Source organism: Nuphar pumila, chromosome 1, assembly GCF_984573655.1.
Source record: "Nuphar pumila chromosome 1, dmNupPumi1.hap1.1, whole genome shotgun sequence".
Taxonomy (NCBI): Eukaryota; Viridiplantae; Streptophyta; class Magnoliopsida; order Nymphaeales; family Nymphaeaceae; genus Nuphar; species Nuphar pumila.
In genome coordinates this window covers 13,265,893-13,337,981 of record NC_143249.1, presented here as the reverse complement: position 1 = coordinate 13,337,981, position 72,089 = coordinate 13,265,893, and the positions used below count along the sequence as shown (strand labels likewise).

Sequence of the window (72,089 nt, the reverse complement as noted above, 5' to 3'; positions counted from 1 at the left end):
ACCATCTCTTTTACCTGACCTAGAACCTCACCTAAACCCTTGAATCAATAGCTTATCCTTAGCAGCAACACTTTGTCTTGCAGACAGACCAATTGGATTTGATGCAATGGTGACTCGTAGAGCCCAGAAACTTGTGGAATCATTGACGACTGATACCCAACACTAAATGGATGAACTGAACAACAAGATTGATGAACTAGCTTCCATGATGCTTTAATTCATGAACCAAACCTATAAAAAATTTGAAAGATTCATGCAACATAGGCCAAAAAACCATGACAACTACTTGGGAAACATAACGAGGAGCAACCAAATGCAACAACCTCGGTTAAAATTTTCCTCATTAGATGGTAAGAATTCTACTAGCTAGATCTTCAAGGTCGAACATTATTTTCAGGTAATGCAAAGCTTAAAAACGAAGAACATATCGATTGCTTTCATACATGTAGAGGAAGATAAGGTGTGTTGATACCCAGGAGTGCCCATCTGGGATGCTTTTTCATGTGCCTTAGTGATCAGCCTCTGTCAACCATAACCTGTCTCTAAAAAATGTCAAATGGGCAACGTGATGGAATATCAATCTGAGTTAGAACGTTTCCATAACTTGGTACATGATTGGTCATAGGAGACCTTAATAGGATCATTCATAGTCAGCCTTAATTTGCTATGAGCTACAAATTGAAGTGTAGGTCAGTCGTCCCACCAGCATCATGGAATTCTATTAGTAGGTATGTTTGGTTGAAGAAAAGTCGCAAAAATAGTCTAGAAAAATCTATTTGGATTGGATCCAACCTGAAACCCAATCAGTTCAAAATGTTTTCTTCCTATGTAGCCACCCGTGGAGACGCTTTCATATCTGATTTCAAATCCTCCTTTCATAGTTTTAAAAATACAAAATTTCATGTAAAAAAGTTATTCAATGGTGCAATGCTCAAAAGGCAAAAAAATGGGTTATGTTATCATTGTGATGAAATAGAGCACCCCGACCATAAATGTTAGACCATTTATATGTACTATATAACTAATAATAAAAATAAAAGTAAGGAGGAGAAGGAAGAAGAAACTAAGGATGACCCACAAGAGGAAGTCATGGAGATTCTATGCACTTGCTGGATTCAAGGGACACTCAAAAGCACCATGATATTCACCCTCATAGACACTTAGATGTGGGTTCCCAAGAACCTATTGCTCTAAAATTGGAGCATATATGAGAACGTTTTGTCAGGGCCCAAAAAGGTCCCATGACCATCACATCCCAATTGTAGTCAAGGCCCAATCGGCCAATGTCAGGCCTTACCGATGTGCCCAAGTGAAAAAGGATAAAATCAAAAAACAAGTTAAGGAGATGCACCAATCTAGAGTGATCCAATCCAGCAAAAGTCCTTTCTCATCTCATGTGCTTCTTGTAAAGAAGAATGACAGATCTTGGAGGTTCTATGTTGACTATCGGTCTTTGAACAAAATTACTATCAAGAACAAATATTTGATGCCCCAAGGGGGGTTGGCATAGTGGGGTGGGACCTTGGCTGCTAGACGGGCAATCATGGTTAAATTATTATGGGTGTCGCCCCTATGCACGAGCCAACATGTAGCATTGGCCCTGGGGCAGGGGTTCTAGCCTTGGAGTTTTGCGCTTTTAGGACGACGGCCGTAGGTATGGTAGGCTAAGCCAGTGTGATCAGGTCTTTGTGCCGAGTGCAGTTTCTTTGAGTTATAAATAAAAAAAGGACAAATATCTGATTCTCATGATAAAGGAGCTTCTGGATGAAATCCATGAAGCAACTTACTTCACCAAACTGAACCTAAGATCTAATTATCACCATATTTGTGTGGCTCTAAAAGATATGCACAAGACCGCCTTTCAGACTCATGATGGGCACTACGAGTTAGTAGTCCTGCCCTTCGGGCTCACCAAAACATCTACTACCTTTCAGAGTTTGATGGATGAGATCTCTAAACCATACTTGAGGCATTTTATTCTGGTATTCTTTGATGATATATCAATCTACAACCAAACATGAAAGTTGCAATTGGAACATATTCAAATAGTCCTGGTTTTTCTGAAGGAACACACACTATTCATAAAAAAGAGCATGTACTGTTTCGGATGTAGTCATGCTCACTACTTGGGCCATGTCATCTCTAAACAAGGAGTAGAGGTCGACCCTTAGAAGATTGAGGCCATGGTTGCTTGGAAAATCCTGCAAACCCTCAAGGCCTTGAGGGGATTTTTGGGACTCACTGGGTAGTACCAAAAGTTTGTGCAAAACTACGATTAAATCAAGCAATTATTAACCCGCCTCCTCAAGAATGCCTTCTCTCAGGATGATAAGGTGATGTCAGACTACAAAACACTTAAGAAGATTATGAGTACTACTCCAGTCTTGGCATGCTAGACTTTCAACAAACTTTTGTGATAGACACTGATGCATCTGGATGTGGGATTGGCACAATCTTGACTCAAAACAATCATCTCTTGGCCTATTTCAGAAAGATTCTAACTGAGAGGAAGAAAGGCCTATCCATGTACAAAAAAGAGTTCTTGTTGATCATGATGGCGGTTCATAAATAGAGATCCTACCTTCTTGGTTGACACTTCATAGTCCGAACAGAAAATAAGAGTTTGAAGTTCTTGCTGAAACAATGGATCTCTACCCCTATGCAATACAAATGGATCTCTAAAGTAATGGGGTATGACTTTGAGATCATGTACCAAAAGAATACCAAAAACAGGATAGTCAATGACTTATACGAGAGAGAACAACTTGAGTTAGAGTTACTCACACTCTCTATGGTGCAATTTTTCTTCCTAGAAGAGCTAGCACAAGAGTACCGACAGGATGAGGACCTTGCCAAACTTAAAGCCCAATTGGAGCAGCAACCTAAGCCTAACTATGAGCTATAGGGAGCCTTTGTATTCTACAAAGGTAGGATTCTATTACCAGAGAGTCTTCACTCATTCCCCAACTCTTAGAGCACTTCCATAGCTCCCTTACTGCAGGGCACAAGGGGGTTAAGAAAACGTACCATTGAGTGAGCCAAGAATTCTACTTATAGGGATGAAAAGGGATATGAAGGAGCATGTGCATCAATGTCTCCTGCATGGCTTCTACAACCCCTATCGATTCTTATGTAGGTTTGGAAAGAAATTTTCTTGTATTTTATCAATGGTCTACCACCTATGTATGGTTATACAATGATTTTAGCAGTTGTGGGTCAACTCATAAAGTACGAGCATTTTATTGTTTTAGCACATCCCTATACAACCGAACCACGATAAAAATGTTTGTTTAGCAATCTTCAAGCACCACAGGATGCCGTAAGTCATTGCAAGTAACTGTGATTCTACTTTCCTAAGTTTCTTTTGGACAGAGTTCTTTAAACTTCAAGAAACCAAGCTAGCCATGAATACTTCTTACTACCCTCAAACGAATGGTCAAACTGAGGTATTGAATTGATGCCTGGAGAAATACTTACAGGCTTTTGTGGGTGACCGGCCCCAGCAGTTGGTCAAACTACTTTCATGGGTTGAGTGGTCTTACAATACAAACTAGCACTCTACTATTTGCATGACTTCATTTGAAGCGTTGTATGGAAGACGACCTCCTTCCATAGTCTGTTGTATAGATAGAACTGCACGGCTATAAACTCATTGGTCTTGGAAAGAGACCTGAGACTTCACGTATAAGGAGTCCAATCCAAGATGTGACAATAATATTACAAACACAAATTTAACATGAAATTCCAAGAGATTAGGTGTTGTTGAAACTACCTCCCGACCCTAAGAAGGGCCTGCAACCATAAGTTATCTCTTTGTGATTCTATGAACCCTACCCAATATTGGAGTGAATCAGAAAGGTGACTTACAAGCTCCAACTTCCAACTGAGGCTAAAGTACATGTGTTTCACATATCCAAACTCAAGCCCTATATCAGTATGCCTCCCAAAATTTTTCCAACACTGCCTGACTTAGGGGAGAGCAGAGCAGATCTGGTACCTTGCATGTCATTCATCATCAAGATGAACGGCATCCAAAAACCATCTAAACCTTCTTGTTTTAAACGAATTTCAGGCATCCATTTCTGTCATGGATGTCATTCATCAAAGAAATGAATGACTCAAAAGTTTTTATGGGATCCATCAAGGTGGGGACTGTTCTTTTTGACAGTTTTTTGGTGTCGTTCATCTTGATGATGAACGGCATCCAAGGTATATTTGACAATATTTTGTCCAAGTTCCCTTGGACCTGATCTGTTCTCATTGTGGAGAGCAGTTATAGTCATATTGTATATTTCGTTACATTTCATCGCCATTGCACTTATTGTGAGTGTGCCCACTCTCACGTATACTACGACTCCCAAGTAAGATGTGCGGTGGGGATTGAACATAACAATATGACCATAACTACTCTCTTCGTTGTCGGCACAAATTTCTCACCGTTGTATTTTAGTGGCTTGTGTTGCTATTCTCTTTGGCTTGATTTCTACATAAATTATAGGAGAGTGGGTCCTGTAAAATGCTGGGTGAGATTGTTAATCTAAGGGTGGGTTTTGTGGTTATAAATGCTAGGTAAGATTTTAGGCTTTTATAGGATCTGCTCTCAAATTTTAGTCTTATGTAGGTTGTCTGTTGTTGCTAAAGCCATGCTTTACTGACAAGCTTTTTCTTTTTGGCCATTTGCTATGATAGGCTATGCAGCAATGTTGTCAGTATCGGTGCATGTGGGCCTGTATCGGCCGATAGATATGTATTGTATCAGCAGAAAATCTATATGTTTCACTTCTAAATCAACTACACTACAAGAAAAATGTTATTTAGAGACAAAAATTTACGACAGAAATAATCCGTCGCAAAGTTACAACGGATTAGCGAGAGAAAACTATCCATCCCTAAATTTGGAATTAGTTGCGGAATTGGCGACGAAAAAATTCCGTCGCAAACGCCGTCATAAATTTGTGACGGATTAGCGACAAAAAAATTTTGTCTCAAACTCCGTCGCAACTTCACGATGGATGAGCGACAATATTTTTTTGTCGCTACTTCATCGCAAATTTGCAATAAAATTTTTTCGTCGTGAAATTTCTCGTAAAACCCTAATGCAAGTCCCTTTCTTTTCCCTTTCTGTTTCATCCCGTCGCTCGTCACCCCGCCCTCTCCTCCACCTTCTCCTTCTTCCCTCACTCCATCTCTCTCACCGTCGTGTGCCACCGACGATGACCCCCGAGCACTCTCCTTCTCGTCACCTTTCCAGACCCGCTGTCATCGACGAGCACCTCCGCCAGGCGATAGCGCCACCACCACTGCTTTCCGCTCCTTCGTCCTCTTCTTCTGTTTACTAGGATCGACGCAGGCAACCCTCTCGGCTACCTCATTACCTCCCTCGTGTGCTCTCATCGGCGACCCTTGTCGGGTATAACCCGCGACGTCAGCCACCTCCGCAGGTAACCTCTTTCCCCTTTGCGTGCCTTCTTCTTTTTGTCCTTCTTTTTCTTTTTTGTCGATCGACAGTGGTTAAAGCCCCGCCTGTCTGTCTTTTTCGGCAACCATGGTCGTTCGGCAGGGGCTGAATCCCCTGCCAGTATTCTATCAGGTCGGCAACCATGGCAGTTTGATAGGGGCTAAAGCCTCTATCAGTATTCCCTATCTCCCTGATGTGGTAGGGGAGGGCGAGACCCTCATTGCGCTCCTCCTCTCTCATGTTTAGCGTGCCTGTGCCCCCGGCTTGCTCGCTCACTCATTCGGTGGTTGTGCCGGCTAGTGGGGGGAGCTTCAGGCCTGCTATGCATGCTTTGAGCATGAGTGGGGTTGGCTTTGGTACCTAGCGCAGTCATGGCTATGCATTGTGCTTTTGCCATGAGGTGCTTGGCCTCCTTCCTGTCTCCAAACAGAGTCTCTGTTCCCCTTCGATTTGTGGGATCGGTTTCCTATTTGATTTGGAGAAACCGAGTTCTCATTTGTATATTTGTGCTTTGCCAGTGCGTAGCTGAGCTAATTGTGTGATGCTTAGTGCTAAGCATCTCATGCGGCTAAAAATGTCATTCCAAAAAAATAAGAAAAATGCAAAGGCAAAAGCATGCAAATCAGGTAAATACCTGTGGTGAGTAAGTGATGCAGGCGCATCACAGGTTATTTAATTTCTTGGATGCAACACTTTTCTGTTCACACACTTACTTAGTTGTGGATATCTATGACTGCTTTGTTGGAGTTCGAATATCATGTTGAGCATGACTTGAATATATAAAAATAGAAGTGCTCTTATTTTTTAAGTTCAGATTCCATGCGAGTCATGGTAGTAGTTAGCGGGATATTGGAGTGTGTTTGTTGCAGGTACATGTTTGACATTTTTGTGATATGAATGAGTGATTGTATTGTCATGTTTGATGTGATTGTATTCATGCTTGCATGAAGTTATTTTTAATTTGATTATGCCTTTCATATGAAATTGTATCATGAAAACATGCTTCAAATGAATATATCGTGTTAATGAATGTGATTTCATCATTCTAAATATTCTTATGATGAGTGTAAATATGATGTGATGGTTTTACACATGAAAATATTAAGTTATCAATGCATGCATCATAGTTCTTGTGATTGAATGACATCTCATACACACACACACACATATACACACACACACACACACACATATATATATATATATATATATATATATATATGTGTGTGTGTGTGTGTGTGTTATATATCAAATCATTATATCCACCATCAATGCATGATGAATTAGATATTTTCTTCATCATAGCATTATTATGATTCTCTTTTAACTGGTGAAGATAATATCTGTAACGTCATAGGATAAAATGGCTGCAAACCGTGAATGGATGTATCATATGATAATTGATAATAAGGTGTTGCTCGAATATATGGATAGTGTTGATAGTTTTATTGAATTCGCAACGGCAAGTGTCAATACAATGGATCATATCAATCAGATCAGGTGCCCCTCCACGATATGTAAGAACAATCGATTTATAGAACCTCATGGTGTTAGACATCACCTATACAGGAAGGGTTTTGTAAGTGGTTATCATAATTGGATGCTTTATGGTAAAGAATTTTGGAACAATTTTGACGTACGGGTGGATGTGGTGCACGACAATCCATATGTAGATTTGATGTTTGATGTCGTAGGACAAAAACTGGGTTTTGCTATGGATCCTACTGATGTACTAACTGGGGTAGAGGAAAAAGCATCAAACGATGCAGCTAGTAGATTTTATGACTTACTTAGGGATGTTGATGAGCCATTGTGGAATGGTTGCGAGAGTCACACTATCTTGTCTACAGTTCTTCAACTACAGAATTTGAAGTCAAAGTATAATTTGAGTCAATCATGTTTTGACCGTTTATGCTCTATTGTGAAGAGTATATTGCCCAAAGATGAGAAATTGCCATAAAATTTCTATCGTGCGAAGGTTATGGTCAACGCTTTAGGTATGGGGTATCAAAAGATAGATGTTTGTCCAAATCACTGCATGTTGTATTTTAAAGATCAAGAAAATAACATATCATGTTCATCATGTAGGCATCCTCGGTTCAAGCCAAAGACAATGGGCAATGGTAGCACGAGGTCAAAAGAAGTGTCATACAAGTCACTCCGCTACTTCCCTCTCACCTCCTAGATTGCAATGACTATATGTCTTCGAAGATAACTAAACACATGAGATGGCATGCAAATAAAATTTGACATGATGAAGACAAGATCATGCATCCTGTTAACGCGAAAGCTTGAAATCACTTTGATTGTACTCATCAAACCTTCGCAATGGAAGTGAAAAATGTTAGGCTCGGTTTATGTACAGATGGATTCAATCCATTTGGGGGTAGATCAACCCCATACTCGTGTTGGCCAGTATTTGTCACCCCATACAACCTTTCTCCAAGCTTATGTATGAAGCGTCAAAATCTTTTCTTGTCTTTATTGTCTCTCCAGGCCAAAATCTTGATGTATATTTAAGGTCATTGATTGATGAGCTGAAAATATTATGGGATGACGGTGTTCTCATGTATGATGCCCACAAAAAATAAAACTTCAATATGAAGGTTGTTGTTTTATAGACAATTAGTGACTTCCCTGCATATGGTATGTTATCTGGTTGGAGCACACATGGGAGGTTGGCATGTTCGTACTGTATAGAGGATACAAAATCTTTTAGATTGACGCATAGAAGGAAGCCATGTTGGTTTGATTGTCGCCATCGATTTTTACCCAGCGACCATTCATTCTGACGACAAAGGAATGTATTCCGAGCAGACACAACTGAAATAGAATGTCCACCTACACGGTTGTATGCCATAGATATTTTAAGACGATTGTGATACTTTCCATATGGACTGACAGAGGCTCGTAGTCTGACGCCCTTTCTTGAATTTGGGAAGAAGCACAATTGGACAAAGAAATCTATATTTTGGGAACTACCATATTGGCCGACCTTATTGATATAATATAATTTGGATGTGATGCATGTAGAGAAAAATGTTTTTGATAATGTGTTCAATACGATAATGAATGTCAAAGGGAAAATGAAGGATAATTCGAAGGCCCGTGTGGATTTAAAAACTAATATGTAAAAGACCAGAATTGGAACTCCAAGAGTACAATAGCAAAGTACTAAAACCAAAGGCAAGATACATGCTTGGACCAGATCAAGTAAAGCAGATATGTTAGTGGTTAGACAGTTGAGATTTTTAAATGGATATGTCTCTAATATTGTTTGGGCTATGAAGATAGATGAGGGACAATTATATGGGTTGAAGAGCCATGATTGTCATGTCATTATGCAACTGTTGATTCCCCTAGCATTTCATGATATGTTAGACAAATCTATATAGAGGGTATTATCCGAGATGAGTAGATTTTTTAGAACATTGTGTGCATCGAAAATTATAGTAACTGAGGTAAAGAATCTCGAGGATTTTGTCGTCACTACTATTTGTCAGCTAAAGAAGATATTTCTACGAGCATTTTTCGATGTTATGGAACATGTTATCATACATTTGCCATATGAACTTAGGGTTGGTGGTCATGTGCAATATCGGTGGATGTACTCATTCGAAAGGTATATTTTTATTTATACTTTTCTCTCTAATGCTATTGGGAATTTATTGTATTAAGAGATATATATTGTTGACAGATGCATGTTTGACCACAAAAAAGGTTCAGAATAAAGCAAGAGTGAAGGGTTCAATTTGTGAGGCATACACTTTAGAAGAGATTTCAAATTTCTCATCTATGTACTTTAAACCTCACATTCCAACATGTTACACTTGCCCACCTCGTAATGATGATGGAGAATAAGTTATTGTGGCCTTTGTTAGTTGACGGTCAAGACTCTTGAAAGATCGAGAGCAAGACGCAACATAAATTTAAATCCTTTTTAATTGCTCAGAGATCGACCCTTACATCGAGTAAGTACACATAATATGTTATACTAAGTTCTCTACGTACATAGTTCTGTAATATGACTCTTCTACTATCAGGATGGATTATTGGAATGCAATGTGCGACAAGTGGGCGAGTCATAAATTTCAAAAGCGCTCAGCAAAGGCTGCACAGAACCGAGCAAAGATGCTCGATGCCTATCTACACACAGGTGGTTCTAGAACTTTTGGAAGCCACCAAAAGAAAATGGTAACTTATCAATATATATATATATATATGTATTATCAAATTTATAAGTATTTTTGTATACTTTCTAATTAATTTTTTTATCATTTAACCTTCCAGTAAGTCAAAAAAGGAAGCATTATGTCTTACAAGGATGTGTTTGTTGAAACACATAAAGATAAGGGCACGGCAGAGTTCATATCAGAGAAGGCGATAGTGACAATGGTATGTATTTATTGTATTGATAAACATTGTAATATACAAGTTACCATGAATTACATTATCATAAATATTATAATTCTTAATTATTAATTCATATTGTAATCATTATTTTGTAGGAGTCGTACGAGCATCAGATGGTAGAGCGATACAATGATGACTCCACTCAGCATCCGCCTTTTGATCCAGCAGCATGGGTGACTGCAACCGGTGAACCCAAAAAGGGTTGTGTGTTCGGGTTTGGGAGTAATATGAACACCACACCAGTCGTTGCCTCCTCCAGCCAGGGCTCTCAGAGTTCTCCTGCCAGCATCAACTCCCAGCGTCTGATTGACTTTGCTAATTCTTGAGATGGTGTCTGTCAGCTTGTTAAGGACACATTGTGTGACTTTTTACTTGAAGTCATTTCTGACGTTGTCTGTAGTGAGTTGTGCAACTTTTTGGGGGATAGAAGAACTTCGTCTGCATTCAATATGAGCTTTGGTGCCCGTCAGGTATGAATAATTGAAACACTATAGATTTTTATTGCTAGCATTAGAACACATGTATGCATGATTGAATCACTATAAAAAAAAAATGATTGCCTTAAAACACATATATGCATGATTGAATCACTATGAATTTTTAATGCTAGCATTAGAACACATGTATACATGATTTCATTACTATGAAAGTTTTTTTACTACCTTATAACACATATATGCATGATTGAATTACTATGAAAGTTTTTTGACAACCTTAGAATATATATAAGCATGATTTCATCACTATGAAAGTTTTTTTACTGCCTTATAACACATATATGCATGATTGAATTACTATGGAAGTTTTTTACAACCTTAGAACACATATAAGCATGATTTCATCACTATGAAAATTTTTTGACTGCCTTATAACACATATATGCATGATTGAATCACTTTGAAAGTTTTTTGACAACCTTAGAACACATATATAAGCATGATTTCATCACTGTGAAAGTTTTTTGACTGACTTAAAACACATATACATGATTGAATCACTATGAAAGTTTTTTGACAACCTTAGAACACATATAAGCATGATTTAATCACTATGAAAGTGTTTTGATTTTCCTATAACACATATATGCATGATTGAATCACTATGAAAGTTTTTTGACAACCTTAGAACACATATAAGCATGATTTCATCACTAGAAAATTTTTTGATTGTCTTATAACACATATATGCATGATTGTGGTACATAACACATTTATTTGACAACCTTATAAACCATATATGCATGCTTGAATGACTATGACATTTTTTTGACAACCTTAGAACACATATCTGCACGATTAAATCACTATGAATTTTTTTTGTCAGCCTTAGAACACATATCTGAATTTTGTTAATGTCTTTCACTTTATTGCTAGTCTATGTGTCATTCTGCCATGTTACTTTGATTGTTTTAGATTAGGTGCATTACATATAATTGATTTCATTATATTTTGTTTATCAATACTAACATTTTTGTTCTCTTGTAGGATGTTGAAGATGATCAGCGTAGAAGAGCTGATGGAGGCATGGATGAAGGGGCAGATCGAGACAATGAAGAGGACGATGATCTGAATCTTGGTGAGGATTAGCTTTATCTATTGAATTTATTTCAAACGAAACTCTTTGTATATGTTCACTTGTAACAAATTAAAATTTGGCGGGGAAATTTTGTTTCACTTATAACTTGTGTTAAATTTGCTTCACCTACTTTGTATTTGTATTATTTTTGTGTACTTTATTTTTTATACACAAGATATATAAATTGTATAACGAGAAATTTTTTCTCGATATTTATATTTCAAACAATTTTTTTTTATTTTTTTTTTATTTTTGTGGTAGATTAACGATGGATAACATCCGTCGCTAATTAGTATCGGCTTCCAATTTAGCGACGGATTAGGGACGAATATTTATCCGTCGCAAAACTGAATCGGCCGATGTTTTGCGACAGATTGTAATCCATCACAAATTCGTCGCTACAATAGCAATGGAATTAGGGACGAATGTGTATCTGTCGCAAAACCAAATTTCTACGGATTAGTGACGGCCTAACGATGAATCATGACATTTGCTAATCCGTCACAAATTAACGACGAAAGTAAAGAAAGATATGTTCCATTGCTAATTAGCGACTAGAAAATTATGATGAAAGTTATCCATCGCTAAACTATTTAGCGATGAATTTGCGACGGATTAGCGATGGATTACATCTGTCGCTAATCTGCAGATTTCTTGTAATATTATTTTTTAATACATATAAAATTATTTAATATTATTTTAAATATTTTGTAATATTATTTTAATGGATTTAACATGTGTCACATTATGATTGATATGTAATATTTTTTAATTAATTTTTTGTCAATTTAGAATGATTCACTTGAGTATGCCTATTCACCTGAATCGTTCACCAAATGATACGGGCCGATATCGATGCTGACAACATTGCTATGCAGCTTTGCAGCACATCTGCTGGCATCTAGTTTCTCTTTGCTGTAAACAGTTTCCCCTAAGATATGTTTCAGGTCAGTGATAATCTAGAACTTCTTGGATTTCCAAAATTCCTGTTACTAATGGAAATGCTGATTTTTTTCTAAAAATATGGATTTCTCATAGGGCTACAAATGGATCAGATATGGTCGGATATCTGATCTAAGTAAAATATAGATCCTTTAAGTAAAATATGAATGTGCATTTGCGTCGGACTCGGTTCTGTTCAATCGGGTTACTTTCGGATTTGGGTCACAGCATTTTAAGTCAGATCAGGAATTGATCCTAATCAAAATCCGACCAGATTGCATTTTTCATATGTAAATAGCTTGTTTTCATTTTTTTTTAGTATTCAGTGTTACCACATGTATTTTGGATTCAAATATTCAACCTTACCTCCTCAGATCTGATTTGGATTTGAAACTGGATTTGGATATACTGTTTATGTTTCAGATTCAGATTAAGATCTAGCAAGATCTGCCCCGAATCCTTCCCGTTTGCACAGCCTTCTGTCTCATCAACATTCTTCCTAGATTAAGTATTCTTTATTCCTACTAAAAAAGGAATTCGAAACAAAATCCCTAACATTATGGATTTTCTGTTTTTATCCAAATGTACCAGATAGAGCATACTGCAATTCTGCAAAGTTTGGACACGCAAACTCATTCAATGTACTTAAAAAAGTAACCTACCATTCAATGTTTGAAAACTGGACTGGACCTGCCGGGTTGGACCGGTTCAACTGAAAAAGATAAAATTTGATGAACTGGCTAATATATATATTTTTGTATAGGCAAGCTGGGATTAGGCAGACCCCTACCAGATATCTCTTATGCCCCATGTGGCAGAGGGATTCGAACCTGGGCCTTCAGCTTGGCACAGGACCCCACTTACCACTTAAAGGATACCACCTGGGTGGTGAACTGGCTAATATTTTGATTGCGTGTGCTTTTGATAACTTAAATTATTAGTTTGTTGATTTTGTTGAAGTATGTCACTGTCCTAATAAAACAAAACAAATAGGTTGCTCATCTGGTAAGAACGACTTGTGAATGTCACTAAGTTGATGGGATGTCACAAGTTCGGAACCCATGGATGGCATCCCTTGCCGCAAAGATGAAGATGGGTGTACTCTCCGGTGGGCAGTGGAGACCCCAACGGTTTTACCAACACGAGAGGCCAACCAAATGTGTGGTTGGTGATGGTTGAGGATGGGGGTAAATTAACCAATATATGGCCTGAGGCCAGCCAAGTTAGGTGCACTCTGGGATTATCCAAAAAAAAATAAAAAATAAAAATAAAAATAAATACATCACTGACTGAATTTGGTAGACCTTTTTTTTATTTATTACTCAAAGAAACTCTACCCAGCATCAAGACTTGATCGTGCTGGCTCAGCCTGTCATAGGGTCAACCTGTCGGCAGCATAAAACTTTGAGGCTAGGACCCCTGCTGCCCCAGGGCCTATGTTCGGCATCGGCTTGCTTAGAAAGGAGACGTTCATGTGAATCGAACCTTGACCGCCTTTCTAGCTAGCGGCAAGGGCCTACCCCACTAGGTCAAACGCCCTTGGGGCTGAATTTTGTTGATTTATAATTTACTTAGAGAAGCTTTCATATATAGCTGCCTAAGTTGTGGAGATTTTACATTTAACCACCTGTCCATTAAAATTTATTAATAAGGACCTAACTTATCTAGAAATTGTTTTAATAGGTGCTTCAGTTTGCTATATATATATATATATAAGTTGGCAAGAACATAGCAAAACTCCATTTAAAACATGTTCCCTTTGAAGAAAACTTCGAAAATGAAAAAAAGTAATTGAAACTCCATCTTTTCCAAAAAAATGACAAAAAATGTGTACTTTTAAAAGAAGCCTTTAGAACACGAAAATTTATATTTAAACAAATGCTTTTAAAAAAAAACTACATTGCGTATCCAATTGGATTGGATCTTCGGTTTGAATAATAATGACTTTTGAATTTGAATCTCATTGTTCCTATATTCTAATTTGTTTCCCATACTAAAATCTCATGTATATGTTCATTTTTTTACCCCGTTTTGTAAAATTAAAACCAAATTAAATCCTCCATACGTATTGATTGTTTGTTTGTTTTTTTCAAATCATTCTTTTATTCTGTTTTTCTCTGCTGTCTTTCCGAATGTGAGACCTTTCAAACCCATACTCATTTGTGGTTTGAATATCGAATTTTTCCAAAATTGGATTTATTATTAGGATTTTTGTTTTCAGTATAAATACTTTAATATGGAGTTTTTGTAATCAGAGTTGGAAGATGGAATTATACTTTAGGTTGTTGGTGAGAGAGAAAACGACATAATTTTCAATTCAGAATGGGCGACGGTGGAAACCGTAGCGCTTAGCCCCATGTTTCGCAATTACCCGGATCTTCTTGTAAAATTGCAGGCCAATTCCTCGTCGGTCTAATCGCCGCTAATGTATTATCTTTCCCATTCCCTTTATAAAGTAATTGGTTTACCATTTTCCCTAAAAAAAAAAAGATGAGTGGTTAGTGGTTTTTTATTTTTTTAGGTATGTTAGAAAATGCAGACTTGTTTTGTTATAAATATAGTTTTATGTATTTATTACATTATGTTTTTGCCCACGAGGCTCTGCTCATTCGGTAGGTGCAATTTGTGAGTCTCACCAAGTTAACGGAAGAAACTACCGGAGGTTTTTCTTGCTGCAAGTTGGAAGTTGGGTGTACTGCCCAATGGATAGGAGTCTATAACGCTGGTTAACTAACAGAGCAGCTCGTGACTCTGTTAGGTTTGGCTTGTCACAAACTTGTTCATGATCGATTTGTATTATAGTTTGAAAACTCGCCGACCGAGTCAACCCGGTGACTTTACTGTGTCAATATCCAGTACAACTCTTCTGTGTACAAAACTCGGCCTAGTCATGTGCTGACTCGACCCAGTCAACTTAGTTTTAGCATGACTCAGCCCAGTTTGCCCATGACTAAGCCAAGTCATGCATATATATATATATATATATATATATATATATATATATATATATATATATATATATATATATATATATATATATATATATATATATATTAAAGGACTAAGCCAAGCTTCAGGTTGGCTCCAGTAAACATGAACACTAGCCGAGTTACAAGCTCAATCCGCTAGTAAATGAGTCGAGCCCAAACATGCCCTGCTATGTTCCATTCAGGATAATTCAATTAGGAGAGAAAGATTTTTTTTTTTTTCGTAATCATACACAACAAAAAAAAGATTACCATTTTTAGCTTTAGTAAGCTGTATTCAAAAACCATGTGCTTTGCTTTAACTTTTGTTTCTATTGGTTCTGTTTTTTCTATTGACTGGTGCTGGTTACACGGGCATATGGTTGCTTCTTCTTGGCCATCATCAAGAGGAGCATATCGTATCTTGTTAGCTACGGGTATTAAAAATGTCCGGTTGAAAGCAGACATTTGGGATGTTCTCTCTCTCTCTCTCTCTCTCTCTCTCTCTCTCTCTCTCTCTCTCTCTCTCTCTCTCTCTCTCTCTCTCTCTCTCTCTTATTGCATACTATTCCCCGGGGTTTGTTAAATATTCTTTTGTTCAAATCACATGGTCTTCCATTCTTTGTTTTTTTTTTAAAGGCAAGCTGGGGTTAGGCAGACCCTGCTTACCACGTGGTCTTCCATTCTTCATGCATAAAGGATCATCACTTATCACTTTATGCACATGATATTAGGCAGACAAGTTTGCATGCTTCACTTAGTAATAGTGTGGCACAATCTACTTACCTCTCTCCTCTCAAATCTCAAGCCTTGCTCTTAGAGCAAACCAATGTTGTCAGTATGGGTATCGGCTCTAAATCGTTTGGCCACTGATCCAACTGTATCGGGGCTGGTACTGATACTCAACTGAATACTTTGTATTGGTCAAAAAATATTAATAAATTATTACATGTCAATCATAGCATGACACGTTTTAAAATCATTAAAATATTTTAAAATAATATTACTTTTTTTGGTGTTTTTTTATATTTATTAAAAAATAGCCGATTCAGGCTTGCTGCGTTTCAAATTTCTCCACCATTAAGCAATTATTCAGTGACCAACCCCAAATTTGAGAGTCTTACGGAGCAAAAGCCAAACCATGTCCCCACTTTTCCTTTTAATGCATTCAGAATCTTATGCGGGTTTATGATGTGTTGAAAAAGTTGGATTCCCACCCTCTCAAGTAGGGAATCGACCCATTAGTCTGTCCCAAGCATGATGAAAAAGCGGTATATGTCAGCTGTCAACTTTGGTGCATACCTAGAGGTTAGGTGATTTATTTATTATACAGTAATGATGTTTTAGATACATGGATATTTTTATTTGATTTGGCTGCTCAACCAGGTTTGACTAGGCCCCGATTTACTCTTGGCTAGTACTGAAGGACTTGTAATGAATTGAAAGAACTTGTGCAAGATCTACCGGCAGGTTTTTTTTAATAAGTAAGCTGGGGTTAGGTGGACCCCTCCACCAGTAATACAAAGAACCGTTGGGTTTCGAACTTGCAACGTCCCAACACAAGGTGACATGCACTGAGATCTCCTACCAAACAAGCAGGGCCTCCATTGGTTGCCTGCAGGTATTTACTTTACTAGGATATTAACATGCTGTGATTGTACTTCTCTAACAGCATTTAATAAGTACATTTAAGGCTCAATGTTACGATACTAGTGCCCTCTTTATTGTGGTGACCCATCAAACCAAATTAGTTGCCGGATTGCAGTGTATACAAGTAGGGCCTTTGATCACGTGAACCAACAGTTTGCAACATCTCTTCCCTAAACACAGGTCCAGATTAAAGGATCAATGAAGATGCCTCCAACATGACATGTGGATCTCCCATGGTTCTCTGAGTGGTAGTCATATTCCAAACCATGCTATGCTTCATTTAAATGCATGCAACCCAATAACTCCACCATTGTGCATCAACAAGTGGTCATACCTCAGAGCTTCTTGGCAGACTCCAATGGAGAAGTGCAGATCATTTCCAGAGTACTCTTCTTTCTCAGGGAGTTTTGGGTACAAAAGCTGCAGATCAAATTCTTACAGTTTCAATGGGCCTAGCAGCAAGAACGAGTTCTCAACGTCGGCCGATCCCGAACTGAAGAGGAAGAGGAGGGTTGCTTCCTACAAGGTTTATGCCATGGAAGGTAAGATCAAGGCTTCTGTGAAGAACAGTTTCAGGTGGATCAAGAGCAAGTACACAGAGATCAAATATGGGATTTGAAATTTCCGAGCCACATCTGTGCCACCAAAACAAGATGTTCCCATTTTATGCAACTGTGTGTTGTTGTTAAGAGAGCACTGTTAATCAGAACATATATATATAAGTAGAGTCATCAAGATTTGTGTAAATCATCTCTCTCTCTCTCTCTCTCTCTCTCTCTCTCTCTCTCTCTCTCTCTCTCTCTCTCAGTGGTAGATAAAGAACAACCCCTTTAGTTATTGCTGTCTTCCTGATATTGAGGGGTTAAGCAAGCCAGTGTTCATTATGCTTTTTTATCCCACTTCTTGATAACTCCAGCTGACAGGCCTGAATAAGCCGTCCAGACTCTAGAGTATGTTTGGATGCAACAAAAATTCCCAAAATTTTCTGTATTATCGAGTTTTCTACTACAAATAAGAACATTGAGTCGCTGGAGATCATTTTTATGGCATCAGCGGACACCATCGGGTGGCCTGTTCGTACTAGGAAAATCAAGAAATTAGGAAATTTGAGGGTTCTACTGGAATTTAGGTATGCTTGGCATCATGGAATGCAAAGCTAATCACAAACTCCCCACCTTCACACAAGGATAGTAATAGCAATCTCGTAAACATGAAAAAATTTTGGTACTGATTTGAGGTTCATGTCTGATTATGTGTTCATTAACAAGGAATGTACATAGACGGCCGTGTCTATGAGCAGCAGCTCTCTGGCTTGGCTCACTTGTGCCCGTTTGCGCTTGTAAAGAAGGCTTGGTGCATCGTGTAGATTACCAAGACAAGTATAGATTACCAACGGGGGCTGGGAGCATTGCTAATATGTGCTCATTAACAAGTAATGTAGATACTATAGGCACTCACACCATACTTTTTTTTTAATGATGATTGATGAGGAACTCTTGCCGGGTCGCTTAATGAGTCCACCCCACGCAAGGTAAATAAACCCTAGGTGAGGTCACTGACACCCAAGTCCTTACGGAGTCCACCAATTAAGGACACCTGCACACCCGTGGGAGTCGAGCCTAGAATGAAGGGATCAGTACCTTCACCCCAGACCCACTGAACTCCTACGGAACTTCTTGAGTAGTTTGTTGTGGTACCAAAAGTTTGAAGTTTTGGCAACTGCACTGAGAGAGAGAGAGAGAACATGTGTTCCTCAACCATTTGTGATATTTCCTCATTCATTTTGCCATGATGTGAAACATAAGCTGCATTTTGATCAATATTACCAACTCAATCCACACTTCTGCCTAGAACCAACCCAAACCAGGTTGGTGAGGTAGGTTCAATTTTTTTCAGAACTTTGTAGGATTTTTTTTGCAAATTGGTCCCTGCCTTATAGCCGATTTGTAAAATAGTCCCTGCCTTGCATTTTGTAAATCAGTCCTAGCCTTTCTCATCACTATTACAGATTATTTTGCAAATCGGCTGTAACGCAGCTGATACCAGTTTGCAAAAAACCCTTAAAATTAACCCAATCTGAGTACTCGACTGTATAGGGATTGGAATTTAGATTTACCCTAAGCTGAACTCTGTCCACCTTCGCTCATTGACAACCCCAGTCACTTGTAACATCAGCAATCACAAGGGAGAAACCAAAAGCTATTGTTATTGATCATAAGAGTTACTCAAACTTTTACACGATTTAAGGGTGGAGCATTCTTTAGGCCTTGTTTGTTTCATGCAACTTAATTACATGGGACAATGCGGAGTTGGCAACCTCCTGATGTAATGCTTTTTCACCATGAATGAAATAAACATCAAATCATCATGGTGAAAAAGTGTCCTGCTGGCACCAGTGAGGCCCTGTGTTCTTACCAGCAATCACTTTTTTATAAGTAAATCAATTCATACGCCTCTTGTGAAAGCTTTCACGTGAAAACCTTTAACACGGGTTGAGATGACAGTACTTTTTAGAAATCATTGCTCACTCCCAGGTAAAGCATTTCCAAGAGAATGAAACAAAAGAAGCCTTAATGAAAATCACAATCACAAACTTGTACTTTCTCATGTTTCACTAAACGTGAGAAAGTGTTACCAATGCGGGTTCTTTTTGTTTGGTAGGAGCTGTGAGTGCATCTCCCCTTGTGTTGGAACGTTGCAAGTTAAAAACCAATGGTCCGTTGTATAACTGGTGGGGTCTGCCTAACCGCAGCTTGCCTATCTAAAAAAAACTTGGGAAAGTGTTATGGTTGTGACTTGCAATCACAGAAAGCAAAGAAAATCCAAGAATCACAGGGTGTTGCAAACATGTTTGGCTCACAATGGTTCAGAATGAAGCTAGCCTCAAAATGGTTTTGGTTGGTTGGGTCAAGTTGAAATAAATATGGTTTATGAACCTAGACCCAGACTTGACCCAACCAAATTCTTGTAGGCTGGATTAGGACTCAGATTTGGTCAGGATCTGGCCAACCCATCAAGCGTTATTAACTATAAATAAGTTTTCTTTTTTTTGGAAGAAGACAGTATAAGTTTTATTAAGGATGATAAAGATCCAGTGATAATCTTTTTGGGCCAAGTTTTGAATAATGCGCCATGCACACCCTTTTTCACCCATGATTCAAAATCCGCTATCGGGTAAAACTGCATTAAAAAAGAAGAAGATTGGAGTGTGTAGATGCAGCTAGTTTTTTTTTATGTTTCGAATCAATTTTTTACAAATCAAGCCCAACAAATGTGTTGGGCATGATCCATTTGCTAGGAACCAGCTGTTGTATCAAGAAAATTGTGGGTCATTGATCTTTTACATCCATCAAAAACCTATTTTGTAATCTGGCGATCCAAAAGCTAATTCCTACTAAAGAAACCATGTGAATCCCTTCTATAAGGACAGATGAAAAAATAAAAATAAAAAACTAATGCTGTCCGCATCCTCCCAAAGTTAAGAAGAATCGTTTCCTCTACTTCTTAATCATGTGAGTAGTGCACTGGTTTTTGTACTTGTTATAAAAATAGATTGATGACTAACTTTTTTTTTTTTTGGAAAAATAATTTTAAGAAACACGGCTAAAGTTTTTATTTTATTTTTTGAAAGGCAAGCTAGGGTTAGGCAGTTATTATTCGACGTACAACTAGGGTTTTGAACCTGCAACGTCCCACCACAGGGAGACTAGAACTGACAGCTCCTACCAACCATGCGGAGTCGCACACGTAAGTTTTCTATATTGCTAAAAATACACTTAAATTTATTCATTGTTAAATAAAAACACATTTTCGTTATTTTAACTTGGGTTGTCCCTAGTCCAGGTTTAGTTAATAGGACAAAGTTATTGATTTACCTTAACAATAATATTTTTTATTTAAAGAAATCAAAAGTACATATGAAATTTTGCCAATAATAAAAACGCACCTAAGTTTTGGTAATTGCAACGCACGTTTACCGAAAATTTTGATGGATGAAAAAATTTAGGTGTGTTTTTTAGTAATATTAAAAACTTATGTTTTCTATTATCACCCCAAACTTAGGTGCATTTTTTAATTATTTTCTTTTGTTTTGATAGGCCAGTGGGAGGATAACCCATTGGAGCATAAGACCCTTTGGTGATGATAATGCCTTAGGGATGGCAGTGGACCGGGGGTCGGGGCTGGAGGACAAGGTCTCCACTCCCTTTCCGTCTTAAAATTTTGCCTTTCACCCCTGCACGGGTTTTGATTTTAACCTTTATTCCGGTTCATTTTCCACTTCATGTCCTCCATCCTCGGTTCAAACGGGGAGAGGCAGAGTGAGGTCCCGTTTCTCCAGTCCTTTTGCCTTCTGCCAGTATCGCCTTCCATTCCACTGTTAGAGGGAAGGAGAAGAGAGAAATGGGAGCTTGCGTGATTCGTTAGAAAAAAGCAAGGAGAAATGAGAGATTCGAAAAAGGGATTTTATATATATATAAGATTTTATAATATGTATAAAAATATAATAATAATTTTCTTAACGATGGAACAGGGAGAGGCAAGGTGGGACGAGGGCAAGAGTAAGTTCATCCCCACATGGGTTTTGATTTTAACCCCATCTTGGGTCTATTCCCCGTTTCATGTCCTCCATCCTTGGTCCAAACAAGGTGAGACTGGGCGGAGCCCCATTTACTCCCTGTCCACTGCCATTCCTGGTCCTACCCATCTAATTATCCCAGTTGAATGAGCAATTTGTGGCAAATGCAAGTCAAGGAATTCAGGGGACATATGGAATGATGTTCAAAACGTGTGGGCGTTATTTTGAATTCTCCAAAACAGAGAGAGGGTTTAGGCTATGCCTTGGAACTGGTAAATCTTTTCTCATAAAATTTGATTACTCATGTCATATGAAAAGCATGGGGCGTACAACTATGAAAAAATTCACCACCATTTTTTCTCCAAACATTTCATATATACGGCTGGCCAAATCGTACAAAAGCAGGAAAATCTTTCATACAGCAGTTGGAATAGTACGAGAAGATTCCATTTTTTTAAATTTTACAAAGAATTTCCCATTATACAAACTTCGACTTAATCAACAAAATGGAACTCCCACAAGTCATTTATTTGGATAAAGGGCTGTCAACCGGTCAGGTATCTGATCTATTTGGGTGTACCCAAACCCGCTTAAATAACTAGTTGTTCAAATTTGGGTCCGGGTTTGGGTTTGGCTTTGTCTTGTCAAAAAATAAAATTTTGGTCCAGATAATTTAACGAGCTTACTTTTGCTAAAACTACAAATAAAACACTGAGTCAAGCCAGGTCAGGTAAGATATTGGAGAAAAATCACAACACAAACCCCACTCACATATTACTCGAGTCAGGTTCATGCCGATCCAAATAATATTGAAGTCAGCATTTTTCGTGCCCATATTCGAGAATTCAGGTTCAGGTTGAGTCGGGTAACATGTTTTCAGTATCGTATCGGGAGAAAATAAATATGATTCACCCCTGAATTGGCTATTTTTTAATAAATATTGTTTTTTTAATATTCTTTTAATGGCTTTAACATGTGTCACGTTCTAATTGACATAATATTTTTAAATTATTTTTTGGCAGATTCAAAATGATTCACTTGAGTATTGGTATCGGCCGATACACATGAATAGTTGGCTAAACGATTCAGGGCCGATACTGATATTGACAACATTGGTCGGGTACTCAATACCATTATGACAAAGTTTAAAATGACAATTTCTCGACAGTAAATTTCTTGAGAGATTTTCAACTTTTTGAATATTTCTCGAGTTTTTTTTCAGAAAAATCTTGAGAATAAATAAAAAAATCTAATAAATTCTTAAAAAATCTAAAAAATAAAAAACAAATAAAATAAACTAACTAAATTTTACATTAAAAAATATAAAATCTATTTTCAATCCCACTAACCATATCTAAAAACTATCAAGCATCAAATAAGTATCAAACATGTACATCAAATGTACTTTCATTCAAATAAGTATCAAGCATCAACTAAATCATCATACATTAAGTATCAATAATCAAGTATCAAAAACAAAAACAAAATGACCATAAGTTTATGAAAAAATACACATAATAATGATTCAAGTTTATACAAAAAAAAATTATTCAACTGCTATTAACTAAGAAATCAAAAGTGTCTTCATCAATTCCTTGGTCATCAATGCTTTCATCCTTCTCTTCTTCATCTTCTATTTTCTCTTCTTCATTCATTTTTTTAACTGAGCCATATGCAAATGCATCAATGTCATCATATACAATGGGTCGAGAATCTTTTACTTTTTTTTTAATTGAAGTCTTCTTCATGTGCATGTTCATGCACACGTAAACTAAATCAGTAAGAGTTGTTGGCTCAAGATGATTTTACTTTTTGGTATGTGCCGCTTCAAATGCACTCCAATTTCTTTCACATACATATGCACTGCATGGTTGACTAAGTATTTTAATTGCTATATTCTGCAAAATAGAAACATTTGCTTCACTCATCTCTCACCATATATCTGATGAAAACAAAAGCAAGTAATAAAAAATTGATAATATATTTGAAAATAAAAGTCAAAATTGAAACTTACGTAGATGTGCAGTACAGAGAAGAGATATTGTAATCTCATTAAAGATCTTTGGATCTTTGAATGATAATAAGTCAAATATGAAGCAAGCTCATTCTTTTTTTCTTTCATATTCACCATTTTTTTTCAGCATTTTCTTAAATCCTTCCATGATTTTGGTGTTCATCTTCACAAGACCATTATAAAAAAATTATGGATTTAAATACTAAACAACAACATATAAGTCACTTCTCAAGTTGACCTCCCATCGACTATCAATGATGTCACATATTTGTAGATACTTAACTACTCGACATTTATAAAAACTTTTTATTTCTTCTTTAATATGATTTATACCTTCATACAAGTAAGATATGGTAGAACCATCCTCATCTACCATCCTCAAAAGTTTTATAAGTGGTTCTGTTGTTGCTATTATTTCTCTTTCATTTTCTCAAAACTCCTCTCCTTGTATAATATCAGTAACATATTTGCCTTTTGCTTTCTTACCATTTTCTAAATTTTTTCATTCAGAAGAAGCAACCAAAAACCTCGTGCTTATCTTTCATTTTCAATATAGATTGCAAACCTAAAAAATTAGTAGTAAAACGAGTAACTCCAAGCCTTTGTATATCTTTATCATTTGTATAATTTCTCATAAGTTGCAAAATTAATTATGATTTATATATGAAGCTTGTAATCCTTTTTGCATCTAATGATGTATGAGAGAAATTAGGCAATCTATTACAATCTTCAAGTATTAAATCAATACAGTGTGCAACACAAGATAATGTAAAAATATGAGGGTATCTTACCTCTAATGCAGCCCTTGCTTTCAATTAATTTGAGTCATTATATGTCACAAATTGAACTACCTTGGCTGATCTAATTTTTTCAATAGTAGTTGATATGCTCCTCAATATATTCACCAGTTTTGGTCTTTTAGCATATTTGGATTTCAAAAATATTGTGCCTTTAGGGAATGAAGACAAAATATTTATGCGTGAACGATTTTTCTTATTTATCCATATATCATATATTAAAGTGTATCCTGATATCGACCATGAATTTTTGACCTCATCAATAAATGTTACAACTTTATCTTTTTAGGTTTTGAAGCAATTTTGTTCTAACTGTTTCACTACTTGGAGAGGTATAACCAAGTCCACACTTTACAATGGCATTAATCATCTCCTTAAATGCATTATTTCTAGCTAACCTAAAAGGTAAATTATTCATGATAACACATTTTGCTACACATATCTGTATGTTCTTTCTCTTTTTTCTTTATAAAAGCATTTAAAGTACTTCATTGATCCATACCTATACTTGGAGAAGTAAAAGAAATTCTTATAGAAGTAGAATTTGAGCCACTTCCAATAGAAGACAAATAACTTGTGAGTTTTGATTTTTTTAGTTATGGCGTGGACTCTAATTCATTAATTGAAGACAATACTAGATGTTTTGCATATGATGTTACACGCTCACATGCAACAACATCCTTATTTGGTATGCCTGCAAGATGATACTTAAATCTTGTTATTCTCCCATGAAAGTCTACCTTATAATAATTGTAAAGTAATCAACCATTTGATTGTAGTGTAGCATGGATTCGTAATGCATCTTTAGGTCTTCCCATATTTTTTCTTATATAGAACACATCAAAACACTTTAAAACATATCAAATATTTAGCAAAATATATCAAAAAAGAACATTTTGCATATTTTAATCAAAACTGCACATTTTCATAGCCAAATTTGTACTTATTGCAAAGATCCCTGGAATGTGTTTTGGGATGACACAATTGGCACACCTTAAAATATAACGTTTTGCCAAAATGATGATCAGCACATGAGACAAATCATAAAATTTTCCCGTTTAAATTACCTCATGAAATTTCTCATGTTGGTTTGGATGTATAATTTGCTGGCAATGTCAATACTTTCAAAGCTTCTCCACGGTGACTACCTTTATTCTTGGGATGGTGAAAATATTAGGAGTAATCAGCTCATCCTTACAAGAAAATATTGCACTTTCAAAAGAGATGCTTATGGTATAGACAACAAATCATGCAATTTTATATTGTTTTCTTTTTGTGGCTTTAACTTGTAAATTCTGATCAAAACAGGCACAAGTTCATCTAGAATGATAGTTGAGGATTTTTTCTTGTAGGGTGCTACCAGTAAAAGGATCAAGATTGATTTTATATATAGAAAGAGAAGAAAACAATATCAATTTATCCAGCCAAGCATCTATAGGACGATCAAAGATTTCCTTAATTTCTTCTTGTAGGGTAAAACTATGTTTTTTCTTCATTTTTTTTCTATAGGGCAGGGAGTTGATCAAACTACTGATATTGTTGCACTGAATGTCTTGCTTTCACATGCTAAGGTCGTAATACCTTATACTGTTGCACTTAATGTCTTGCTTTCACATGCTAAGGTCGTAGTAACCTCCCAAAGTGGATGTTTCTTGCTTGTCTCCAAAATCTATGTGGGCTTGCTTGAGTGTGTGTATTAGATTACACTACCCACAGGTTCATTGCTTTGTGATTACAATGGATATGCATTAGTCATGAAGAGTGGACAACAAAGTCAACTCCTTGTAGGGTTAGAGGGCCCTCAACCTTCTTGCAATCGACATATAACAAAACCTACCCCTTGCAGATGTATTTGTTCCTAACACATGCCGGTCGATAGATTAGGAGCATCATTTTGTATGACAACAACAAAAAAATTATGTTAACCAATTGTAAACTCTATGCTACAAATGGTTCTACTATGTCATTTTCTCAAGTGAGATGCATCTCATCACAATTTGATTCTTACTTACCATGTGAATACAACTTTTATGCACCATAGGCATAATTCAAGCAAAAAGAGGATAAAAATGCTTGTTAGAGCAAAAATAGATGCCCAATTATTAAAATCTGTCAAAGACCACAGTTGCTACAAGAATCCTACACAATCACCAACGGGGGTGCTCAACTTGTTTGGTAAGAGCTGTTAGTGCACGCCACCATCTGTTGGGACGTTGCAAGTTCAAACCCCAACAGTATGTTGTGTAACTGGTGAGGATCAAATTAACCCAGCTTGCCTATAAAAAAAAATGAATCCTACAAAATCGAGAACAAGCAATTATTGTCTTTATTACATAGAAAAAAATTCATACCTTGTTTTAGAAGCAGGAAGAAAAGAGAGTCCCACTCCAAAAGGAAGAACAAAACAAGACCCACGATCAGTTGTGCCCCATAAAGAAAGGAACAAGAACCAAATTGAAGGGTTGGCATGTATTGCTCTTGTAGAATGGATAACTGGATATTGTAAGTAACTGTATTACTAGAGAACCGACAAATAATGAGGAAGAGAGAGAGAGAGAAATGAACTGATTGAAGTCGCTAGCTGTCGCCCCTTGCAACAGAACAAAGTATTTGTGTTTTTTGTAAACTTAAGGTTTTTAGAGTTTTGAAATCGTGTAAAATAAAAAGGGTAACAAACATATTGCGATAATATCACGAGAAAATGTCACAAAAAAATCTCGTGAGATTTAGCCGTTTAAAACGTTCAAAGTAATTCTTGCATTTTTTTTCACGAGATTTTCGTAAATATCACGATATTTGTCACTATGCTCAATACGAGCCCGACCCATTGAAATCCCTACATTTGGACTTTTTTTTTTTATAGGCAGCCCTATATCAATAATTGGAGAAAGCAAACTTCAAGTGTGAAAGCCATGCTATTTCTCAAAACCAACCAACACAGACCAATACTCTACTCTATTCAACAACCGCGTCACTGCAGCGTGCCTACTTCCTCCCTCTTCTTACACCTCATCTCCCTCTTGATCTCCATCTCCGACCTTCCTTCCCTTCTGCGAGTTCATTCGACGATCATCTCCACCGGCCATTCTAACAACGCCTTCTTAACAGCCAAACTCATCTCCGTTTACTCCGATTTCAATGGCACAAAAGTTGCTGCCCAACTGTTCGACTAAATGCCCCAACGAGATACCTTCTTGTGGAACTCCATCATTAAGACCCATTTCTCCAATGGCTTGTTCGAGGACACCCACCATTACTATTACGAGATGCGCCTCTCCGGTGCCCGGTTGGACCACTTCACCTTCCCCATGGTCGTTGCCGCCTGTGCAGAGCTTTGTGCTCTGCAAGAGGGAAGAATTGTGCATGTGATCGCCTTCAGGTTGGGTATTTTGGGTACCAATCCTGTAGTTTTCTCTTTTTTGATGTATTTGTATGCGAAATGTGGGAGAATGAGCGATGCCCAACGATTGTTTGACGAAATGTCTGTTAGAGATATCGTCCCTTGGACGGTGTTGATTGTGGGCTATGTTCAGAATGGGAATAATGTGATGGGATTGGATTTTTTCCGACTGATGTTCTCAAACGGAGAGAAACCCAATTTTAGAACCATAGAGGGAATTCTACTAACATGCACAAATTTGGGAGCAATGTATGATGGGAAGTGTTTACATGGATTTTTGTTGAAGAATGGAATTGGGTGTTTGCCTTCTGTTCAATCTTCACTCTTGTCGATGTATTGCATGTGTGGAAGTGGTGGGGACGCTAAGTTGGCCTTTGGTGAATTGTATAAAAAATATCTCCTCTCTTGGACTGCGATTATTGGAATTTATTCGTGAAATGGGTGTGAAGCCGAATGCATTGAACTATTTCAGAAGATGCAGGTTTCAGGCATCCGGCCGGATGGAATTGCCATCAGCTGCTTGTTAATGGGTTGCCAGAGCATGTGCCAAGGCATGACCTTTCATGGGTTGGTTATCAAAATAGGCCTTGAATTTGAAACTTTACTTTGTAATTCTTTGGTATCCCTTTACTGTAAGTTTGACCATCTGGAAATTGCACGCCAGGTTTTTTATAAAGCACCTCAAAGAGATAATGAATCTTGGAACTGTATGATTGGTGGGTATGTCTCAAAAAACTTGAATTTAGAGTCGATGGAGTTGTTTAGGAAAATGCAATGTGCAGGACTGAATCGGGATTCAGATTGTTTAGTTATTCTACTTTCTGCTTGTTCACAGATAGCAGCTTTGCGTGAAGGCAGGTGCATTCATTGCCATGCAATCAAAAGATCCATGCACGAAGCAGCTTCACTGGGGAATATGCTTGTTGACGTGTACTCAAAGTGTGGAGATTTAAGCACTGCCAAGCTTGCCTTTCGCATGATGGACAAAGATGTTGTCTCGTGGAATATCATTATTTCAGCTTACTCTGGTTGTGGGCGCAGTATCGATGCAATTTCTCTGTTTGGCCGAATGCAATTTGAGAATATGAAACCAAACTCGGTGACGTTCATGAGTGTCCTTCCAGCTTGTTCTGAGATTGCAGCTCTACAATTTGGAGAATGGATACATGGTCTCATCAAGAAAATGGGACTTGAATTTGGTGAGCCTCTGTACACTGCTCTGATCGATACGTATGCAAAGTGTGGGAAGCTTGGTGCTGCTAGAGAGTTGTTTGATGTGATGCCTTGTAGAGATGTTATCTCCTGGAATGTCATGATTTCGGCATATGGAATGCATGGATATGCCGAAAACTCATTTCAATTATTATCTGAAATGCAGGAAGCCAGTGTTAAACCAAACAGTGTTACCTTTCTTTCCATCTTATCTGCATGTAGTCATGCTGGCATGGTCTCTGATGGGATGTACTATTTTAGTATGATGGAAGCTTTCTCTGTTATGCATACGGTTAAGCACTACGCTTACATGGTAGACTTGGCCTTGCTGGTCCCTTAAGTGGAGCTCTAGATCTTATCAGGTCCATGAAATGTGCTCCTGATGGTGCTGTATGGGGATCTTTGCTAGGTGCTTGTAGACTTCACAACATCATTGATTTAGCACAGCAAGTAACAGAGGAACTCTTAAAGTTGGACCCTGGAAATGATGGTTATTATATTTTGATGTCGAACTTGTATGGCTCAGCTGGAAGATTCGAAGACCAGCTGCAGGTGGGAGAGATGATGAAAAAGAGAAGTGTGAGAAAGAGACCCGGATGGAGTGCAGTGGAGATCTTTGGAGAGACCATCGTTTTCTTGGTGGGAGATGCGTCTCACCTGCAGTCTGAGTCAGTATGTGCCACTCTCGGGTCTTTATTAAAGCATATGGAGGACTTAGATATGTTTTTTGTAAGGAGCATGTATCTTACAGGAAATATTTTGAGGTCTTTCATGGCTTTACTCCAAAGAGGTGATGTTGGGGAGTGGGGTTAGCCAATATAAGGGAGGGGTGCTTGAAAAATCAATAAAGGAATGGTGGTAATAATTTGCCTACATAAATTCGGCTTGAATTTTGGTTGGTTGGTTTATTGTGAATTTGCATATTTTACTTGTATTTGGTTTTTGTCCCTTATGGATTTCCTTTGGGTGTTGATGGTGTTATGCACCACACAGCAGTTCATGACAAGATAATTGCTTCTGCTTTCTTTTCCTCGGACTCCATTGCCTAAAATTCAAAATGCTTTACTCGTGTTGAGTTTCAAATCTTAACTTGTACGATAAGGAATGGTTTCATCTCATGTGACTAGCTTCCCACTCTCTCAAATGCAAAGCGTATTTTTTTAAGATTCAGCATTCTTAATATAAAAAATAAGTAAAGTACATTTAATTAAGAAGAAAATTATCATATAAACAATGGGCTATTTGAGTTGTGAGGCTCAATTCTCTCACACGGAGGGAGAGTGTTTGCCACCTTTTTATTTTTGTAAGTTTTTAGTTCCTTTGTTTTTCGAATCTAATGGTCCAATGTTTTTTCCATGGAAAGGTTTAGATTTGTTTAAACGAGTTCATTGCCACTCCTAAAATCAATGCCTAAAAAGTTCAATTTCATTATATGGCTTGTTTATTTGTTTTTAAGTCTGTCCGTGGCTTTAAGAGGTGGGCCATGTAAGACATGGTGGTCGTGGAGCCCCACCACATATAATAACGTAAACCAGACTTATCTTAAATCAATTGATATAAAAGCGTCTTATCGTAAAACAGGTCCTCCTGGTTTACATCACGGTCCCACACAAAGGTCCAAGGTGTTTGCATGGTTGAACTCCCTCGATTGACACAACATAATCTCACGAGGAAGGGAGTCTCTATTGAGAGTATGTGCCATCTGCTCAAGGACAATGAGTCCTCAGGCCACCTCTTTTTCTTCTTGTGAATTCTTCCAAGCCATTTTCAAGGCCCCTTCCAGGTCGAACCCGAATCCTTTGCTGGGGACCTTCTTCTTGGCTCTGCGGCCTTCAACCACCATAAGCATATGTTGGTTGATTTTGAGTTGGTGGGCAGTATGGTTACAGAGAAACGCACGGATTTTTCGAGAACACTATTTCTTTTCCTGAATTGTTTAACTCTTCTGTAGATTGAGTTCTCCTCAACCGTTTCATCTTATGGCATTAATGAATTTACCTCCTCCTAACCAGCGGGGGGGGGGGGGCTCCGCTTGTCTGGCAGGAGCAGTTAGTGCACGTCACCTTGTATTGGGACGTTACAAGTTCGAACCCCAAAGGGTATGGTTGTATAACTGGTAGGGGGTCTGCCTAACCCAGAGAGAAAGTGGAACTTGTGGGTGCACTAAGTTGCAACCTAGGTCTGATCAAAGGATATGTTTTATAATTACCGAATAAAAAATGAGGCAGATACCTCATGAGTTTACCTTTCATTTTCATCTGTTTGAAACCCACTCTGTGTTAGGGTGTCTTTCGTATCTTATTATCGCTCATTTTTTCACTGAAGGATTTGATTGGCTTTGGGCTTTTGTTTCATTGAAAATTTTTTCCATGGAATTCCACTCTCTGTACACCAAACCTTTCAAATTCCATGAAATTTTTAAGCCAGAAACTTTGTGACTGTGGTGGGACAGGGAGCGACCAAATCCAAACCCTCCCCAACTCAACCACGGGCCATAAACTCTCGCAACCCAAGACCCAACTCCTTCCCTAACCCATACTAAGGCTGCTAATACTTCCCTGCTGATGTTCCGAAGCGGTATCCCCACTCGTCTGCTACTGAACAACTCCTACTGCAGGACGCCGTCGTGCTCTCACGTCCGCCCCTCTCTCGCCACCGCCCGCCTCTCTTCCTCCTCCTCCTGCTACATGGCCGACCCCAGCCCAATCCACCCGTCCACCACCAAGATCGGCTGGGTCGGCACCGGCGTCATGGGCCGCTCCATGTGCGGCCACCTCCTCTCCGCCGGCTTCTCCCTCACCGTCTTCAACCGCACCCCCGCCAAGGCCCAGCCCCTCGTCGACTCCGGCGCCTCCCTCGCCGACTCCCCCCTCGCCGTCGCCGCCGTCTCCGACGTCGTCTTCACCATCGTCGGCTACCCCTCCGACGTCCGCGAGGTCGTCCTCGGCCCCTCCGGCGTCCTCCGCTCCCTCCGGCCCGGCGGCGTCGTCGTCGACATGACCACCAGCGAGCCCTCCCTCGCCCGCGAGATCGCCGCCGCTTCCTCCGCCATCGGCTGCTCCGCGATCGACGCCCCCGTGTCGGGCGGCGACCGGGGGGCGAGGACGGCGACGCTCGCGATCTTCGCCGGCGGCGAAGAGGCCGTGGTCCGGCGGCTGGAGCCGCTCTGGGCCTGCATGGGGAGGGTGAACTACATGGGGGGCCCGGGGTTGGGGCAATTCGCGAAGTTGGGGAACCAGATCACGATCGCGACGACGATGGTGGGGCTGGTGGAAGGGATGGTGTACGCCCACAAGGCCGGGTTAGATGTGGGCCTGTATCTGGAGGCCATCTCCGGCGGGGCGGCCGGCTCCAAGAGCCTGGAGCTCTACGGGAAGAGGATACTGAAGAGGGATTTCGAGGCGGGGTTCTTCGTGAACCATTTCGTGAAGGATTTGGGGATCTGCTTGAGGGAGTGTGAGAAGATGGGGCTCGCTCTGCCTGGCTTGGCGCTGGCGCACCAGCTGTATGTGTCGCTCAAGGCTCATGGGGAGGGGGATTTGGGCACCCAAGCTCTGATTTTGGTGCTCGAGAGGCTCAACAACACACAATTGGGTGAAGGTGTGCAGTAGATCTTCTCTTTTCTTTGATTTTTTTAGCTTGTTTCCATTTGCTGGGTTTAGTTGTGAGGTTGTATCATGATTTATGAATAAAAAGTGAATCAAATGGCTGTTTGTTGGTGCATGGGTATTTGGTGTTTTTTGATTCATCAAGCATGGGAGATAAATAAATAAAACTTGTTTTGGTTTGATTAGAACAGGAGGTGGAATGTGATTTTTAGTGAACAAGTGAAATGGGAGAGTGGGCTATGAATTCATGATAGCCCTGGCCCCATGGTTTCGATCAGCGTTCTTGCAAATTGATTTCTTCCCTTTGATTATGTGAAGAAGATCCAGACAGACCCCAGACTGTACTGCATAGGGAAGGGTATATCATAGAGAGACGGCGGATGAATGCTTTTGAAATAAATCGCAGAACAGTGTTTCATCTTCATTATATGAAAACGAATGGCAGGTGATTTGAAATGTTGTCATGGAGAAGTTGGAGAGAGACTGTTCTGTGATCGTTTCACTGTTACTCATGGTTGTTAAACAGCTTCTTAGTTAATCAAATGGGGGTTACCCCATATTCTCATCTGATTTCAGTTTATATGAATTCAAGCCACAAAGGTGTTGAGGTTTTGGTTGTGTTTTTTTTGTGGTCGATGTGAGGACTCTTTTCTAGCTGACCACCAAATTGTGGATCCTGAGACTGCTAAACACCGAGAGAAATGGCACATTTCCTGTGGTATGTCCTTAGTTTGATGAGGCAGACTAACTCATTAACGTTAGGAGACTAAAATTGCATGTGCCCCTGCGATTTAGAACAATCATTATGGGAGGATTTTAGAGATTGAGGAAAGTAATATGGCTGCTGGCATTCTGATAACTTGCCAACAGGGTTATTTTGGGCAGTCAAACACTTATGTGCTGCTAATGCTTGGTTGGTTTACCATGGATAATCCTGTATATTCCGTCTAGTCTAATCATACACATCCAAGTATCAACAAATAAGTGTTTTCCTTCTCTCTAGAATCTTGATTGATTTTGTAGTAGTATGCCTTGGATATCAATTATTTATGTACTTTGCGCACATAGCACAAAAAGGAAAAGAGCAATATATGCTATATGTAAAAGCTGCATAAAAGTTTTGATATATTACAAATATCATGGTTTCATTGTTAAAAATGATACATAGCAATATATTCAGATTTAGTACCAATATCTCAAAAAAAAGGTGCCATTTAGTTTGTTTACTCATTTGTGTTATTTATATTCATCTTTGTATGATCTTAATTTATTAAAAAGTTGTCTTTGGCAAGATTTTATGAAGAGAACAATAAATTGAATTGAAAAGCTCTTGGGGAAATCGTAGCCTTTTCAACAAAGCTTGCAGGTTATCTTTGTGTATGTCTCATATGGTATCCTGATAAATTTGGAACCATACAGGATATGTTTTTCCTTATATTGAAGTTTCAGACAGTGCCTAAATCTCTTACTTTTAAGATAACCATTGGTTATGTTTGTTGGAAACTGTCATAGCTACAGGTTGGATATTCAGCTGAAATTCGCTTCTTTGGTATGATTTAATATGTCCATTCTGTATTCGATCAAATAAATGGTTGGGTTGCTATGGATGTTTTCGAATGTGAATTTGATTTAAAAAAAAACTAATGTAGTTACTGATCTGATACATTGTCCTGTGAAAAATAAGCCTGCCTATTTGCTGCCGTTTGTGAAGTTATTGAATTTTATCTCCAAATCTCTTTTACGTTCACTATTAACTTCAAATAATCCCTTATTCTTGTGCAGCTGGAAGTGCATTAAGTCTGCATCATCAATCATCATGTCACTACTCTCAAAATATATAGCAAGGGATCAACTATTTCAGATTTTGAGTTTGAATCTAATTAGTTTAGGCTTCTCTATCACTAGTAGATGGTTAGGTAACTTTAATGATGGTAATGATGCAAACTAATTTCACAAATTGAAGTCAAAACCGAATTGCAAGGATCAAATATCACATGCACCATGCTTTTGGGTTGTGAAACTAAAATTGAGAAACCTGTTTTCTGAAGCTAAATCAACAAAGACTCTACAACTTAAGTCTTTTCCCCACCTGCTGCTGAATGCAAGGACCCAATGAAATGTAAGTAAGGGTTGAATGAGATAGCTGGATGGTTAGGTTGCACTAGTCCTGGGTTTGAATCCCATGGGGTCATCCACCATGATGCCTATCAAAAAAAGAAAAGAAATGGCACTTAGCTGGTGTTGACATGCGTTTTGCTTTCAAGAGACTCAAAATATTGCAACAAATGTCAGTTTTTTTTATTTTGGGGGCGGTGGGGGGGTAGATTTAGCATGTTGATTGAGTCTCTCCTTAATCTGACATAATTCAATGTAGGGCAATCAGATTGAGACATAGAAATCGGTACAGGTGAAAAAAAAAACTTTTATCCAATCCAAATCCAATTAACTATATGCTCTAATTGGGTACTCTTTTCATTTTGAATGTAAATTTAAAACTGCATCTGACCTATTTATCCGAAAAAAAAAAGAATCTTAGTTGTCATCCCCTCTAAGCATCAAGTTAATTTAGGAGCTAAATTACCAAAAATTCCTAAGATACTGTAAAATACATTTGAAATGCATGGATTGTGATTATCTTTGTTTTTTACTTGTTTGGTATCCAAGTTGAGGGATAGCCCAAACCCAGGATTGGTGGAACTGTCCTGGTCCACAATGCAAGCCAATCATGATCACTTCGGGCTTTGCACGAATTTTGGCTTGTGCTGGTAATTGCTGTGTTTATTCATGGTGGACTCCGTTATTCTGTTCACAAACTTTAGGTACTTGGCTTTCACTTTGCAAGATTCACACATGGATGGAAATTCATTCATTTAAACCTGCATTTTGTTCGGCTTGGATCAGATCCACACAAGCAATTCACTCCGATAATTTTATTGGACCTATATCAGACAGGATAGACCATTTTGGGTGTGTTGCTGTGACACAAACACTAGCACATACGAATATTATTTAATAATTTTTTCACACTTTTAATAATATTTCAATAAAAATGTATTTTTAATATTAAAATAATAAAAATATTTTTCATACATTAACAATAAAAAAAAAACTGTGTCCTCATGTCTTATTTTTTAACTCGAGTGTCCAACTCATGTCGCAAGTCGTACCGTATCTTTGTGGCATTGGATCGTGGGACTGGGGTGGAACCTGTTAGAACGATCCTCCTATTTCAAAACCTAAAAAAAGTTTAAAGAAGAATGTACACCAAGATGTCACGGTCAATGCACAATCCAAAGGTACATCCTGGTTCCTTATTTGATCCAAACCAGTCCAGATAATAATTGGAAGATTCTAATAGTGAATTTGAGCTCGGAAGTGTTTCAAAATCATACACAAACAATTTTCACTCAGGGCTCTAGATTTGAAGACGTACATGCGATTTGGATCTGGGTCTGTCAGGGACCCCCATCATTGTTCTGATCCATTATCAGTCCAAAAACAAACAGACATGTCAATGGACGAATGCTATCTGATGTCCAACTCAAATCTGGCTCTGATTAGTCGGATCCTGTTAGAGCATACCGAATCCAATTAATAATCAGATTGGATTCTGTTATGGGTTTTCCATCTGAATCCAATGGACATCATTATCTGAATCATGTATGTACTTAGCCGGATTTGGTTTTTATTTTTTCCAACCGAATCAGAATCTGATTAGCAGATATCCATATCCGGTAAAGACTACATCCGACCTGAATCCAATCCATTTACATCCCTATCTGAAAGGCTTCACAATTAAATGGTAATGGTCTGTTCAATATCCAAACTAAACCTGACATGTTGACACAAGGGTATCAACTTTGTTGATATCTAATGCAGGCTCAGGGAGAAGGAGAGAATGCATGAAGCAAATTGGGTTGTTCACATCTACTTTGTAAAAGGTAGGCAGAGGCTGCCTCTTTTAGAAAAATATTAACCTTAGTAACCAAGTTTAGAAATTTTGAATGAACTTTTAAAGGAACTTGAGAGCATGATAAGAATAAACACACACAAAATAGATTTCCAGAATTTTTGAGTTTTTTCTTCAATCAAAATATATAGATATGATTTATATACATTTCTTAATAAAAATCAAGTTTTGGATTATGTGATTGTGACATAGATATAGGTTTTTATAAGATTTTCAATGATCAACATCACAAAATGTATCAAAATTTCATGACTTGAAAAATCATACTTTTACATTTTAAAAGCATGATTTAAACATGATTCTTATCAAATAAACTATGCTGAATAGATATGTGAAGTCTGCTTGAGAAGATGTTAGTATACAACCTCATGGTTTCTGTTAAGTGGGTGCAGGCTACAGAATCATAGTGCAGATCACCACAATATGATACCGTGGCTTGTAAGTGACATCGGCTCCAACAGGGCAAGTCAATCATATATGGACCATATAGATAAAGAAATCAATGGTCCATGTTGAAGTTGCAACCAATGGACCTTCTCCCGCTACATAAGTTTTAAGTGTTTTATGATAGATATGCACAGTTATATGTGTTTAGCATGCTCGATTTAGTGGGGATCGACTATTGGATTATGTTTTTTTTTTGACAAAAAATATGTTTTTCTGAGTCGAAAAAAACTGGTACCTTCATAGCCATTGATTTTGTATTACCGGAAAAACCTATATACAAGTCAGATTTCAGCGATCCAAAAGCGGGTTCCTACTAAATAAAACCTATAGATCACATCTATGGTGTTAGATGTGAGAAAAATACTTAAAACTACCATTTTTTAAAGAGCCTAACCAGACCTAATGAAAAAGGGGGTTTAAGGAATGCATTACTCTCTCTCTCTCTCTCTCTCTCTCTCTCTCTCTATATATATATATATATATATATATATATATATATATATATATATATATATATATATATATATATATATATGTGTGTGTGTGTGTGTGTGTGTGTGTGTGTGCACGCGTGCATGTGCGCGCGTGTGTGTGAATTGAATATATTAGGCCCTCTTTTCTCATTGTGCCCATTAGGCCCTATAGTTTGAAGTGTTTATGATAGATCTTAACTGTTGGATGTGTTTAGCATGCTCTATTTAGTGAGAATTGACTCCTAAATAATATTTTTTTGATGAAAAATGTATTTTTATGAACCGGAAAAAAATGATGCCATTATAGCCAATGATTTTCTATCACCAAAAAAAACCTGTACACAAGTCAGATTTCAGTTATCCAAAAGCCTGTTCTTACTAAACAAAATCTATAGATCACATCTATGGTGTTAGATGTAAGAAAAAAAATATTGAAAACTATGATTTGTTGAAAGGGCCTAACCGGGCAGGACCATAGCATTACTTTCCCTCTCTCTCTGTGTGTGTGTATTTATAAATGTTTGTATGTGTGTGTGCATTAAGAATCGATAACTAATCAGTTTAATTTCCCTCTTAGCCAGTTGAAAAATGCAAGGTTGTAGGTATTTATTAATTAATGATAGGGTGCCCCAGGACCACCTACTAAAAACTATAAAATTTACACCCCTTTTTTTTTTGTTGATCAAACCAGACAGATATGGTCTATAAAACTTGTTTTTATATGATTGTGACATAAATATATAGTTTTTAAGATATTAAAAAATCACAGCTATATTTTCTATAACTTAATAGAAAACGTGCATTACATGAGATGTTTTTCAAAAAGATCAAACATCAACCAAAATGAAGCCCCTTTGAGTTCTGAGGTCATCGCTTGGGGTCTTTTATTTTGAAGGGGCTTCAAAATTTGACAAAATCTCGATAATAATGGTATTGAACAATACATGTACATTGTCTTTGTCTTTCAGAAGACCTGAAATAAGCCCATATCAAAGAGGGTAATGGCACTCATGTGCCAGGTAATTAATGTTGTTTTTGTTAAAAAAAGATTTGTATCGTCAAAACGATGGCATCAAATGATTCTTGCATTTTTTAATATTTTACAAAAAAAATAAGAGATTTTAGTTTAAGCCAGTTTTTGAATATTTTATGAAAAAATGTTTAATATATCATTTAATGTTTATATTGCTTTTTTTTATGCAATATTCAAAATATTGGGGATATTTGAAAACAAAATTAAGACCTCATTTGGAGACTTCCCTTGGAGCCTCGACTTCTCTTGAACCGCCCCTAAATGAACGGCTCATATTTCCCTAAAATTTTGTGATAAAACATTTACAAATCTTTAAGTTAATTCGATGCATATTATTTTTTTAGTAAAAACCATTTGTAAACAAACTTATCTTTAAAAAATGGTTCACACACGTATTTGTTCACATTAAGCAAAAAAAAATAAAGTTTGTTTTCTTATTAACAAAATAAAATTTCTTTTAACCAAAAAAAATGGGGGAAGGGGGCTACATAAGTATCCATTCAGTCCAAACCCCAGCTTACCTTTAAAAAAAGAAGAAGTATCCATTCAATGAAGAATAATAGAAGTGCAAATTGATTAAGAGCTATCTTTTTAAGTGAATAATACAAGTAATGAGAATTTACCAAAAAATGCACTTTTTATTGCCTCGCTTCTCTTCACGCTTGGATTGACATAGCAAATACGGGAATGTTTGTGAACGGAAATGATAATAGCAGGGATGCAAACGGTAAGCACATGGGAATTCGGGTCGGACCCACCATTTGCATTTCTAGATAATAGGGGTAATTTGGTCACTTTCTACATGGCTAGTTTTGTGATTTGAACAAGCCAACTGGCCACATACAGTCTGATTCACATGTGGGGGCATTAGAAAACCCAGGTTCTGCGTTGATTGTTTTTTATCCAAACCTGTGGTAAATCAGTGACCGGTTTCCGTCCCCCATCCATCACCACGAAAATTTTAATGTGTACTCAGACTTGCGTGGACACGTCCTCAGCGTAAGCGCACTCGGAAAGGGGTCAGTTGGAAACCGAGCCACGCTAGCGATTGGTCCGTTTCGATGGAAACGGTCATCTGACGCTTCCGCGATTTGCGTGCGGCAGCAGATACCGAGGAACCGATTTCCTCGGGAGATAAATCGCCGAGTATATCGTTCGGCCTTGGGGGCTTTGGACCTTTATCCAGATATTTTTAATTTAACTTAACCTAGATGTCATGGGTGAAAATGAATCGGATTCGCTAGGACCTTATTTCCCCAAATTCCGATACATTACTTTCAAATATACATCTTAAAATAAGATCCGAATGCATGTTCAGATGTGACGCACACTTGAAAGGGTTGGTGTTTTTGGATTTGGATTTAGATTAAGGTACTATGTTAGGATCCACAGTTTCTCTTGGACTTATACATTCAGATGGGGATCAAATCTATATCTGGATTCAGACATGCTGTTCTGGATTCAACTCTACTATCCAAACAGTTTTCTCCATTGTGTTTGGCATCGAGCACGTTAGCATGCCAGCCGAGCTCACTGTGTTTTTGTGTTCTGGGCTCGAGTTTGAGTTAGGGTCCACTAATGCAAATGGTCACTGAGTCAACCCTTGGCACAGTTGCACAATTGAAGATTAGTTAACCCCGTCTTTGGACTTGGTATCCTTGAGATGACCAACAAGTTAGCCAGGTAATATACCTGGATCCTTGTGATGCGTTTGGCATGTCACTAGGTTCATAAACTCGATCCTGTAGTTGGTGCACTTGTAGACATTTATATTTTGAATATAGTTTGAATGATAGTAAATATGTTAAAGTTTATGAAGTTGGTCATATTTCAATAAAGTCCCAAAGGTGATATGAATCCAACGGTGAGCTAGATTGAAGAAGGAGAAAGTATAAAAGTAAGCCATTATGGCAACTTTGTCATGGACCATTGATTTCTCTATATCTATGGTCCATATATGATTGGCCTGCCCTGTTGGCGCCAAGTCGACCTACAAGCCACCAAATCTCATTGTGGTGATCTGCACCGTGATTTTTCCCAAACGAGTGGTGAGACAGTTCGTGTGGAGCATAAACTTCTATTATTCTTACAAGAAAACTCTATTATGAAAGGGACGATAATGAGAGTCAAAATAAAGGCACAAACAAGATAACGATCAACCACAAATCTTTAATTCTTTATAGTTTGCAATATAGTCCCTTATCCTAAAGAACAACAGACACCCCCACAAAGTAAAACTCTCTTGATGTTGGCGATTTTCGTATATTCCTCGTTTTCAGTTGCTCGCTGTAGCTCCTATCTTCAGCCTTCAATCATCAAGAAGAAGAAAAAAGATAGAAAAAAGAAATCAAAGATGGTGACATCGTTTGATAATTGAAAGAAGATTCTGGTTCGTTGTGCACAAGCCACATGCTCTTCTTAGCCTCATCCCATCCTCCCCCACTCTATTTCTACTTTCCTTTCTAAGCCAAAGGAAAAGGAAGGATACCAAGTTACCAACAAGCAAAGAGTCCCTACTTGGAAGTAATTTTCTTGCTTTCCTTGTTCCATTTGTATTGTGAAATCAGAATCAAAGATTTGGTTTATTGGGATCTTCACAAGTGTTGCAATCATTAATATAATATACTACCCACGTTCATTATATATGTACCCTTTATTTCTCTTCCTCACAATTGCAGGATAGAAGGGTTAATTAAGATCAAGAGCATCAGCATGGCTTCTAATTCTTCTTCCTCTTCTGTGGGATCAAACTCTGCTTCATCGCCTAAGAAGATGAAGGGAGGGTCTTTGTCCGCGTCTGGTTCACCGAAGGGATCAGGTGCAGTTGGTATGTGTCTATGCTCGCCGACAACGCACGAGGGCTCGTTCCGGTGCAGGTATCACAGGTCCTCGCCCACCACTTGGATGAAGCGTTCCATGTCCATGCCCGCTAACAAATCAGTCTTATCCCCCAAGTCTGTTGACACCATGTGAAACAACCTGTCCTCTGTTTCTCTGTGTGTGTGAGTGAGAGAGAGAGAGAGAGAGAGTCTATGTTTCTCTTCTTGGCTTTGAGAGATTATGAAGTATAGATAATTCATATACTTGTGGATGTATTAATATCAGTATTATTATTATTATTAACGTAACAAACACTTCAGTTTTTTTCTGTTTGGTTCATCTTTCTCTGTATTCACTGTATGAAGAGCTGAATTTCTTGCACAAGCACTTTGATAGGGCTGATCCTTTTATATGTAATATAGTTGAATACCTTTAAACGGTTTTCACTTTCAGCCATGGAGAGCCTTACATCTTGAAGGGCAACCCTACCTGTCTTGCTGTGGCTGGAAATTGATGAGAGCAGGAGTTTCTATGCTTAAGATGATTGGGGCAGTTTTTAGGACTCAATTTGACAAACCAAAGGACTACTAACCCTTCGACTGGCTCCGTCCCGGTATAAGATTCACAAGAAATTGAATGGCATTGTACCAGTTTTTGATTAATTTTGATGCCAGATAATATCTGAGAACACGACACCCCCATGAAAATCATTCTTTGCACAAATGAGAGAATGATTCTCCTTGACTCCATTTTCTCGTCTCTAAACAAACGTGAGAATAACGACTCATTTGATTTTTGCAAACGAGTCATTTTCTCATTGTACACTAGAACCATAATTGCCAGGGGCCCTTAGAGATTCTAATTGATATGTGGCCAGCAAAGCCACCGAGGTAGCATCCCATGTGGTAAGCGGGGGTTCTGTCTCAAGCTGAAGGCCCTGGATCGAATCGCTCTGCCACATTGGCCGGCTGTTGTTTGTCCGTTTAATTAACCACAGCTTGTCTTTCAAAAAAAAAAAAAAAGCAGACGTACCTGTCATTTTTAGTGACACATAATCTACTCAAATCGAACCCTAATTGGCCCCAATTTAGTAGTAAACTTCAGCTGAATGGATCAGGCCCACATTGCTGCCCATACCTCTCACGGGTTTTATCTCAGGGGAATCAAATGCCTGACCCTCTTGACATCCCAATGCTTGAACAAACCAACGGGCTGAATCCACGAGTTTGAGATTTATTTATTTATTTATTTTGTCACGAGGAACCAAGAAACCAAACTTTGGTTCCTCTCTGATGGCATAAAAACAGTGGCGCACCCCTCGGTTCTAAGAAGTCGCCGAGCTGATGCTCACAGGGTTTGAACCTAGACCGCCCATCTAGCAACAAACACGGGCTCAGCTTGTTTGGTAGGAGCAGCTAGTGCACGCCACATTGTGTTAGGACGTTGCGGGTACAAAACCAAATGGTATAGTTGTATGACTGATAGGGGTCTGCCCAACCCCAGCTTGCCTTTCAAAATTCTTTTTTTTTTTATACCAGTAGGGGCTACACTTGTTTAGTAGGAGCTGTCATTGCAGGTCACTGTTGGGACGTTAAAAGTTCAAAACCCATTGGTACCTTGTATAACTGGTGAGGTCTGCCCCCAACTTGCCTATGTAAAAAAAAAAAAGTTTTTAAATTTTATTTTTTTATGACGAAAGAAAACCCTCACCGACAACCAGGTCACTTAATGAGCACGCCTCCCTGTGAGAGTTTTTATGTTAAAGACATTATTGTGGCATATTTTTTGTTTTTGAGATGGGTTATTGCTTTTATTTTTATTTTTGAGCTTGCATTAAATTCACTAGTACTTTTATTATGTCAAGCATAACGTATTGATCTGTATCTGTGGGTGGCTTGCTTGGTTTTCTTCATGGCAGTTGTCTTTTAAGAAAGAGAAGAGGATGACATCATCCTACAAATATCTCACATTTTAATTAAGTATTTAATTATCCCATGATTGACTTTCCTCCCTTGAGATATAATTATTTATATTCGAAGTATGAATTCCACTGTGCATCAATGGGGTATTAATCATTCAGGATCGACTAGATTCCCCAATGGTCTGATCCATGCATCCATTTTGGTTAAGTAGAAATTTCATGATGCTTTCTATTTTCTCCCACTGTTGAATAGGTGAAATTCAGTTTTATTTTTAGTCTCAATGGAAAGAAGAGTAATTAATGATGTTTAGTTATTAAAAACTATAACCTATAGTTTTTGTTGAAAGGGAGAGAAGATGCAAATTTTTGTCAAGTGAGGGAGGGGAAAGCTGGGTAGATACCTCATCGCCCTAAGCTATGCACTCTTTGTGAATTAATAAAATATAGTTTACTCTTTCCTTTAAAAAAAATAATAATAAAACAGCATATATATATATATATATATATATTTGACAGAGAAAGCTGGGGTTAAGCAGACCCCTACCAGTTATACAACAGTACCGTTTGGGGTTCGAACTTGCAACGTCCCAACACAAGGTGTGTGGGTTCACTATCTTCAACCAATGAATACACACTGAGATGTTTCATCACTCATTCTTCTGTGTATAGCGACGCTTATTCTTACTTTGAATCGAATTTAATATTTTCAATCAAGAAAAAAAAACTCACAGGGTAGGGGTTGTGATTCTTGTGAATGGATGGGACATATGTATGAACAATAAACCTTTGCGTTTGGGTAACATTTGTATCAAGATATTTGTTTGGATCCACCTAGGGCTAACCAGCTCGATGCTGCATAGAAATCTGGACTAGATCCATCTAAAACATACCATTTCTGGTTTCATATGTACATAAAATGAGTGATAACACGACTCAGATAACCTTCACTTGGATGTTAATCCAACTCCAACCATTAGGATATGGGTTTGGATCCAGCTAGTTGAAAGGATGAAGAAATATCTGAATCTTACTTTCTCTAGTTTCGTGTATACGAAATTTTGTGACGATAGATAATATTAAATTGATCCTTGTTCCAACTTTTATAACGTCTTCTAGATCTAAAAGGTTTGTGAATCAGATCGGGGCAGGTGTCTTGTGGGAGCACGTTCGGATCAGATAAATTTTTAGGCTTTTTTATTGAGAGGGACCAGCCCATTATTCTTTTAGGGCCTGTTTGGAATCTCGACACTGGAATGGGTGTTTATGCATTTGGTGTTCCCAAGGCAAAATCTTGGTCAAACACCTATGGTGGTCCCATTTGAAATCTCGGCGCTAGGATGGGAGTTTATGCATTTGAGATGGCAAGTGAGGCCCTGCTATCGCTCCTAGAGGTGGTAGCAGCTACCACTTCCTCAAATGCATAAATGCCCATTCCAGCTATAAATAATAATAAAAATATATATATAAGGATTCAGGTTGTGATTAATCGTTTGATATTTCAGTACATAGGATCATCCCTCCGGAGTTTCGATGGATAGATTCTTCTACCAACCCTCAACTCTATTCATTCGCCAGCTTCCATTGAGTTTGAGTGTATGCACCCATCCCTTTTCTATTCTTCCTTTCTAAGAAAGGAACCCTTGTTTTTGTAAACATTGGCTTAGGATTGCCCATTTTTAATTGCAGGGTTTCTCTTAATTTGAAAGTTACCACTTAGTAGGTTTTCATACCAAGGCTCAATTCAATGAAGTCCGTAGCGTCTACCAATTTCGCCATATCTCCCTTTCTTTTACCGATCCCAAACAGGCCCTTAGATAAGATATGCTGTATGGAGCAATAGGTTTGAGGGCTCATATGCCCGGCCTTTTTGTCTTTCAACAGCAGCCTGACCCAAAAGTAGCTCGTCCTCAAGCCAAGATCAGGTGCTATCACATGACACACTTTGAACGTGCCTATGCACCTAGCCGCCCTTTGGGCCCCACAACTGAGTTCAAAGATGGAGGGCATTAGGTGCAGCCGTACATTTCAAATTTTGCCATGTGACTGCACCTGATCCTGTCTCTTTGTCCTCTATTACTCATGTACAATTGAGAGAGAGAGAGAAAGAAAAAGAGAGAGTTGTCAACCCAGCTTGGCCACTAGGTGGTGAGGATTTCATTCCCATAAGTAGGGGTGGCAAAATCTGACCCGACCCGCCAACCCCCTTCTTAGCCGGGTTAAGGTTTGGCTTAAACGGGTTCGTGCCGTAAATGGGTCAATTCACCTGCCTAACCCATTTATTAAACGGGTCATGTCCGTGTTAGGGGTATGCCAACCCGCCAAACCTTTTGACCCGTTTAATAAACGGGGTTAGGCGGGCGGGTCAACCCATTTACACGAACCCGTCAACCCGCAACCCGTTATATATATATATATATATATATATATATATATATATATATATATATATATATATATATATATATATATATATATATATATATATATATATATATATATATATATATAAACTTATCTAACCCTAATTCATGTTTGACCAATAGTCCGAACCAAACCAAATCATAAACAAAAATGTCTATGTTATCGGGTCGACCCGTTTAATAAACGGGTCGCAGTGTCGTGTAATCGTGTCATGTCGACCCGACCTGTTTATTAAACGGGTTAACCATGTTGTGGATTACTCCAAATATTGGTGATACAATATTTGCTTATTCTGGGTACAGATATTATGTTTCTTTCATTGATGATTACTCCAAATATTGTTGGATATATCTTTTTAGAACCAAAGATGAAGTTATAAATTTTTTTATCAAGTTTTACACTATGGTTGAAACTCAATATGAATCCAAAATCAAAGCTCTTAGAACCGATAATGGATCAAAATTTAATAATCAAATTTTTAAAGAATTTGAAAAACGGACTGGTATTGATCATTAGTTCACGTATGTTGGCACACCTCAATAAAATGGTATCGTCGAACGAAAAAAACAGACATCTTTTGAAAATGACTAGAGCTTTACTCTTCCATATGAATGTACCAAAAAGATTTTGGATTGATGCATTTCTTACTTCATGTTATCTTATTAAGAGACTTCCTAGCAAAGGTCTGAAAAATAAATCTCCCTTGGAAATTTTGAAAGGAAGGAAAATTGAGATTTCTCACTTAAGAACCTTTGGTTGTACCATTTTTGTCTCTACCAAGAATGATAAGCTCAGTCCTCGTGCCATTAAATGTTTATTTCTTGGATACTCTAGTTCTAAGAAAGGATACAAGTGCTACGATGTTCAGAATAAACACTTATATGTTTCTCGTGATGTGCATTTTGATGAAGATATACCTTACTTTACTTCTAAGCTGATTGATAATGATTTTTAGGGGGAGAATCAACCAGTTCTTCCTAGCATTGACTAGTTAAGTGATATCATTCTGACCGAACAACATCAAACTGGTCCCAATGGGAGAAATACGAGAGAAGAAATCACGAGGCAAGATGAAGAAGAAAGTTCCTCTCCACCACATGTCAGAAAGTCGGGGAGACTCACTTGACCCTCTAGCCGACTCAATGATTTTGTCACCTACATCTCCATGAATCATCCTATAGAAAACCACATTGGATATAACTGCTTGTCCAAAGGATATTAGCCTGTCTCAGTGCCATTGACAAATACAAAGAACCTGCATCATATCAAGAAGCAAAAAAAGAGTCCACTTGGGTTCTAGCTATGAATGAAGAATTAGATGCCCTTCACAAGAATAAAACATGAGAGATATGTTCACTCCCAAAAGGAAAAAAGGCATTTGGATGTCGTTGGATCAATAAGGTAAAATATCAAAGTGATGGAACTCTTAAGAGATTTAAAGCTCGCATTGTTGCCAAAGGTTTCACACAAACATATGGGATAGATTATGAAGAAACATTTGCACCTGTGGCAAAGATAAATATAGTCAGAATTATTCTTTCTCTTACTAGCAATTTCAATTGGAAATTATATATTATCTATATTTTATAGTATTTTACCAATGTATTATATATAATATATATTATATGATGTTTTTATAATATATTTAATATAGAATTTTACTAATACATGTATAATCATTTTTATTTATAATATATAATATATAATATTTATATATTATATAAATATTTTAATTTATATAATATATATAATATATTATATATCTATATGCATGACTCGCCCATGACTCGGCCGAGTCATCAGCCTATGACTCAGCCGAGTTTTGTAAAAACTGATTTACACCTGCTTTTTGACCTCATGACTGGGCGATTCGAGCCTAGTCACCGGGTCAACCCAATGAGTTTTTAAACTATTACCTCGATCGCAGGTATGGCAGGCTGAGCCAGCACGGCCAGGTCTTTGTGCTAGGCGAGGTTTATAAACTCAAAACAATACCATTGAGAAGATAATTCTGGTGAACAAATTGCAACGAACATGCCACTCACTCTACCTTAATTTTATTTTATGATGATTTTACATATAGGCACCTATGCATGGTTAATTTACATTTAGATGTTTAAGCTTTCAAATATTTAAGATAGATACCCTGCCTTATTAAGAAATTGCTTAGATGACTGAATGTACTTTACTTTCTAAAATTATTTATTAATTTGCCCTTAATTATAATTACAAAATGGTTAAAGTGAGTAGAACTAATATAAAAAGTAATTCAAAAGCGATCATTTGAGTAATTTCTTGAAAAGATAGGTGCTCAAGTATTTGAAATTTGAGGAAGGTAAACGTAAATATGCCATATGTTAGGCACCTAAATGTAAATTATCGTTTATTTTAACAAAACCTTTCGAGGGGGAGGGACTTACTTTTCCCTCCAAAACATAAAAAACAAATATATTTTGTGATCCATGAAAATTGTTATGCAAGCTAGTGAGGCAAACCATCAACAAGATTCATCAAATGAAGTATTGAAGCATCTGGCGTGATCATGGTGGACATGGTGTCCTCAGAAAAACCCACTGATCATGCTCAATATCAAAACAGCATGCTCGACTGTATGAGAAATACTCAAACTGATCATCAGTAAATTATGACTAATCAGTACTACAATAAATGAATATTAATTAATTGGTAATACCCCAAACAATAATTCAAAATAAAAGCGTGATATTAGATCCCATGAAACCCCAAGAAATAAAACAAAAAAGAAAAGAAGTAAATCGGCAATGTTGCATCATAATTTAGAAGAGCTTACCTCTTGGGGAAAAGATCTCTCTCATGATGACGGCAGATCAGGTGCAATCACATTGCACACTTTAGCGTGCCATTGCACCTGATTTGCCCTCCATCTTGTGTTGGGCGCTGACAGGCTGTATCCCTGAGATGGAGGGCAGTCAGGTACAGCGGCACACAAAGTGTGCAATGTGATTGCACCTGACCAACTCTCACTCTCTCTCTCTCTCTCTCATACATTGGTATAGACAAGCAATGGGCTCAGCAGCCCATACTTGGTCCAGGTTTGGCTTGGTACTGATGGCTTAAGCTCGGTTTAATTAATTTGAGGCTGGGATGTAGGCCGAGCTCAACTCCTCACTTGCATTTAGTTATTTGCATGACCAACATCCCACACTGATACATATCTATACAAGCCATATAGATCACATCAGTGTGGTTGGAGTTGCCAAAAATATTTTTAAAAATAGTTTTTAGGGGACAGTTGTACCTTCTTTTGGTGGGAAGGTATATATAGAGAGAGATAAAGAGAGTCACTAGAATATGAGAACTAATGGGTGAACTGTGATTTTCATAGATTTTTTGCTTTCTCTTGAATCTAACTGTATGTATGTGATCTACATGCTTGGTTTTATAAGAATTCCCTCTTAAATCTTCTGATTTTGATGCATAAACAAGATTCCTTTAAGGCTTTAAAATCAATGACTCATAATCTTTATAAATATTCAAGCATTCAAAACTCACGTTTTTTTATCAAAAATACAAGATCCAATGGTTGATTCCTAACATATTCACCATGCCAAGCACATCCACATGGTTGTATTTGCGAAAAAATGTGTTGAAAATGTCCATATTTCTAGTTCTCATTTTTCAATTCTCATATATATATATGAGAGAGAGAGAGAGAGAGAAAATTGCAAGAAAATGAAGGAATGAAGCAACTGTAAAGTAAAGAATCGTATTCTCTAACGACCAAGATACTTGCGGGAACCACATGCACAAGTAGTTGCATTGCGCCTAACAAGCACATGCATGCGCGTATGTGTACATTGGGAATACTTACAGATCATGCACACAAGAATCATACATCACTGTAAAATTGTGCTTGAATCTTCCCCGTGGAGATGTGGTGACTCGAATAAATGCGTTGTCGGAGGGCCGTGTGCAGCCAATTAGAGATGAGGTTGTTCTACTAGAGAATTTATTCAAGATACATCGTTTCAGGTGTTGCCAAGTTGACAGACATTGTAATTTTATAGCTTATGGTTTAGCAAAGTTGAGAATTGTTGTTAGTGATAGGATTTGGAAGGACAAGTGGTTTCCATATCCTAATTCGTTGTGATGCTGTAAATTAGTCATTTACTTATGCATATAAAGTCATATATCAATATATACACATATATACACTCATGTCATGTACATATACACCATATACATCATACATACATAATGACACCCAAGCAACAGAAAAAGTAGATGTTAAAACATGTCATTTACACATGAAGCCAACATGCACCATAAAGTTGTCACCTTTCTCTGCTCTGCCTACAATTGGCAAGCAGTAGTTCCATTTGGACAGTCATACTCCTCCTTTGCTTATCTCCTTGGTTTGCCTTGGCCGGACTTTGTTTCCAACCCACCGGTAAACAGCACGGTGCCTTCTACAGCGAAATGAACCAGGATGGTTTGTGGGAGAACATATGCATTCTCCTGAACCCACAGTCTTTTTCTCCCCACTTGATCCAACCTGCACAACAGAACTCCCCACTTCGATTCTCCTCCTCAAAGGAAGCACTAGAGGACCAGGATAACACATGGTTCTCCACAAGAGAGAGAGAGAGAGAGAGAGGGCAAAGCAGCTAAGCAACACCAGGCCACCTAGAATTTATACCAGAATTGGGGGTATCGAGTGACTTATTGTGTTTTCTTTTCTTAAGGGAGGGGTGAGGTGGTGGCCCAAAAAAGATGGTTTTGTTGATACCGCAAAGGGCTGATGAAGGTGGTTCATAGAAAATGAATGGTCAATATACAGAAGATTCGAAGATAAAGGGGTCACGTCACCAAAGATGTTTAAATAGGGATTTGTCTGGGTTGCTGCTTTTTGTGTTTCTCATTTGTTGCTCTCTTCTCCAGATTGAACACTCTGTGTTTCTCTTGTGATCTCAGTAACAGACAAATGGATGATGATCATGTACACCTACTATCCCTTTTCTGTCCGGGCGCCGTGTGGCAGATAAAGCCCACTAAGGCACGTAACCGCTCTTCGTGGTCAAGGCATGAACCAAAGCTGCAAGTTAGACATATGGGTAATTTACATAGAGGCGCGTAACGTATGTTGGGATAAGGCTTCATGACGAGGACGATTATGCGCCAAACTTATGGTGAATTTAAATTTAGCCGTTTCAAGTTTCAGACATTTAAAGAAAACGCTTCACTTTTTAAAATTTTACTTTGTCGATTGCTTGGATTATTGTCACCCATTAAAATTACTTATTTGCTTTTAAATGTAGCATCTTATTTAATTTTTTTCCGATCTATTACTTGGAAAAATTACATCTGGGATCCAAGACCTGATTGTGGTGGCTCAGCCTGTCATACCTAGGCTCGTCATCCCAAAAGGGTAAAGCTCCAATGCTAGGACTCTTAGCATATTATTTAATCTCCCAACCATGTTGCTATGCACCCGATGGTCTGCAGCATATATGTCATGAGACATGCAATTATGATGAGTCCCTCGCACAACCAAACAACAATGCAATGAACAGAACTTTCAATAGGCTTTCTTTAGGGAAAAAACACATCATAAAATTCACCAAGCAGTCTTAACTCCAACTAAATTTGTGATCTTAGGTTGAATGCCTATAAATAACCAAACAGGTTCATTCTACCACTTCTACCCATGCACACATGCAGACATAATTGGGCACAAGAAATTATGTTCCCCAATTTTATTTGATACATTGCTTGAGAACAGATTGGTTCATAGGTCATGATTGGTATGGTCTAGTTTTTATCCCATATGGCTCATATCGAAATAAAGGATTATAAGTGGTTGATAAGATGATGTCGAAGAATGACAAAGACTGATACCCTAGATTGCAATAGTAAGTGTCATTGTAATAAGGAATATTCTAACATGATGGTTTGATCTACTTCACATAGAATAGTAAAAGAACCATGACAATCATATATCAGGCACCTCCATTTGGTTCATGATATTATCAGATTGACAAACATGCATACACAGAAACACATGGAGGTAGGAAGATTATGAATATGTCCTGCAACACAAAATCTTTAGAAAATGTTGAACAATAATGACAACAGAACCTGAAGATCATCATTATATGTCATACATAATTTTTCTTGTGAAACATACAGACAGTAGCAAACAGTAGTTACAGAATAAATTGGAAGAGGAGGAAAAAGGTTTGCCTGGTTTGTAGTGTGTGCAAATATGTCTACTTCGGTGAAAACGTACATCCACGCGTTCCCAATATACCTGTGGGGCCTGTATATTAAAAATAAGAAACTGTATTCTCTTATTGGTAGATGGAGAGTGTGGAAGGCATTATACACACACGCTCTCACACCAAATGCCTTTAATAGTCTCCATCAACCAACTTTTCAAAAAACCGACAAAACCACCTTTTGATTCTCTTATAAACCAATATTTTATTTACCTAAAGAAATAGCTAAAACTGTTATTTTTCAGGAATTAACTAAAGCTAGGTGAACAGAAAGCAACTCTAGGGATCAACTAAGCAAGTTTTTAAAAGGTTAGGCATTTATCTTAAACATTTGAAGCTTAACGTGTTTAAACATAAATTTGTCATATGTTAGGTATCTATATATAGATTATCCTAAATATAATGATAAAAAGGGTTTTGTGCAAAAATGTGGCCAATTGCTACCAATTTTCCTTACACTGTATTACCATATGTTGCCAAGATACGGCTTTGTCAAAATGCGAAAGCCAAAGTATGGCGTTGCCAAAAGGTGGTGCTAGTAATACAACTGATATTTAAAAAATATATATCAGAGTTTAGATTTAACGTTCTCTTTGAACATTAGCATTTGTTAGAGTCTGGACTCTGGACAAAGTGTAGATAGTCAATGAACAATACTTTTGCTGCTTACAGCTTCAGCATGTAGTGATCTGCAACAGTCTTGGTAGCACGAAAAAGGCAAAACATTTCTTGCAGCATTTTTAGCACCCAGATGACATTGTTTTGCAGAAATTGTAAAGCAGGAACTTATGATAAATGATTCCTTTTTTTTATGCTGTATGTAAATGAAGTCAGGACTAAGGGGATGTTTCCAAGGATTTTGAAGTTGTGATTTTCAATCACCAAGATGCCCTCTCTCTCTCTCTCTCTCTCTCTCTCTCTCAGAAAGGGAGCCAGAGTGTCAAGCCCGTGACTCCCTTTCTCTCTCAGTTGGGGAATCGTTTTCTTTCTTGAAGCATTATCTGATACAACCACAAGGGACCGATTTTCTTACGTTGGAAATCACGTGTGAAAATGCTTCCCCTGAGAATCATTCTCTCAAAACTAGAAGGAATGATTCTCTTTTGGAGGGTAAACAAACGCACCCTAAGATACCTTAGATATTTGATTTAACTTGCATGGCAGACCTCAAAGAGAAGAAAAAATTGCAGCGGGCATCTTTTTTTGGACAGAGAAAGCTGGGTTTAGGCAGACCCCTACCAACTACAACCATACCATTTGGGGTTCGAACTTGCAACGTCCCAACACAAGGTGACGTGCACTACTTGCTCATGCCAGACAAGCGGGCATCTTCTTTAACACTCAGAAAACTGAAGTAAAACAGTTACAGAATTTAGAGTTTCTTCCGTCATTCAATAACCATTTTTATATTCCTCATCCTACTTTTACATGCTCAGCAACACAAAACACACGTCCCAATCGAATCTTTAGCACCCATGTTGAAAGCCCCTTGACGATATTTCGCAAAAGAAAACACAGCATGGTTAGGCTTCCTATCATAATCAAGGAAGAACCATTCTCACCCTCAGAGGCTCTGCGCACCTGGCTAGGTGGGTCGGCTTAAGACGTCCAAGCTGAAGGATGTTGCGACTTTGATACTCCAATGTACCACTCTTGCTGCAAGGCTGAAGCAGTTTACACCATCGGGCATAGCAACCATAGTTCAACGCTTCTGATCTGATGGCGAATTACTGTGTAATAAACAAAAAAAGGGAGGAATCGTTCTCTTCAACCGAAAAAACAAAGGGAGCAGTTTCTGCATGAAGTAAAAGGGATTTTGAAAAAGTGTAAATAAAGTGCACATAAGGAAGCCAACCACTATGGTCTACCACAAGAATGGATGATGCTCAACTATAGGGTTGCTGTATCTCCTGTAAATGAACATAAATAACCCACTCTAAGTCGCACCTAACATTTTTATGGATAACAAAAAATAGTGCCCTGACCGCAACTCCGATATAGATCCTTTGCAAGAGCATAAATTCTTATCATGTACATAAGGGAGGTGGCAGGAAAGGCATAAAGTGTCACCAAGTGCCTAAAAGAAAATGGTGGTACCTCCCATCCAGTACAACAGATAAGATTCACCAATTCCACTTTCAATAGCTGTATGGCTTCCAAACAAGAGAAAAGAATCACAGCTTCTTTCATTTGTGGTTTGCAATATCATACATCCAGGTTTAAATTAATTCCACAAGTTTAATTCCATCATTTTTCTTGATAATCCATATAGGAGGCCTTTCATATCTTTGCTTATCTGGAATACTGCACTCACGGTCCTCACTATATCTTGAACGTCCAATTTAGATACGCTTAGCTCCTCAAACCAGATTTATTACTATTATGGAAAAAATCAAATTTTAGCACTTTTTCTTAAATGACAGTCTTCATTAAAAATACTATACAGAATAGTTGGACATTTAAGAATCGTTGGGATGTACAAATACTTATAAATAAGCAGGTAAATGGAGACCTTTTCTGAGCATAAAAATCTGCTCTGTTACAAACGCTGCTTACCTCAGATGCTCATTCCGGGGATCAGAAAACAAGTACCCATTAAGACAGAAAATGCCTTTTGTTGCACCCATAATCTTCTTCGTCACTGGAATAGCAAAACCAATCAATTCTTTTAATAATGAGGCAAAAATTCCCAGACATCTGCTGGCAAAAACCACAATTGAATCTAACTAACCAGCGGATAGCAGTTTTGATTGCTGATAACCTGTGTATTTGTATCCACATATACCTCACAAGAAACTCTTGCCTAACAATATGGATGAAAAGGAAAAGATCAGGTTTCATGTATGATGCATTTAAAGGACCCTACCACTGTCATAACAAAGCAATAAGTAAAGAAATTTTGCATGTTTATGACTTTAAAGGTTCTCGAAATAAATGCAGAGAAATAACTTTAGATAAACAGTAACAAATTACTCCAAAAATACTTGAAAACATGCTACAAGAAATGGGTTTCAGAAGCATGCAATCATAAAAGCAATGTCTACCAACATCCCTAAAATACTTCACTGATACACAATCGTAGAATAGTGATATGAAGGACCAACTATTCACCCAACTAAGAACTGACAAAACGTCCTAAATCTACAAATAAAAATCTTCAGGCCCCGTTTGGCAACACTTCAAAAATTGGTTTTCTGTAAAATTAGTTTGAACGTTAAGTTTAAAAAAACAAAAGCAAATTAAAGACGGACTTTAACATATAAATGAGGAACTGACGTTGGGATGACATGTTTCTCTCTCTTTTTATCTGTCAACATCTTTAACACATGATCACTACTGATCAAATAATCATCATCAGTATCATTAGTAATTGATAAATTATCACCATCATGAATGTGTTCATGTGGAGGACATGGCGTTGGATAGAAATGATTGGAGGAAAAGGATTCATGTGGAAGACCCAAAATGAATTTCTTTTTTGGTTCATATCGCTGACCCCAATTGTTTTGGGATGAAGGCGTAGTTGTTGTTGTTGTTTGTTTGTTGTATGAATGTGTTCATGATCATTATCATTATTAAAACATATCATCATCATGACAATAACCTTTTATATGTTTCTTCATCACCACCTTTAATATGATCTTCATCATCATTGTGATCATTCCTTATATTTCATCACTACAGCAACCACCATCATGATAATGAATTTTAGCCATCATCATCAACATAACCCTACTACCATATTACCACAATCACTGCCACCACCATCCATGATTAACAAAACTACCATCACCACCATTATTTTTGTTTTATTACCATCTTCATCATCACTCTTCTGAGCTTAAGCCTTAAACACAAGAATCATGTCCACCTTCATATCCGCCCAGTCTGGTCAGATAATTGGCTAGAAATAAAACAGGAGATGGTGTCCATGGCAGAAGGAAGAGAAAGAGGTCAGTGCAGGAGAGAAGGACCTTAATAAATGAGGTGTGGAATAAATGGTTATGAAAAAAACGGTTCTCTTGGTTTTTTCAAAAAGTTGTTTTGGGCTTCATAAAACACTTTTCAAAACCCTTTATATACAAAGTTGACATTCAAACACATTCTTACCAGAACAAAGTTTTCAAAACTATCAAAAAAAATGATTTAGGGGCATCATCCAAACAGCCCATTGGTCTTCAATGAAAACATAATTATACAAATAGAAACAACAAAAGATAAAGGAGTTAGCAGAGAAGATGCAAACAGGATCAGAAGATCACAGTCAAGTTGGTGTTGCAAGCTACTGTGGAAAGACATCTCCAGCAGGTTAAGGAAACATTTTCTAAGAGGTGAAAAAACAATAATAAGTGTTTGTTTCAATGGTTTTCATACGAAAGAAGCCCACGTTTTATATGAAATTGGGCATCTTTCTTACTGTGGCCGAAACAAACACCTCAAAAGGAAGCCACCAGTGGGGACCACCAGTGGGGACCACCAGTTTCACACGAAACAGAACATTTCCATCCAATGGCAGTGTTCCGAATGAAAGGTAGTTTCCCACCCATGGGCGTGTAACAGATGCCCCTTAAGGATCCATACATCTAACATGCAAAATACTAAGAAAAAGTTAGACGTCAGCAAGATTAATCAAATAATAATTATGATTATCCAAGTGGAAGCATCTTCAAAACAGTCACCAATATCGTTCTCTGCAACTTCTCAGCAAAGTTTTTCTCCAGAGTGCTTTTCAAAAGGTGGTTTTCTCAGAAAGAAGTTGGGAAAGTATTGGAATTTAAATAAAACTAATAAATTCAAAAAATTAAATAGAAAAAAAAAAAAAACGTTTTACTTTTCTTCTCTCTCTCTCTCTCTCTCATGGAAAGAACAAGCCCTAACAAGGGCCCATGATTTTTTCATCTCAAATTACCATATATGTATTAAAAAATTGACAAGTTTTAACTTTTCAAAAGTTCCCAATATGCCCCTGAGAAACAAACAAGTCCCATCAAGAAGACTAGACCCACGCAATGCTCAATTTGGGGATATTGCTAGATCAACTCCAAATAAACATGGCAATTTATTTTGAATAATAGAAAATAATGCCTTACTATGTTTTAAAATACCTTTGTTCACATTTTTTTACAACAAAAAGATTTTTTAAAAGATCCCAAATCACACAAATTTGATAATTTGATTTAATCTTTGAACCAAATCAAGTGAAGATTTGTGGGTTGGATCGTTTTTTAGAACATTTATGAAGATTTCTCAAATTTTAATCTCTTCAAAAAAATGGTCGTTTTGGGACCGAAAAAGTGAAACATTTGGTGGTACATGTTCTTTTGATATATCTCACGTTACATTGTGCTTTAATCACAACAACACAAGATATACATGTTTTGGAGTGATCTTTTGTCATTTTAATGGCTAATGCTAACATCCTGTTTAAAAAGTGATATTTCAAACTATCGTGAGGATTGGTGACTATGCTTTAAAATGGAAAGGCTTTACAAATCAAAGTTTCGGTCATATCCAACCCATTGACACCCTTAGTGATAGGAACTAGTCTTCAATTGGCGACAATAATTGCACTATTTCCTGCTCAAAAACACACAATGCACATTTAGATAGAATATAGTGTCTAAGACGAGCAATCATATGCGATGGGAGTTTCATTGAGAGCATGTTTGAATGCCAGTAAGAAAAGTTTCTGGGGGGTAACTTTATCATGGAGAAAAAGTCACTGGGGGGATCCAGCCACTTTTTCTCCTCAAAATGCGGGGAGGAAAACCCCCCACCAACACAAAAAGTGGGTGGAGCTTTTTTCCCCATATTTGAATGCATCCATGCAACCCACCACTTTTTGGTGGTTTTCATCCCCAGAGATTTTTTTACTGGCATTCGAACACGCTCTGAAAGAAAAAATAAATCCAAAATTAAAGTGATAAGATTGGGGGTTGTACAATTGTCTAAAATGATTGTGTACAGGCGCAGTTAAGACATAAGAATTTGTTGCTAGGAGATTAATGAGGACGAACCAAAATCATGGTGTAAAAATAGATGTTCCAACTAGAGTCGGTTTTCCCATGACCAAGGGACTACTAAGGTTTTGGAACCAAGTTGGGTACCATACTTGAAAAGTCCAAAGGAGGTATAAAACATGGAGGTGCATCCGAAAGTATAATGATAATGGAGAAGACCTGGTCAATGACGATAATATAGAAAACCTGCTTAAACTCACCCTTCACGTGAGTGCAGGGACTTTATTATGTATTCGGTTATCCAATATACAAGAATTACATAGAGATAATAACATATTACCTTTACACGCTATCAAGGATAATTGTATATCATTTTACACGATAGCAGTCTTCTACATTAGAGGGAACGGTTGTTGAATGTTATCTTGACTTGATGAGTCAATCCTTGATTAGAGGAGATAGTAGCTATATTCAAGGAACTACCAGCTACATTAGAGGAATCGATGATTGTGGTAACGCCAAGTATCAACTTGGAGGATTCTCACCTGAGATTATCGGTTGAGGATTCTCATTTGAGATTATCTGATTGGAAAGGCTTATCTTATCACACCCCTGCAAGCTCAACGGGGGAGCCCGCATGTTGAGCTTGTGACGAAGATTGCTGAAGTGCGCAAACGAGAGCGGTTTAGTGAGTCCATCCGCGAGCGGGTCATGAGAGGAAATAAACTCGACTTGGAGGTGGCCCTTGCGAACGTGATCACGAATAAAATGAAAATCAATCTCAACATGCTTGGTTTGAGCATGAAAAACAAGATTTGCAGCTAGGTAGAGAGCTCTGATATTATCGCACCATAACACAGGAGGTGCGTGGGGAGGAAACCCGAGTTCACATAGAAGAGAATGCAACCAAAGGAGATCGAAGGCAGCACATGCCAGGGATTTGTATTCAGTCTCGATACTGGAACAAGCGACGGTCTTTTGCTTGCGAGACGACCATGAGATTACATTTGGACCAAGAAAAACCACAAAGCCAGCAATAGACTTTCGATCATCAGGGCAGCCAGCCCAGTCTGCGCCTGAGTAGGCACTAAGCTGAAGAGAGGAGGAGGATTGAAGGAGAAGGTCATGATGTAAAGTCTCCTTTAAGTATCGTAATATTCATTTGACAGTCGTCCAGTGAGCATCAGTCGGTTGATGCATATGACGGCAAACCTTGTTGACAGCAAAGACGATGTCGGGACGAGTAAGAGATAAATATTGCAGGTCATCAATAATGCTGCGATAGAGTATAGGATCCTTAAACAGTGGGGAGCTGTCTTTGGAGAGCTTGAAGGAAGAGCTCATAGGGGTGGAGATGGGTTTGGCGTCAGTCATGCGGGCTCGCTGAAGTAAAGTGAGTATATAACCGTTGAGAGAGAGTCACGCCCGCAGAGGAATAGAATACCTCGATGCCAAGAAAATAACTTAGTAGCCTGAGATCCTTAATAGAGAAGGCAAAACCAAGATGCGAAATAAGACGTAAGATTTCGATGAAGGAGTTGCCTTTGATGACGATGTCGTCCACATAAACCAAAACATAAATAATAAGACAGTCTGCTGAAAGATAAAAAAGTGAAGCATCTTATTGAGAAATAATAAAACCATGAGAAACCAAGTAGGAGTTGAAGCGTTGGTACCAGGCCCGCAAAGCCTGGTTGAGACCATAGATAGCACGATCAAGTTTACAAACATAATGAGGAAACTAAGAATGCACGAAGCCAGGCGATTGACTCATGTAAACGTTTTCATCCAAAAATCCATTAAAAAAGGCATTGTTAAAATCCAGTTGATGAATGTGCCACTTAAAGGAGACCGCAATAGAGAGAATCAGGCGAATAGCGGTTGGCTTAACAACAGGACTATAGGTTTCGAAGAAATCAACATCTTCTTCCTTATGAAATCCTTTAGCAACAAGACAGGCCTTATAACGAGCAATAAAGCCATCAGCATGCCTTTTGTTGCGATATACCCACTTAGAGCCTACCACGTTCAATTGCGGTTGTGGGAGAACAAGATGCCAGGTACGATTGTGTAAGAAAACAGCGTATTCATCCTCCATGGAAGAGCACCAGTGTTGATGCTTGATAGCTTGTTTATAGGTGGTTGGCTCAGGCTCAAGGAGATGTGCATTGAAAGCAGTGTAAACAATTGGGTACAAAGATGCAGAAAACGATTTGGGTTTAAGCAAACCCGTCATGGACCAAGTTACCATAGGATAAACGTGGACAATAGGATGGGTAATGGGCTGGACAGGAACGGATGGGACAGGCGCAGGAGAATTGGCCACAGGGTCAGGAGAGGCGGAATTAGCTAAGTTGGAATCGGGTGAACAGGACGCAAGGGAAGAAGAGGGATCAGGCAGGTCAGACACAGGGTTAGAAGCATAGATGATAGAGGGAGATTACCAGAAGAGGGTAAGGGATTGACCAACACCACCACGGGAGAAACGCCCCATTGTGGGAGAGCGAACGCAGAGACAGGAGAGGAAAGACTGGGAGGGGCGAAGTGAGACTCATCAAAAAGCACATAACGAGAGATATAAGTGTGAGAGGTAGAATGATGAAAACAAATGTAGCCCTTATGACGAGGAGGATAACCGAGAAAGATACAAGATTTGGTTTTCGGTTGAAACTTGGATTTGTAGGGGGCAACAAGCGGATAGCATACACAACAAAAAACACAAAGATGATGATATTCAGGAGACTGATTTAGAAGAAGTTCGAAGGGTGTTTTGCGATTGAGTACTTGAGTAGGTAAACGGTTTATGAGGTAGACTGCAATGCGAAAATCATCAGTCCAAAAGGCATAAGATAGGAATGCATGGCTTAAGAGACTGAGACCCATTTCCACAACATGACGGTGTTTCCGCTGAGCCAGTCTGTTTTGTTCAGGCGTGTGAAGACAGGAGAAACAATGAAAAATACCATGCTTTGCAGGTAGGTCTTGAACTCCCTACTTGTGAACTCGCCACCATTGTCAGATTAAAAAGATTTAATGTGAAACCCAACTTGACTTTCAACAATGGATTTGACACCTTTGAAACAATCAAATACTTGAGATTTGGTTGTTAATGGAAATAGCCATGAAAAACGACTAAAATCATCCACGATTAATAGATATAAACGAAATCCTTTGTGTGAGTTAACCAGAGCGGGGCCCCAAACATCAGCATGTAAAAGTTCAAGAGGTTGTGAGCTCTCTAACAGCGAACGGCCAAAAGGAAGTTTTTTAGCTTTTCCAACAAGACAGTGTTCACGAACTGAATTACTTGTATTATTAAAATAAATAACATTATTAGATTTAAGAAAAGAGATGATCTTCTTATTTGTGTGCCTGAGGCGCTAGTGCCAAAGATCAAATGTAGCTGAAGATCCTGCATAGGCTACCATCATCGAGGTTTGACTCACCTTAATTAGGTAGAGTCCCGTGTTGGTTTTCGGTCCTTGAAGAAGAATCATGCATGTCTACCGATCCTTAACAAAAAACTTAAAGGGAGTGAATTCGAAAACACAATCATTATCCTTCGCGAATTGTCCCACAAACAATAATTTTTTTGCAATGTCGGGCATATGAAAAACATTTTTTAAATCAAACTTAGAGCCTTGAGAAGATAAAACCAAATCACCAATATGAAATATATGTAACGTCGTACCGTTCCCGATCATAATGGAATCGTTACCCTAATAGGGAGATTTGTTTGCAAGTTGTTGGTCGTCCATAGTTAGGTGATTGGTAGCACTAGTGTCAGGATACCAATGATCATCAACTGATTGGTGTAATGACATAGCGGAAAAGGCTTTGAGAATATCCCAACAATTTTTCGCAACGTGACCACGCTTGCCATAATCTTGACAAATGATAGGGTCCCATTGATTTTGAGAATTATTGAAGGGTTGATTAAAATTTTCTGGGGGACCCCTGCCCTGACCACGATTTTGATTCCAACGATCCCTATAGAAGCAACGATTGCAACCTCTTCCCCGAGAGACAGTAAAAGCAGTTTGGGAGGATTCTTGATTGTCTACTTGCTTAGGATGAAGCATGACAACTCTCCTTTCTTGATTGATCAGAAGATCGTACAGGTCAGCAAACGAGTGACAAGTAGTTGCAGTGGTGACGGAGGTGACAAAGCTCTCATATTCGATAGGAAGACCATTGAGAGTGATTTGCACCAGATCAATGTCGTCAACAGGACTATTTGACGCAACAAAAGAATCAGCCAAAAATTTGATTTTGTTTAGATAGGTGTCCATGTCCATTCTTTCTTTCTTAATAAAGGTAAGATCCTTCTTCAGGAGCATAATTCTCAATGGCGATTGAGAGCCATGAGACTTCTCTAGCATGACCCAGGCTTCTCGTGCAATCTTGGTTCTCAAGATTTGGCTAAGTACAAACTCAGAGACTGTAGCTTTGATCCAGCCTAAGGCAAGTTGATCGGACTTGCGCCAAATGTAAAACTCGGGGTTTGCCTCTTGTTTTCCGCCTTCTGAGAGGACGAACTCGGGGGTTCAGAAGAAGAGCCATCTAAAAATTTGAGAAGATCTTGACTCATCATGACTGACTCAAGTTGAGACCTCAAGAGAAGGTAGTTTTCTCTGTTCAACTTGATTAATATGAGACTTGCTACGGCATTCCACTGGGTTGCGGCAATGCTGGAAGCTATTAAAGCGCTCAAATGAGCTCGAGGTTCTAATACCATGAAAGTATAATGATAATGGAGAAGATCTGCTCAATGAAGATAATAGAGAAAACCTGCTTAAACTCACCCTTCACTGCAGGACTTTATTATGTATTCGGTTATCCAATATACAAGAAGTACATAGAGATAATAACATATTACCCTTACACACTATCAAGGATAACTGTATATCATTTTACACGATAGCAGACTTCTACATTAGAGGGAACGGTTGTTGAATGTTATCTTGACTTGATGAGTCAATCCTTGATTAGAGGAGATAGTAGCTATATTCAAGGAACTACCAGCTACATTAGAGGAATCGATGATTGTGGTAACGCCAAGTATCAACCTGGAGGATTCTCACCTGAGATTATGGGTTGAGGATTCTCATTTGAGATTATCTGATCGGAAAGGCTTATCTTATCAGCATCATTGGAATCAAATTTCATGGCTTCAAGTGAATGTTAAGTGGCATGCTACACAGGCAGAACATAAAAGCTAGCTTCTAATATCTGTGTGAAATTGAGTAACCTTTTTCAAGTCAAATTTAATTACTGGCATAGTTTGGTTCCATGTCTTAAAAAAGAAAACCTCATCCATTACAAACTATAACCTTGTACTATAAGATTTATGGTTGGTCAAGCATTGTTCAACAACATTAAAATTCCTAACGAAGAGAAAAACATGTAATATTATCTTCTAACCACCTTCCACCAGCATCCACTATTAAAGAAGTTAAAAAGGAAAAAAACTTTACAGTTAGATGATGGTTGCATTTTTGTTGGACTTGCCAAAGCAAGTAGAAACGCAATACTACCACTGTATAACCGAAAAAAACAGCAGGATCATCTAGAAATAATGTAAATTTGCAGGTAGAAGTCCAATGGAACTGCCAACTTCCTAAAACTAACTTTCCACTTGACTATAAATGATTGGTTCTGTGCTAAAAACTGCACAAGTACCACAATCTCCTGCAGTAAAAAATTATTGATTTTGTGTACAAAACTGCAAAAGTATCACAATCTCCTGTACTGCAGCTTGCACTACTGACAATCTAACTTTTATTTGTCTCATATCGAACCAGAAAGTGTCATGCGTCCAAATTGTGACGCAAAAATCTTAAAACATTCTATCATTACAGAAGGGGCCCAGTTTGGATCATTCTGACAGCCAGCTAGTCCCACAATTCTCCCTGTAGAACAAGTAGAATCATTCATTCGGAATTAACAGCAAGGAAGAACAAAGTTTGATGACAAGACAATACAATCCATATGGAAAGGTAGTTTGGTCAATGCTTCCTTGTCCAAGGCCTTTCATTTCTTTGTTTATCCATTTGGACTTATGATTAGGAAAGGTTACCCTCCATTTCAAAACTGTACGCTTTCTTCGTTCTCTAAATTTCATGTATCATGCTAGAAATTTAGATGAAAATGAAAAGCCTAGATGAGACAGGGTAACTGACAATTTTACACTGGAGATAAACGAAAGAGAATTTCCATTCAGCTATCAACCTTTAGCCATATTCCCTAAAAACTCCCCACCTTTTGAGAACATACAATTTCCTACCTAAGCTTTTGAAGAAACTGTCTAGAACAACCTATGGTTAACTCTTCAGAGGACAGTAGGTGGGAACCAATGGTTAGATGGTTAATGCAACAAATAGGCAGATAGAAACTTTTCTTACACTTTTATAATTTCTTCAAAAAATTTAAAAAAGGAAAGATTTTTAATGCACCATTAGAAGCTTTGAATAAGAAAGATGTTGGATAGAACAGAAAATATGAAGAAATACAAAAAAAAAAAAAGATCACACCTCCAACAATGACATTCTAATAGATGCATGTTCCACACGACCTTTCTCCTGTTCATCAAAAATCCTTGGGTGCATTTGAATGCACCAATAAATTGACTCTCAGAGACAATTTGAATCAAACTTGGTGGGATCTGCAGGATGTCCCAGCACCGATGCAAACACAGAACTATTTGTCCATGTTTTTTTGCAGGGACCAAGGCTATGTATCCCAGATTTTTTGTGTTCACACAATTAGTCAAAGACTATTTATCTGAGCACTCAATCACCCATTGTGGAGGGCGGGGTTGGCGGGGTCGGATGATGGAGGGAATGGATGGAGACACAAAATAAATGACTGTAAAAAACTAAAAGTAATGGAATGAGAGGAAGATCGTAACATTGCCCTATCCTTGTGAAACCTTCCATCTTCACATGTTCAGAGAGTAGAAATTGATTATTGTAAATGACAAAAAAAAATGCCATCACTCTCCATCTTGTACATTTAGGTTGTGTGATATTGTGGCAATCTATGTCACATGGACACGGTGATATATATATCACATAAATACAAAATAAATTCAAAAAATCAAAATTTATTTTTCAACAAGACAACAATATAAATTAATTTAACGTTTAATAATTAACATTTAACAACCAACTAAACTAGTAACAGCCTAACAACTTTTATTCAAAGAATCAAAATTCAATAACAAGTAATAACTAACAAATTAACATTAAAGAAACAAGTTATAACAAGCTAATGACAATTTCAGATAAATAGATGATAGTTATGTAGTCAAAAGCCCTGACTAGGCACCGACTAGTCCGCCTAGTCGGTCAGGCGTAAGTAAAATGCCTAGGCTTTGCAATTCCTAGGTGGGTAGGCGCCTACTCGGCGACTAAGCTGCCTCCGCGTAGGAATGAGGGCAGTTTAGTCATTTATTATTCTTATATATATTTTGTTATTTTTTGTATATATGTGTGTGTGTGTGTGTGCTACTTTGCTTTTGGGATTTTTTTCTGTGAAACATTGAAAGCATGCACAATTAATTTTAATTTATTATGTTTTTTTATCTGTGTATGCTACTTTTTTTCTGGTGAATTTTTCTATAAAGCCTGAAAGCATGTTTAGTATTATGAATTATGTAATATGTTATTTATATATGTATGCGTTATTGTGATTCTATGAAAGGTTGAAAACATATTTTGTTGTTTATATTGAATATGTTATTAATAATTGAATATATATATATATGTGTGTGTGTGTGTTTGTGTACAATTATATATATATATATATATATGTATATTCTGGTTATGTATATTAATATATTTTGTGAAAGCATGTGTAATTTTGTGCTTGTGTAATGAAAACATCTTATTAGTAAAAGAATTAAACATACTTTTTTATATTTTAATTGGGGTACCAACTAGTCCGACGAGTCCCGCCTAGTCCTTGACTAGTTTTTTTAGGGGTCTACCAACTAGGAACCGCCTAGCGCTTTTGACTACATAGGATAGACAGTAGTAATACCTAATAATTAGCATTTGGCAAACAGAAATATAGAAAAACATTCATAAACATAGTATCAAGTATCCACTATCAAGTTAACAAATAACAAGCTTACCAAAAAGACAAAAAAATACAAAAAATCCAAAAAGGCCATAATCTAATAAATAATAATCTATATTCTGTCTGAAAATAGATAATTTATATTCAATCTAAATATCTAATAGTTTACTAGTCTTAATGGTGCTGAAAATGTCTAAATAATCTATATTCAATCTGAAAATATCCAAATATATATGCTATAGTGAATACAAATTGATAATATAAATTGAATACAAACTGAAAATATATAATAAATACAAAATAAAAATATAAACTAAATATATGTAAATTATAAAACAAAAATATAAACTAAATGTATGAAAATATAAATTGAAAAAGACCCAAAAAAAAAACTGAAAACACCTTATATCAGTTGTTGAGAGATGCTCCAAACTCTTTGTTGTCTGCCAGAGGTCGCTGGAGTGTCGTGAGGTGAACTCCTTCAGTCGTCGGAGGTCGCTGGAGTGTCGAAGGTCCGTCAAAGGTCGCTGGAGTGTCGCGCGCGCGCGCACGAGAGAGAGAGAGGGGGGGGGGGGGGGGGGAGAGACAAGATAAAAAGATAAAGGGAGAAGACGAGATAAAGAGAGAAAGGGGGAAAACGGGATTGGGAAGACGAGACAGAGAGAGGGGGGGAGAAATGAGATAGAGAATCGAGAGGGAAGTCGAGAGAGAGAGAGAGAGACCAGGGAGAGGGTCTAGGGAGAGCAGAGAGAGAGAGGGAGGGGTCATTTTATCTGGTGGGGTGGGACCAAAATGGCTGACCTTTGTCAAACCAAGGTTTTAACACAGACCCGACACAGTGCGGGACCCGATACGTGGCGTACCTGCACTACACCCAATACCCGCCCCCGTGTCGACACGGGTACAGCAACCTGCTAGGTGTGTCTATGTGACATAGGTGGCAATCAAATTCTCAATCTTCAAGTTTCAAGAAATCAAGCCAAAAAAATGTGATTTTTTGCCAGTTGTCTTCTACACGAATTAAAACTGACTAATTTCATGCTGATTTCTTTTGTTTCAACTGTTTCATTTGAGGGATCGACAATGTCCACTCATCAGCATGTTACCCACCTTTTTGCCCCAACTCTATGTTCATCGAGTTCCTAGTCAAGAATATACCAGAGTTACCAAAAGCACCCTTGGGAGTGGGGAAGCACGCTTCCCCGAAGCGCGTTTCCGAAGCGCGAAACGTGCTGGGAAGCGCACCAAAAAATGGGAAGCGTGCTTCCCCCCTTTTTTCATTTTTTTTTGTATTTTTTTTTCTCTTTTTTCGCTTTCCCCTCGCTTCCTAGGTCGCTTCTGAGATGATTCCTGGTTCGCTTCTAAGTCATCTTGTGCTTCCCGCTTCGTAAAATTTTGAAAGTGTCTCGCTTTCACTTCCTGTATCGCTTCCTCAACTGGCAACTCTGGAATATACCCCAAATTTCATTGGATTTGGGTGACAATCTACTGATTCTCATGTTCTCAAGCTTGGCCATATTCTCATGCTTCTTTCATCAATCTCATTTGCAACACAAAACATCTTCAAGCTACAACATCAAGCCATTTTTTTAGTAAGAAGTCATATGATGATCCATAAATTAACATGGAAGCAGAAGAATCACTTTAGTGACAGCATGCATGGATGATGATTTAGATGCCTCACACCATAAGCATCCTACAAAATTTCACATCTATAGAACAGTATGAAGCGGAGCTTGTAGCCAATAAGTGTAGACTATGAACATACAACTATGATCCAAACATTGACGCTCTAAATCAATTCTACAGAAATCCCCAGGAGGATTTTATATGATATCCCCAGATACTACAAAATGCTGTAAATAAAGACTAACTGCTTCGTAAATCCCAATATGAATCTAAACAAGTTTGTGTGAATCACAAATTACCACACTGATTGCTTTGATTTCTTGTGCATTTCTTCTATAAGATTGATCAATTTATGTTCGTTACTAGAATTCCTGGCACGAGTGTTCTTGCTCCTTCATGTTCATCCACCGATTATCGTAGAAGATGATCATTTGAATCAAACAGAAGCACTATCAATGATTTTCAAAATAGAATGATATACACTCAATTCATACTTTTCTTGTCTTCCACTTTTCGTATATGAAATTTCTCATCCAGAAAAGAAAAATGGAAAAGAAAAGATTGGATAAAACAATAATCTATATCAATAATAGCACAAAATTAAAAAAAAATACCACATTTATCGGCAAATTAAAAAGGCAGAAACCGGACCCAATGAATTAAGAAAGGAGAAGTCCCTCACCTTGAGCGGAACCTCAAAGAAGAGGAGGCGGAGGTCTCCTTCGAAATCCGTGAAGGAATCGAAGGGGATCAATCCCCGCGATAGGTCTTCGAGCAGATAGATCACGTCATGGAACACCTCAATCCCGTTGAGATACAGCGTCGCGTTGATGTAAGAGACTCCCCTCGCCCGGACGTGCCCGCCCTCCGACCTCACGATCCCTAGTTCCCTCCCACGGTAACCCATCGAGACTGCGACCGAGCTGTAATCGACGCCGAAGAAATCGCGATTGGAAATCCTGACGGTGAGGTTCATCGAGATATCGATGAAGACCGAAGGGAAGCCGGAGACGGAGAGGGGAGTGGGGTTCTTGGTGGAGATTCGGATACGGTTCAGGTAGAGGCGGACGACCTCGAGCCTCGGATCGGATGGCCAAAGGAAGAAGACGGTAGCGGAGAGGAGGAAAATTAGGGTTAGCGATGTCAAGATGATGGAGGAGCGCCTGGTTGATATCCGATAGGGAAGGAGGAGCGGAGGCGGAGGGAGAAGGAGGTAGTAGACGGGTTGCTCCACCGACGGATGAGGCGGTGGCGGAACGGGGCAGTAGTCCGTTGATCTTTGCGGGAAAGACGGTTTCTCGGCGCCTCCTCCACCGCCTCCCGGGCGATTTCCGGCCATTTTCCCGGTGATGAGATGCTTTGACAGAGGGAGACGCGCTCCCTTCTTTATTCTTTCAGGTAGTTATCATTTAAAATTAGTTTTAATTGCTAGTTTTTTTTTTATTAAAGGCAAGCTGGGGTTAGGCGGACCCCTACCAGAACAACAGTCGCCCACATGTGGCAGAAGGATTCGATCCTGGGACACAGGATCCTGCTTAACACATGGGTACCGCCTCGGTAGTTTTAATTGCGAGTTGCTGATATGTCACATGGATACTTCAATTTATACCTGTCATACCTAGGGGTTCCAACGGGTCGGGTTTGGTTCAGACACCACATTTTCGAGAATGGTATCCGGACCAGACCCAGGTATAGTCGGGTCCACTATAAAAAAAACCTCATGCGGATCTGATAAGAACTATATGAACCAAACCCAAACCATACCCGGTAAAGCCATATTTTTTATCATTTTTACATTGAAAAAATGCAGGTCATAATCGGAACTCCGGTGGGATCCGAGTCTGGTATAAAATTTCATAAACTATACCCGGATCCATGTACTAGTCGGACCTTCAGGTCCGAACCCGAACCCGAGTCTTAATTGAGTCTTCTTATTTATCACCGTACCGAATCCTATAGGATTTGGTTTGGGTCAGGTCCAGGTAAACCAGGCCTGTTGACACCTCTAGTCATACCCCCTTATACATACTAACTAAAAAAAGGAACAAATGTTGTGTCCCGTATCCTTGTGAGCATGGCATGATTTTATTCAATCCATCGTACATAAAAGGAAATTAACACAATCATTCTATAGTAGTGGTGCTTAGGGATGCACAACCTGCCAAGCTGGCCAGAGCTCAACTCGAACCCGGCTTAATTAAGCTCGGCCCAAACCGTAAATGAGCCAAGCTTGTACAAGCCCTTAGGCTCGGACCAAGCAAACAAGTCAATCCTGATCAACCTACCGAGCTCGATAAAGCTCGGTTTGTGAGTATTTCATACCCGCCTGGAGACCTACCTTCTCAAAACCCTCCCTCTTCTTGAGCCCATCCCTCTTCTCTCCAATCTCTCTCCCTCTTCTTGAGCCCCTCCCTCTTCTTGAACCCTCCCCCTTCTCTCCCATCTCTCTCCTCTTTTTATGCCTCTCTCTCTCTTGCTTAATGACGACGAAGCATGGCGGAGGACTTTCTCGCTCGACAGTAGAGGACCGCAGTGGAGGCGGTCCTCTCTCTCTCTCGTTGTTCCAAGTTGAGGGGAAGACTCTCTATCTCTGCCCCCCCCCCCCCCTTCTTTTGTCTTCCCCTCTATATTTCTCGTTCTTTTGAACTCTAGAGATCTAGAGCGGAAGACTCTCGCTTTCTGCATGTTGAGCCCAGGTCGAGCTCGGGCTAACGAATTGAGCTAAGCTCGGGCCAGCTTGGTTTGTTGGGTTCAAGACAAACTTAATTAACAAACCGGGACAAGCTCGACACGAACCAAGCCTGAACACCAATGGTTCAATCTCAAGTCGAGCTTGAGCACCATTTTAATTGGGCGAGTCGACCTTGAACATGCCAAGCTTGGATCGTGCGCATCCCTAGTGGTGCCATACTTTATTTTGATTATATTTAATAGTTGGAATCAATTTTGGAATGATAACAAAAGAGAACATTAGAAAACACAATATCTAAAGAGCTTTTATCCATGTTAAGTTGATTTTCTTTATTTTTTAAGTAGAATTAATATTTGGTGTTAATGAAGGCACAAAATTATATGAAAATATTGACAATCATATGATTCAAAACTCACTTCCCGCTAAACAAAACTCATAAATCACATTCATAATATTTAATCTATAAAAGAAATCTAAAACCTATGATTTTTAACTCAATAGTTTCATACATGCCTTCAATAACACTAAATCCATTACATTAAACCCAAAATGATAAATATCTAAACTAAAATTTATGGATCTTAAATAATCCAATGAACCATGTGAATCTGGATATGCCTCACTCTGCTCCTGCATCATTCTCTAAGTTGGAGAAGACTTTCTCTCAAGTCTAGATCTTGCTTATTTTTCTTTCAATCCCATTCGACATTTATAAACCACAGAAGTGTTGCAATCTCCAATAAGTGTCTTTTAAGCACTTATCCAGAAAACCTACCTGTGGTTAGATTCATTTTGCTAATGAACTAAGTAGAGAACACTTGAAACAAGGTTGTCGCACCCTGGAGATCCACGACGAAAGAAACATGCAAACAAGAGTCGTAACCGGATCAATGAGCATGGGTGTGAAAACATCCCCGCTTGACAAACATTCAGAAATTTTCAGTATACAACTGTCACCAACGTGGGATTAACAGGCAGATACACAATCTCTTCTGAGGTTGATAGGGCAAAACAACTGCTTGATGCTGACGATGATCGTCACCCCCATCGACCCCACCTCCTCTTCATCTTCTTCTCCCTCTCCTTGCTTGGCTGGGGAGGACAACCACCAGCATCAACCCCTGCTTCGCCCTCCGTCATCTGTCCCGTCACCACCGTCATCGCCCTACTAGGCATTACCATTGTTGGCGCTGCCAACATCGACGAAAGAGGGCAAGGATAGAGGGAAGGCCATTGTCATCCCTCCCCCTTCCTCTTTCATTCTTATTGGCAGGCCAAGACCTGACCACCAACGCCGATGATCATCTATCGGATATATAGGGCCAGCCGGCGAGGGCTTGGCCCAGTGGCTAGAGGCTCACCTCCATTACCCACGGAAGAGGGCCTCCGCCCTTCCCTGTTAGGTGGGAGCCCCCCCCCCCCCCCCCCCCCCCTGTGGGTTTCCCTTGTGGCTGGGCTACCATGTGAGTGGGGAACAAGGTGAACTTGTTCTACGAACCTGTTTGTGCATTAAATCGGACCTCTAGTCGATACATAGCTCCAACACCTGGTTTCTTTGGGCCTGGGACCGGTTCTAGACCAAAGCCCACTGGTTCCTAACGCAGTGGACCCCGTTCACTACCCAGATTCATTGGATTGGATCCAAACTCTCATTTTTTGATTAAATCTGACCCCATACCTACTAGTTGAAACCTTACCTATCTCATCCTATGTTATTTTTTATCTAAATTCAATCCAAAACTATTTAAAATCATCCACTCTAGCCCGAACCCT

The 72,089-nt window shown here is 38.4% G+C and overlaps 4 protein-coding genes, 1 long non-coding RNA gene and 1 pseudogene across 13 annotated transcripts; 5 read left to right on the top strand and 1 right to left on the bottom strand.

Moving 5' to 3' along the window:
* Nucleotides 1-17,298: 17,298 nt before the first annotated feature.
* LOC149848022 (uncharacterized) lies at nt 17,299-17,725 on the top strand. Its single transcript, XM_090010229.1, has one exon. The coding sequence runs from the start codon at nt 17,363-17,365 to the stop codon at nt 17,621-17,623; it is 261 nt and encodes an 86-aa protein (XP_089866355.1). The 5' UTR covers nt 17,299-17,362; the 3' UTR covers nt 17,624-17,725.
* A 9,839-nt stretch (nt 17,726-27,564) lies between these two features.
* LOC149848021 (pentatricopeptide repeat-containing protein At4g39952, mitochondrial pseudogene) lies at nt 27,565-29,343 on the top strand (annotated as a pseudogene).
* Nucleotides 29,344-29,369: 26 nt separating this feature from the next.
* On the top strand, nt 29,370-29,816 carry LOC149848020 (putative pentatricopeptide repeat-containing protein At3g11460, mitochondrial). The gene has a single exon (XM_090003027.1). The coding sequence runs from the start codon at nt 29,370-29,372 to the stop codon at nt 29,814-29,816; it is 447 nt and encodes a 148-aa protein (XP_089859153.1).
* A 1,728-nt stretch (nt 29,817-31,544) lies between these two features.
* On the top strand, nt 31,545-34,517 carry LOC149848019 (6-phosphogluconate dehydrogenase family protein). Of its 4 annotated transcripts, none has more exons than XM_090010204.1 (2): nt 31,545-32,603; nt 34,394-34,517. In XM_090010204.1, exons 1-2 carry the CDS (start codon nt 31,568-31,570, stop codon nt 34,450-34,452), a joined length of 1,095 nt encoding a protein of 364 aa, XP_089866330.1. In that variant the 5' UTR covers nt 31,545-31,567; the 3' UTR covers nt 34,453-34,517. The 4 variants fall into 4 exon arrangements, with proteins under 4 accessions (XP_089866330.1, XP_089866321.1, XP_089866344.1 ...); XM_090010195.1 differs by lacking the exon at nt 34,394-34,517 and adding an exon at nt 32,930-33,190; XM_090010218.1 differs by lacking the exon at nt 34,394-34,517 and adding an exon at nt 32,803-33,190.
* A 6,367-nt stretch (nt 34,518-40,884) lies between these two features.
* On the top strand, nt 40,885-41,666 carry LOC149848018 (uncharacterized). The gene is made up of 2 exons (XR_016432547.1): nt 40,885-41,057; nt 41,213-41,666. It is a non-coding gene; the product is annotated as an uncharacterized LOC149848018 (long non-coding RNA).
* An 11,461-nt stretch (nt 41,667-53,127) lies between these two features.
* Nucleotides 53,128-69,003, bottom strand: LOC149848017 (uncharacterized). Of its 6 annotated transcripts, none has more exons than XR_016432541.1 (4): nt 68,307-69,003; nt 54,685-54,756; nt 54,510-54,594; nt 53,128-53,748 (listed from the first exon to the last, which is right to left on the bottom strand). XR_016432541.1 is itself a non-coding variant. In XM_090010155.1 (3 exons), exons 1-3 carry the CDS (start codon nt 68,961-68,963, stop codon nt 54,592-54,594), a joined length of 732 nt encoding a protein of 243 aa, XP_089866281.1. In that variant the 5' UTR covers nt 68,964-69,003; the 3' UTR covers nt 54,350-54,591. The 6 variants fall into 6 exon arrangements, 3 of the variants coding, with proteins under 3 accessions (XP_089866281.1, XP_089866307.1, XP_089866299.1); XR_016432542.1 differs by having other exon boundaries at nt 53,128-53,683; XR_016432544.1 differs by lacking the exon at nt 53,128-53,748 and adding an exon at nt 54,191-54,330.
* Between the last annotated feature and the right edge of the window lie 3,086 nt (nt 69,004-72,089).

Coding starts and splice junctions, on each gene's coding strand:
- LOC149848019 (XM_090010195.1), top strand. CDS start 31,568: ATGTTCCGAAGCGGTATCCCCACTCGTCTGCTACTGAACAACTCCTAC. Junction 32,604..32,929: donor CAACACACAATTGGGTGAAG/GTGTGCAGTAGA, acceptor GATTATGTGAAG/AAGATCCAGACAGACCCCAG.
- LOC149848017 (XM_090010155.1), bottom strand. CDS start 68,963: ATGGCCGGAAATCGCCCGGGAGGCGGTGGAGGAGGCGCCGAGAAACCG. Junction 54,757..68,306: donor TCTTTGAGGTTCCGCTCAAG/GTGAGGGACTTC, acceptor CCATATTGTTAG/GCAAGAGTTTCTTGTGAGGT.
- LOC149848022 (XM_090010229.1), top strand. CDS start 17,363: ATGGAGAAGTGCAGATCATTTCCAGAGTACTCTTCTTTCTCAGGGAGT.
- LOC149848020 (XM_090003027.1), top strand. CDS start 29,370: ATGAAATGTGCTCCTGATGGTGCTGTATGGGGATCTTTGCTAGGTGCT.